The following is a 72,089-nucleotide window of genomic DNA, read 5'->3' as shown; positions in this document are numbered from 1 at the left end:
CTGAATTAACAATCGAGATGTGTTTGACGGACTGAAATTGGTGCATCAGGGTTAGTGACGGCACAAGGGTTGTGTTGTCCGAGAGTTATGTGATTGGGGTTTGACTTAACAAGAGTTGTGCTTTCTAAAACACTTTTTGGAACAGTGTTAACCAGTTAACGCGTATGGTTAACCGATTAACGAAATACGAAATAAAATTTTTGAGTTTTTCAACAGTGTTAACCGGTTAACGCATTTGGTTAACCGGTTAACGCAAGGCGGAAAACAGTTTTCCAAGACATTTTCAAATAGTGTTAACCGGTTAACGCATTTGGTGAACCGGTTAACGCAAGGCAGAAAACAATTTTTTTCAGATTTCAAAATAGTGTTAACCGGTTAACGCATATGGTTAACCGGTTAATGCAAGGAATTTTCACCCGTTCGGTTAACTCAGTGCTTTAAAAGTATCAAGTGTTGATACGAAAAGCGACATCGATTTTAAATGAATTGTTCATTAAAATGTGGTGATCGGTCGTCGAGATTTAATTTGATTTTAATTAATTAAAGGAATTAATAATAATAATAATAAAGTGTTTATTATTGTCTTATGGTGATCGGTTATGGCCTTAGTCCTCCTTTATTTTGTTTTGGATTTTAAAATACGACCTGCGTGTCGTGCCTCTCTCTTTATCTCCCAAATGTAAATTCTTTTCTCATCTCACTCCCTCGTATGTAAAACGAGTTTCTTTTGTAATGTAATGATATGAAGAAAGCAAAGAAGTCAGTGCCAAAGGAAGACAACCTTGAAGATCTTGCTTGGAGAAGCTTAGATCGTTGTAGGTTAGCTTAGGTTCTCTCATTGGCTTGGGAGAACAATTGCGCTAGGGGCCATAACTGTTTCATTATGTATGTATATTGATGCATGTGAATGTATGTTGATGCATATGAGAGACGGTTTATATGATAAATAAGCCGGTGAGATCAGAAAATAGCAATTCCCTCAAATTAAATATTAAGTTTATGTTTTCCAAGTTTTAACACTCATCAAGACTAGTAATGGATAATGTAGGTTTCGCCTACGCGAGGTGCATGATCTATATATTAGTAAGGTGCGATGGGATAATTGTAATATCCAACTGTTAAAACAATGGGTCAAACTTAACTAAACAAATTATAATAAGATTATATATATGTTTAGAAGCAAGAGTTGGGAATGATCCATATGATGGATTGGAATAAGGAGTTATTCACCCAACTGAAATTTCGAGAGTTGTATGAGATACAATTGGAAGGAGTTCTTACCTAAATAACCTAGTTTTGTGTAATCCGCCTACGCGGACTTAGAACGAAGTGAAATATGGATCTCGACCCACTAGAAAATCTTCCAATGGGATTTTCCGAATCAAATGATGAGGGTCATTTGTTTTGAGTAAAATAGTGGGAGCATATTTAATTAAAGGCCTAATTAAATATGTCAATGATACTTATATTTTCATTAATCCTTATGTAGATTACCATGACAACAAACACCTCTAACAACATATTGCGATCAAAACTTGACAAGGAAAAATTGTCTGGGACAAATTTCCTGGATTGGTACCGAAACCTAAGGATTATCCTCAAACATGATAAAGGGAAAGGCAAGGAAGTTGCCAGACCCAAATCCACTAGTGCTACTTTAAAGCCTAGTGAAGGCATAGAAAAGGAAGGCACCTGCTTCCATTACGGTAAGACCGGACACTGGAAGAGGAACTGCCCAAAGTACCTGGAAGATAGGAAGAATGGAGTAGAGACTCCAACTTCAGGTATTTTTGTTATTGAAATTAATTTATCTACTTCTGCATCATGGGTATTAGATACTGGATGCGGTTCTCACATTTGTACAAATGTGCAAGAACTAAAAAGGAGTAGAAAATTGGCAAAAGGTGAAGTCGACCTACGAGTTGGTAATGGAGCAAAGGTTGTTGCCTTAGCCGTAGGAACTTATGAATTGACTTTACCTAGTGGTTTAATAATTCAGTTAGAGAACTGTTATTATGTACCAGCAATTAGCAGGAATATTATTTCCGTTTCTTGTTTGGACAAGTTCGGTTTTTCATTCATAATAAAGAACAATTGTTGTTCAATTTATTTGAATGATATATTTTATGCTACTGCTCAAATGAACAATGGATTATATGTCCTTGATCTTGAAATGCCTATTTATAACATTAATACTAAAAGGATGAAACCTAATGAGTTAAATCCAACTTACCTTTGGCATTGTCGATTAGGCCACATAAATGAGAAACGCATTTCCAAACTCCATAAAGATGGACTGTTGGACTCTTTTGATTATGAATCATATGAGACATGCAGATCTTGTTTAATTGGAAAGATGACAAAGTCTCCATTCACAGGAAAAGGTGAAAGAGCTAATGATCTTTTGGCCCTCATACATACTGATGTATGTGGTCCACTGAACATACCAGACAGAGGAGGTTTTCAGTACTTCATCACATTTACTTATGATTTCAGTAGATATGGTTATGTGTATTTAATGAAACACAAATCAGAGTCCTTTGAAAAGTTCAAAGAATTCAAGAATGAAGTACAAAACCAACTAGGTAAGAATATTAAAGCTCTTCGATCAGATCGAGGTGGTGAATATTTAAGCCTAGAGTTTGATGACCATCTGAAAGAGTATGGGATCCTATCCCAACTCACTCCTCCTGGAACACCCTAATGGAATGGTGTGTCTGAGAGAAGAAATCGAACCCTGTTGGACATGGTCCGAGCCATGATGAGTCACGTCGATCTTCCAAACTCCTTTTGGGGACATGTGCTATTGACAGCAGCTTACACACTTAACCGTGTTCCATCCAAAAAGGTTGATAAGACACCATATGAGATATGGAGTGGTAAGAGACCACATATGTCTTACATGAAGATTTGGGGTTGCGAAGTTTATGTGAAACGACAAATTTCAACTAAGCTTGAGCCCAAATCTGGCAAATGCTTATTTGTGGGGTATCCTAAAGAAACAAGAGGATATTACTTCTACAATCCTTCTGAGGGCAAAGTGTTTGTCGCTCGAACTGGAGTTTTCCTAGAAAAGGATTTTATTTCCAAAGGAACCAGTGGGAGGAAAGTAGAGCTTGAAGAAATTCAAGAATCACAAAGCATCGATACACCTATCGAGGAATTAGAGCAGGAAACACAAGTGGTTGTGGAAGAGCAACCTGCTCAAGTAGAACAAGACCAGCGTAGGTCAAGCAGGATATGTCACCTACCTGAGAGATATGACATCTCATAATAGATCAAGGTGATGTATTACTCATGGATTAAGATGAGCCTGTGACCTACCAAGAGGCCATAACTGGTCCCGAGTCTGAGAAGTGGCTAGAAGCCATGAAATCCGAAATAGATTCCATGTACACAAACCAAGTTTGGACCTTGGTAGAGCCTCCTGTAGGAGTTAATCCTATAGGATGCAAATGGGTCTTCAAAAAGAAGACTGACATGGATGGTAAGATACATACCTATAAGGTAAGACTGGTTGCAAAAGGATATAAACAAATTCATGGTGTTGACTATGATGAAACCTTTTCACCAGTTGCAATGCTTAAATTTGTTCGGATTTTACTTGCTATCGCTGCATATCATGATTATGAAATATGGAAGATGGATGTCAAAACTGCTTTCCTTAATGGGAATCTTCTTGAGGATGTGTACATGACACAGCCTGAAGGATTTGATATACCAGAAGAAGCCCATAAGATATGTAAGCTACAAAGATCAATCTATGGATTGAAGCAAGCTTCTAGAAGCTGGAATCTTCGTTTTGATGAAACGGTAAAACAATATGGATTCATCAAGAACGAAGATGAGCCTTGTATCTACAAGAAGGTTAGTGGGAGCATGATCGTTTTCCTGGTATTATATGTAGATGACATATTACTCATTGGAAACGATGTCCCTACCCTGCAACAAGTAAAGACTTGGTTGGGGAAATGCTTTTCTATGAAGGACCTAGGTGAAGCAGCCTATATATTAGGAATCAGAATCTATAGAGATAGATCACGAAAACTGCTTGGCCTAAGTCAGAGTACATACATAGACAAAGTGCTGAGACGCTTTAATATGCATGATTCCAGGAAAGGATTCATACCTATGCAACATGGCATGTGTCTATCAAAAACACAATCCCCTTCAACTAAGGAAGAAAGGGAACGCATGAATAAGATTCCATATGCATCTGCAATAGGATCTATCATGTATGCCATGTTATGTACTCGACCAGATGTCTCGTATGCTTTAAGTGCAACGAGTAGGTATCAATCTGATCCTGATGATGCCCATTGGGCAGCTGTCAAGAATATCCTTAAGTACTTGAGAAGGACTAAGGACTCATTCTTGATATATGGAGGTCAGGAAGAATTGGCTGTAATTGGTTACACCGATGCTAGCTTCCAGACAGATAAGGATGACTTTAGATCGCAATCTGGTTATGTGTTTTGCTTGAACGGTGGCGTTGTGAGCTGGAAAAGTTCAAAGCAAGATACAGTTGTTGATTCTACAACCGAGGTCGAGTATATTACTGCCTCAAGTGCAGCAAAGGAAGCTGTTTGGATCAGGAAGTTCATTAGTGAACTTGGCATAGTCCCTAGCATTGTGGATCCCATTGGTCTCTATTGTGATAACAATGGTGCTATCGCACAAGCTAAGGAGCCTAGATCTCACCAACGATCCAAGCACATACTTAGGCGTTATCATCTCATTCGAGAGATAATAGATAGAGGAGATGTGAAAATATGTAAAGTACTTACACTTGACAATATAGCTGACCCACTGACAAAGCCTCTTGCGCAGCAGAAGCATGATGGCCATACTAGATCAATGGGCATAAGGGGTATGCCTGATTGGCTCTAGTGCTAGTGGGAGATTGTTGGTGTAAGCCCTAGAGGCCAATACTTTTGGTACTTGTATCGAATTATTTATTAATAATAAAAGGCATTTTCTTTATTATGGTTGATTAATAAAGTCCCTGGAATAGATAGTCCGTTTAATGTATTAAATGTGACTTAATCATGAGAGCACATTAAACATAAGGACACTATTCTTAAAGTATCCGTAGTCGAGCTTTAGTGTGAAGTGGGATAACATTAAAGCATTAAGACTATTATGTTTGTAGACTGATGATCACATCTCATGGATCATGGATAAAGAGTTATCAAGTCTTAAACATAAGTATGAATATTAGGAGTAATATTTATACCGGATTGACCCGCTATGAGAATACTATATAGAAAGTTATGCAAAGTGTCATAAGTTATTCTCATGGTGATAATAGTGTATACCACTCTTCGACCTGAAACCACTATGGACCCTAGATGTAGGGTCGAGTGCTTTATTGCTGATCCAACGTTGTCCGTAACTGGATAACCATAAAGACAGTTGATGGGTACTCCACGAAGCATGCTGAGGGACATGAGTGTCCTAGATGGAATTTGCCAATCCTGCGTAACAGAATAAATGTCTATGGGCCCAATATTGAACTGGACAAGGATGACACGGTCTATACCTTGTGTTCAATATAGACATAAGGGCAAAGGGGTAATTATATACATAATTATTATCACAGGAGGTTTTGTCAGATCACATGACATTTTCGTGACTTGGGTAGCAGTGATGTGTTGCTAGATACCGCTCACTGTTTATTATGTTAAATGCGTGATTTAATATAATTGCCAACGTCGCGAAAACCTACAGGGTCACACATAAAGGACGGATTGATGAGAAATAGAGTAACTAAGGAATACCGTAAGGTACGGTGCGCTTAAGTGGGAGACGAAATATGGTAAGGTACCAAATACTTAAGTGATTTTGGCATATTATGAGATATGGGCCAAAATGCACTTAAGTGGGCTTTTTAGCTTGAAGCCCACACAAGTGGTTCTATAAATAGAACCCCTTGGGTAGAAGCATTGTCACTCCACTCAGACTGAAATTCAAGTAGAGACTTGGAATTTTGTTTCCCTCTCTCTCTCAATCAAAGCCTTCATTCATAACAGCTAGCACTGCGATTGAAGGAATCCGTTCGTGTGGACTGAGTAGAGACGTTGTCATCGTTCAACGTTCGTGATCACTCCGTGGATCTGTATCAAAGGTTTTGATCATTATCAGAGATCTGCACCAAAGGTTTGAATCGCCACAAGAGGTAACGATTCTATCACTGATCATGCCCATTTGTAAGGATCACTAAATGGAGAAATTTTTAAATTCCGCTGCGCCTTGGATGGCAATTCTCCTTCAGTTTGAAGGTTCCGATTGAATATCAACTGGAAACTTGGGGATTATGATGGTCTAAGGGGCAGGGTTCTGGGAGGGATGGTGGACGGAGGAGAGTAAAGAGAAGAGAGAGGGCAAATAAGAGAAAGAAAGTGAAAAGTTAAGAGAGAGAGAGAGAGAGAGAGAGAGAGGGGGGGGAGAGAGAGAGTGAAAAGAGAAAAACAAGAGGGGGCCTGAAGGAAAATTGGATAAATACCCCACCCAGGCAGGCGCCATGTCACACCCACGTAGCCTCCCATAGCCAATCTTTGCTAACTCAACACAGACAGACTGCACGTGCATGTACCTTAGGCTCGACTGAATTTGCATTTTAGGCATCTGTTATGCCTACTTTGATCAGTAGTTAGAATCAAGGGACATGATCAAGCATAATGATGACTCTATGAGCATGATCATCTGGTCCAAATAGAGTCAACAATTGACTCTTTCTCTATGTACCGCCCTTGTACACACGAGCTTCAAAGCCAACTAGGCCTCTCTCTTTTACATTAACACCCCACCCTGGTAAGCCATTTACTAACCTAGTTCAGTTCACACCCAACCCCTTTGTTTACTTTAATTGAATTAGTTAATCATATTATTTAATTTATACTTTAGTTGATCATAAGTCTTTTGCCCTTATGCATTGAGGCATTTTTTTTCAAAATAAAACACTTATCCGCCCCGATGCGTGAGAACTTTTCAAGGTATAAAAACAACAAACGAACCAACATTTTTTACAAGAACTACGATACTTTGATTCTTCATTAAAAGTGAAGGTACGTAGGCATAGATTTGTAAACTCTAGCGAGTACAATAATCAAAAACTTTGAGGTCTTTTCCTCTTAATAAATTTTCTTTTTGTTAATAATAAATAACTTTCAATAAATAAATAAATAATTAAGCAATTAAAAATTAATAAAAAAAACACCCTTAAGCATACAATAACCCTAGACTTAGAGGAGGATCCCATTGAGTACAATAGAGGTAAGGAGTGCCTAGTACCTTCCCCTTACTTAACCGACTCCTGAACGTTAGTCTTTCACCCTTATCCATTAGGTTTTATCATTCTTTCCATGTTCCTTAAGAACGAATAAAGGATGATGGCGACTCTACAATTTTTCAGTCGCGACCGATTATCCATCTAGAAAACAATAGTAAGCTTGTATGGCTAGTCTCTCTAGCATTTAGTCCATAAACGGCAATGGAAAATGATCCTTCTGTGTAGCTAGATTTAACCTGCGATAGTTAATGCAAATTCTCCATCCCATAACAATATGAGTTGAGATTAATTCTTTTTTTTCATTATGAATACTAGTGGTGCCACCTTTTTTTGGAACTACATGCACTAGACTTACCTAGGAACTATCAGAAATAGGATAAATCATACATGCTTCAAGTAACTTAAGCACTTCTTTTCTTACCACTTCCTCAAGGCCAGATTTAAACATTGTTAAGGTTGAACAACCAGTTTAGATTCTTCCTGCAATTTAATTTTATGCATGCAATATGTTGGGCTAATTCCATTCAAATCTACTACCTTCCACCTAATGCTCTTTTGTTTTCTTTCAGGACAAGTATCAACTTTTCTTCTTCAATTTTTGACAGAGTACTATCATTAATTGCAGGGTGCTTATTATTTGGACTTAGAAAAACATATTTCAGATGTTCGAGGAGTTCTTTTAGTTCTGATTCAATTGGTTTCTCCTCACTACCTCATCCTAATTCTTCAAAAAATTTATAAGTACAGTCCAACTATGTTGCTTGCAATTGTTGAACTAACCCATTTACATCAATATCATCGTTATTTTTCCCTATTTCCTCAATAGATTGTGCTAAAACTTTCTCAATTGGTGATGAAATATTTTCTTCCTTCAAAACATTGTTTATCAATTCATTAATTAAATCAATTTGGTAACATTGTAACTCTTCATGAGCATGTTTCATGGCTTCAAACTCGTTAAATATTACTTGTTTGTTATTAAACCTGAGGATCAATTCTCCTCTTTCCATATCAATCAACGCTCTCCCCATGGCGAGGAATGGTCTCCCCAACAATAATGGTGTTTCAGCATCTTCCGACGTATCCAAAATGACAAAATCCGCAGGAAAAAGTAAATCATCAACCTTTACCAACACACCCTCCAATACTCCATAAGGATAAGTGGCAGATCGGTCAGCCAAAGTCAAAGTCATTTTCATAGGTTTCGGCTCCCCACTATTCAACTTTCTCATCATAGATAACAACATCAAATTATGCTAGCTCCTAAATCACAAGGTGCCTGGTAAATTTTTAATGAATCTATGGAGCAAGGATTCATGAACCTACATGGATCCATTAATTTAGGTGGAAGCTTGCATCGAATGATAACGCTATATTCTTCTGCTAACGTTACATTTTCATCATTTTTCTATTTGCATTTACCGTTCAGTAGTTCTTTCACAAATTTAGCATACATCGACATTTGCTCAAACGCCTCACAAAATGGAATATTGACTTGTAAAGCGGCGAATATCTTTACGAACTTCTTAAACTGCCCTACCTCCATTTCTCTCTTTGGCTTCTTCTAATTTAACGAATATGGTGATTTTATATAATCCGGTAAATGAGGATTTGGTTCATTGATGATTTGATTTTTTGTTCTCCAAAAGGGTGAATCTTTATCAATGAATTTATCAAGTGTTTCCCTCTTCTCAGGAGTCTCATCAGAAACCTCATCTTCTATAGGTGTGGAGTTTGGTTCCTAAACATGATATTTGCTTTGTTCAACTATGGGTTTCTGTTTTCTAGGAGCGGAGGGAAATGGTGCGGTTCCTTAATTCTATCGCGTCATAATTTCCCTTTTCCTGTGTCACTAATAAAATCTGCTTGGATAGGTTAGATATTTGCCCGTCCAATCTTTTCATTGACTCCTCAAGATTTTTTTTCAATGAGTCTAGCAATGTTTTCATATCCAAGAATTTATTTTATGTTGTCAATATAAATTGAGTTAAGGTCTCTTCCAACGATGATATTTTGAATTTTGTCTCTGTTTGTGTCGCTCTTAGATTGGAACTCACAATTATGGATTGTACTTCTCCTCTAATTAAGTCTTCAATACAATCACCTATAAAATGTTCTTACCCACAGTCAGTATATAATACAAATATTACCTCATTTGAAGATTCATGCACGGTGCCTGTTGTATCCAATTTTTGATTTAATACTTCCAGCTTGGTGAGAAGTTTCTCGTATCCTCCTAAAGTCGATTCACTATGAGATATATTCTTGGTTTCTAGAGTGCTTAACCCTCTAGTATTTGAAAAGTTATACTCATTCAGAGTCATCTTCTCTATCAGCTCTTTTACTTACGGTTTAGTTGGTGCTCTTATTGTCCCACCCACGGATGCGTCTAAAAAAATTTGAACTTGTGCTTGGATGCCCTTTACAAAATTCGGCATTTGCTCCATGTCACTCATATTGTGATTAGGGCATTTGCTTATCAATAACTTAAACCTCTCCCAAGCATCGTAAAGAGATTCGATCTCTTGTTGCTCGAATTGCGTGATTTCAACTTTTCTTTTTTATGAACTATGTTGTAGTGAAGAATCTTCCTATAAATTTATCTTTCAATTCTTTCGAAGTTTTGATTACCCCATTTGGCAGACATAATAACCAATCTTTTGCTCTACCGACTAACGAGAAGCTAAACAATTTGAGTTTTACCTGATCTTCTATGATACCCTCTAGTTGGCACATTGATGTTGTCTCATGAAACCTAGCTAGGTAACCCATGGGTGACTATTTGCGTTCTTGTCAAAAGGTTTATCCCTTAAATCTAAAAGCACAACATATTTGATGTTGAAATTTGCAGGATCAGCGGGAACAAATTCCATAGAAACTTGTGATGCATTAATAGGCCTGCAGTAGTCTCCCATAGTTTTGGCTATTAGCTGTGTGATAATAACTTGTCAACACCTGTCCCCTGCACTTTACCAACAACAAAAATACCACAATAGAATTACGATAAACAATACATTAAAAAGACTAAAATAAAAATAAAAACAATTTCACAAACGTTGCCTTGTTGAAAAATCAATAGTCCCCAGGAACGGCGCCAAAAACTTAGTGACTTCTCGGCAAGTGTACCAATAATGTCGAAGTAATAAAAAAAATAGAATCCACAGGGACTGCCTCTAAGCAAGACAAAATGTGTACAATTTATAAAAACTAGTAAAAAGTGTGTGTGTGTGTGGGGGGGGGGGGGGGGGGGGGGGGGGCGAGTTTCAGTACGAAAAGTAAATAAACGAGTAAATAATGTCACGAAAGAGGCTAGGTTGTGTTGTTGAATCCCTTATTCATCTATTGTTGATGTTTGATTCCCTATATGAATGATCTAATCACTATAACCTCGCAGAGAATTAATAAAGTCGTTATAGCCGACCCCTCACAAAATAACTTACTAACCACTACTCGGAGCTTTCTATCCCTAGTCCTCCAGCGTAAGCCGGGTTAGGCGATGTATAGAACGTTAATTATTTATGCCACTACTCAGGGTCTCCTATCCCTATTCAACCAGCGTAAGTACACAAATTTCCCTAGGTCCAACACATTTACTAATGATCAATATTCCATATGTGCCCAAAATCCGATTAAAAAAGTATCTCGCATAAAAAGAATTATGAACAAGAAGCAATTGAATAAGATTATAGATCAATAGGTTCATACAATGGTCAAATTAACATATAATCCAACAATATAGAAATAGGATCATCCTAACACAACCTAACCTAGAAGAATTTAGCTACTCATAGTGTAATTAAAAATACCATAATTGATAGAAAAATATAACATAAGAAATCCCTTGAAGAGATGGCCTCCAATGGCTTTAAATGCTCCAAAAATCTCCACTCGTGCCCTAAAAATCATGCTTCAATATTCTTGTGAAAGTGCAGAAAATCCCCTTTTAAAGGCGTCAGAATGGACCATAATGCGTCAGAAAAAACCCAGAAAAGCGACCATTGCGTGCGTGATACCTTATATCGCACACATGGTGCAGCTTTAAATGCCCTATCGCGTGCGCGATACTGCACGGTGGTGCATATGATTATTCCATTAGATGTACGCTTTTGTTCCCTTTTTCACTCCAATTTTCACTAAGTCCATAGTTTTCACACTTAACTATTTTTTCCTCATTCTTTGGTCATTCTTCTTCATTTTAGGTCAACTTTCACTTGTTTTACTCGGATTCTTAGACTAAATATATGCAATGAAGAACTGTCATCAGCACTCCATTGATTGCTATTATTGACACGAGTGCAACATATTCCTTTATTTCTCTTGATTGTGCTGAGAGGTTGATCCTATAATTTCCTTCTATGGTTGGGAGTATGATTGTTGATACTCCAACTCTAGGTCCAGTAACTACGTCGTGAGTTTGTTTTAATTGCCCGCACACTATCTATGGAAATAATTTTGGGATGAATCTAGTATGTCTACTATTGAATAAACTCAATGTTATCCTCAGAATAAACTAGTTGGAGTTTAACCATGTTCATAACAATTGTTTTGATAAGTTAGTGTCATTTCTAAAATTCGATGCAAGTGATGAGTTGTTTGTGTCTGCTAAGCAAGTGGATGAATTCATGAAGAATGATGCTAAGGTGTTTATGATGTTAGCTTCTTTGAAGGCAGGAAGCAAAATGGCGATTGGTGAATTACTAGTGATGTGTGATTTTCCAAAAGTGTTTCCAAATGATATCAGTGATTTGCCACTAGAGTGCGAGGTTGAATTCACTATAGGCTTAGTACTCGGTACTAGTCCTATGTTGATGGCCTCGTATAAAATGCATGCTTCAGAGTTGGGTGAGCTGAAGAAAAAGTTGGAAGAGTTTCTTGAGAACGCGTTTGTTCGACCGAGTGTTTCACCGTGGGGAGCGCCGGTGTTGTTAGTCAAGAAAAAGGATGGTAGCATGAGGTTGTGTGTTGACTATCAACAACTGAATAAAGTTACAATCAAGAAAAAGTATCATCTTCCGGCAATTGATTATTTGATGGATCGGTTGGTTGTGTCGTGCCGCAAAAAATATCTAAGCGCATCGCACACTCAAAGATGCAACAGAGTCGCCACCAAACTTTATTTATTCCCGAAGGAAAGGGAAAATATTTTTAAAACCCAAGGGAATAGAAATGGGTAAGGAAGTTGGTTATGCAAGGGGAAGGCATTAATATCCGTCACATCCGTTGTACTCAATGAGAACCATTTTTCTGTTCTTTGTGTGAATGGGCGTTATTATCTAAAGGTTCTTTGCAAAAGATAAAAGGGCAAGATAAGTTTATTAATTAGTGTGCTCACCAAGGATTCGAACTCTCGTGCCTACGTATTCTCATAGTGTAATGAGAAAATCAGAGCTCCATAGTTTGTGGTAGAAAATATGGATGCGTTGGTTGATTTTAGGGAACAATTGTAATCGTATCCTACAAGTGTGTAGACGTTAGCTGATTCTGATCCTTGTTCGGATGCTCTAAGATTTTAGTATGACTGTTAAGGAACAAATTATAACAGTTTTTTATGAAAAGAAAGAATATTATTTTGAAAAAGGTTTGTGTGATAAAAGAAAAAGAAAGAGTTGCTTGACTTTAACTAAAAAAGAAATTGCTTAAAATTGTAAAAAAATGTTGTTTAAAGTGTAGAAGAAGAGTAGGAAAAATGAGGAAAGTGTTTTGGTGAAAGATTGCTTGGGCCAGAATTGTGTTGTTTGAATCCATATGTAGGTGTGTTTGAACCAAATAATGTGGCTTTAACTAGTAGAAGGTGTGGCCAATGCAGAATGGTAGGATTTTGCTTAGATTTATGGATCAAGACCTAAAAAAAGGGGTTTTCCTGAGCACAAAGCTCATAGGGCAGGAATGAGGTTTCCTAAGCACATAACATATAGGGCATGAAAGATTTTCCTAAGCACAGAGTTTAGAGGGCATGCATGAGTTGCTGGAGCCCGGAGCTCCACGGGGAAAAATAAAAGAAAATGGTATGCTCGAGCCCGAAGCTCGCAGGGAAATGCATGAGGGTTGCTAGAGCACAGAGATCTACATGGTAATGCATGAGAAGGGTATTGGTTCAGAGATGGGTGTTTGACCATGAGGTGATTAACCCATAAAATGCATGCATGTCAATGAGAATGTTGTGTTTGGTCCAAAGAGACGATTATTGTAGATATTGATTGTTGCAGTATGGTCTATGGGGAAGAAGACTTGAAAGTCGTTTTATTTGAATTGCACTAAAGTCTATGAACGGAGGCGAACACTTTGAATATCTGGGACTTATGCTCCGTACCCAAAGATACTCAGAACAAGTATAGGAGTAATCCCTCTCGTTCTTCTCCGTTGCTTAAGGCTCGTGGTGCAAAAAATGCATCATGACTGACAAGTGTTGAAGATGAATCTTTTTGTTGTGCTTGACGTTCAGAGTCTTGCATGATGTCTTTAGTTGAAGTGAGACTTGAGATCTAGTATGGTGCAAGTATAGATGTCTAATCCCATCAAATGATCAAGGGACTTATGATCACTTGACCTGATAGAGGAAATAGGTAAATGTGAAGTGATTAATTGATAAAAATTGACCTTGATCAATCAATCGCTTAGGGACATGATCAAGATATGATTCACAAGCACATGGATTTCTGATTAAGAACTAGAATCATAAAGAAATTAAAAGATAACATGCCTATTACTTTCTAAAATTAAAACTAGCTAACTAAATGCTAATATAAATCTAATGTTAACATGTGTATTAATTTCTAAAAATCTAAACTGAAAATAAATTCTAAAACTAATGATTATTGCTAATTAGAATCTAATGTGAATCATCTTGATTATTTATTTATCTTTCAAGAGGTGGATTAAAATGAATTAAAGCCTAATTAGTCTCTAAGCACCATTATTAATCTTTCTAAGTATTTTTTATATTAAAATAAAATGTATCAAAAATAATTAAAATGAGCTAAAATCAAATTAAATGCATAGAAAAAGTGACAAAACAACATAAAAAACAAAACAAAACAAATGAAAAAGAGAAAAACTAGAGGCAGAGGGTGTAATGTGTAAATGGTGTGTACATAGCAAATGCAGCGTGGGATAAACAGAAAGCCCAAAGAATTGTTGCAAGGTTATCCAGGAGGGGGTGTGAGGATTGACATGGGGTGTAGCCAGAAGATATGATGGGCTAAGGGCTTTGATCCCAAAACGTGAAGCCAAGTGAAGGTGCAGGGATTAGAAAGCTCATTTCAAATTTCTCATTCAATTCACGTCCATGAACCTTGTTCCTTCCACTTCATTGGAGATCAAAACCTCGCCGCACCAAAAATCACTTCAAGCGGCGGTGTAGGTCCAAATTCTCCCAAACACACACCAATCTGCTCGTCTTGATTCCCTCTCTCACAATCTACAACATGTTTTCCTTAATTCCTACCCAATATTCCAAATTGAACAAACAATTCTATGAACCCTAAAAATGAAATCTGAAATTAAACGCGAAGGGAACTCCAAGAGGAATCCAAACCTTAGGGGTTTGGTCCCTACGCTATCAGTCTACATTGGGGCAATAAACTATGAACTAAAATGATGAATTTCAAGGGAGAAACTGATCTACAAAGCGGATACTTCATTGAATCTTAAGGCCGATGCAAATGGATTAATAAAATACCAGAGACACAACAGGTAATCCTTCGAATATCTACTTCTTAATTGTTGCAATGATCCTCTTCTTTTCTTCTCCAAAATTCCTAGTATGTAGGTTATGCTATGGTCGTTGCTCTACACGCGTGTGGTATTGCGTATAGAGAGAGCTTTAGAAAGAATGGATTGAGAGTAGTGGAAGAAACTAATGGAGTGAGAATTAGAGAGAATTGAGAGTGATTGAGAGAGAATCATCCCTTTTGATTGTTGAAGAGATGAACTGATTTATAGAGAAATCTTACAAGTATTTTGGTCAGAAATTCAGACATTGGTAGTTATGTGCTAGGGCAGGGTTAACTGTTAATTGACTGAAGAGGAAAGTTTTTAGGAATTTAATAGAGTTAAAGTTATATTAGTTTCATTTAAGTGTTAGTTGTTAGCATTTAATTAGTGTACTCCTTAAGTCACTTGTGAAAAAATTGGATAGATTTAGTTGTGTATGCATTAGGTTAGTTAAGTGAAATAGTTGGTTAATTGGGATTTGTTAGAATCTGTTAGGAAATTTGAAATGATAACAATTATGTTAATAAGTTGATTTGGAGGTTAGTTAAATTATTTAGAAGTTAGTTAAATTTTTTAAAAGTTAGTTAGGTTAGTTATGAAATGGATTAGTTATACTTTATTTGAATTTAAAACAACTGTTGTAGCAATTAGTGTAGTGTTATAGTTAGTTACTATGATGAGAATTAGTTAGTGGCTGTTTGCACTGTTAGGAGTAAAAGATTAGTTAGTAAGTGAGTGTTAAAATGTTAATGTATAGTGGTGATAATGATGTTGTTTGGCCAATTTCTTGTATTTTATTTGCCCAGAACACCTTAAGCTGCTGTTGTAGTGAATCGTGGAAATCTTGATGCTGTTGTTAATGGTGGAAGTGTTAGGAAAATGATGATTGTTTCTAATGGAGTTAGTTTAATGAGAAAAATGCGTGTTAGTTATGAAACTGACAGTTAGGGAATTGAAGTTAGTTATTAGATGGTTATATGTTAAGTTAGTGAATCATGAAATTGTTTGAATTAGCCATATAAGATTGTTGATGAAAACTATTAGTAGTAGTTAGTGATAATAGAGTTATGTTGAATGAAAAATGGTTCCCTGTTAGTTATAGCTTGATAGGAAAATAGTTAAGAGTTTGTTGTTAAGGAATCGGACTTGTTAGAATTTGTATGTGAATTAAAGTTTGTTTGCTGGTAATGTTATGAATTGTAAAGGACTGACTGGTCATGTGCAGGTGTAACCGATTAGCCGTCTTGGGTTAACCGGTTACTAACACGAAGGGTTGATTTTCTGGTATGCTGAGTGGATGTGAAACGTGGATGTAACCGGTTAACAACTTTTGGTTAACCGATTACCAACATGAAAGTTGGTCTTTTTTCCATATGTTTGATGCAGTGGCTTGTGTATGAAGCATAAGGTCTTCGCCTTTTCTCATTGTGTATGTGATTTTGCAGGGCTAGTATGGTCATGACTTGGCATTGGTCAAGGGGCTAGTATGGTCATGACAATGTTCATGACTCAAGGTTCCTTCATGGAGCAACTTGGATGCTTTGGGGCAACAAAAACATATAGGAAGACTTGTAACTGAAGAAAAATGGGACTAGTGTTTAGGAGTAGTGGTTGACTTTGGTCAACTATTTGGACCAAAAAGCCAACAGTTAGCCAAAAGTCAACTCTCGGCAAAAATGATGTAATTTGGTAATTGGTATTATAATATGATTTGGATGATTTTGTAATGACAAATGGCTTCTCTTTTGAAATGAAATATGTGTGTGCTTCATAGTTTCCCTCTAAAAATTGAATTTATCTGAACATTTGAATCTTGAACTCTTGCACTTGACTTTGAATTACTCTTGACTATTTGAATAAAATGACCATGTCTTGAATCAAAAATCACTCAAAGGTGATCACTAAGTAAGATTTTAAACCAAAATCTCAATGCCAAGCAGTAACCAATATGATCAGGCCTCAAACACCAAAGATTAGGTTCTCATGAGAACTTAACTCAATAATCAAGATCAATCACCAATTTGTTGTATCCACAATCCAAAATGTCAAGATGAAGCATCATGACCATAAGCTTGCAAATCATACCTCATTGCCTTGTATATTAAATAGCAAGAAACCTTTGAATCAAATGATGTTATTTGAAAAATGCAACTATAAATAAATATATTATGATGGATGATTAGGTAATGTGAATATGTAGATGACATGAGCCATGGGCTAGATGAAAAGTGAAAAAAGTAGGGAAATTTTTTGGGTACATATATCCTTATTTAATCATCTTTGACCTAACTGTACGAATGGCGACAACTTTTCGGGCATCCAAGGTAGAAGTGGATTAAATATAAGAATATCCAAAAATTTGTTCGTTGAGAATGAGGTGGATGTAATGTAAGGAAGATAACTGTATTAGGGATATGGATTGGCAATTGACTTTTATAGGTTCATCTGCTGGGGATTTACTGAAATATTTTGTCGGGGAAATGAATCAGTCGCAAGAGAAGGAAATATTAGGGATATGATATGCATGATATATGCAATGTATGATTGATTTTTCATGACGCATGAAGTTACATATGCTATGCAATAATGCAGGTTTTTCTTATTTTTTGGGAGAAATGATAGGTAAACTTCGATTTTCTGACTTCTAATAATTGAACCATAAAATTTGTACTTCGAAGAGAAAAGATAGGTATCAGTTTTTATGATGATTTCTGTATTTCCTCCACTAATGAGCTTTGGAAAGTATTATCAGTTGAGATATTCCCGTGGGGTTCCACAAAGGTAAGGGATTAATTGTGTACTTGCAAAAGGCAAGCATAAAGACTGTAGATAAAATTTGAAAAAGGTCTTGAAAATGATTTTCCAGACGGGAACTGCGTTTTGAAATGATTTTCCAGACAGGAACTGGGCTTTGAAATGATTTTCCAGACGAGAACTGGACTTTGAAATGATTTTCCAGACGAGAACTAGAATTTGCCAGGATTTTCCATATGGGAACTGAGCTTTGAAATGTTTTTCTATATGGGAATTGACTAACAAATAGGAACTGGATTTTGAAGTGATTTACCAGACGGGAACTGGATTTTGAAATGATTGGCCAAATAAGAAATGGATTTTGAAATGATTGGCTAGATAGGAACTGGGTATCATATAGGAATTGTATTTTAAAATAATTGTCCAGATGGGAACTGACTAATAGACGGGAATTGGATTTTGAAATGATTGGCCAGACGGGAACTGGCTACCAAATGGGAAATGGATTTTGAAATTATTTGCCAGACGGGAACTGGCTACCAAATGGGAAATGGATTTTGAAATGATTGGTTAAACGAGAACTTGCTACCAGACAGGAACTGGATTTTGAAATGATTGGTCAGACGGGAACTGGATTTTGAAATATTGGTCATACAAGAACTTGAATTTGAAATGATTGGCCTGACGAGAACTAGATTTTGAAATGTTGGCCAGATGACAACTGGGTTTTGAAATGTTGGCCATACGGGAACTGAGCTTTGAAAGGTTGTCAACCGAAGTTGGACTTTGAAGAATTAGTTGGGAATATTAGTTGCGAATTTGTCTGAATAATATTCTCGGAGATGCATTATTGTTGGGTTCTTCGTGCAAGGTGTCGAATATGGCTTATGTTTTGTATGCATGTTTAAATTTATATGGCGTAATGCTCCATATTGATGGATATGTTACGCGTTTTTAGAGATGCAATGCTATGTAATGATGATTACTACATGAAGAATCCCATTATAGTCATGATTTGTGGGATGCTAAACAAGTTGGGCTTTGAGAGATGCCAAGCAAGTTGGGATTTGAGAGATGTCAAGAAAGTTGGGCTTTTAAGGAGGTGCCAAGTATGATTGGGTTTCGGAGGTGCCAATAAAGATTGGGCTTTGGATTTTTTTGTTTGTTTTATAAGGCTTCATGATACGTACGATGAATGATATGCATGATTGAAGTGACATGATTAATGCATGGTGATGATTTGTGTAATGGTTTACCAAATGCTCATGTGGCGGGAGATGGAAGATTTAAGGCTAGGATAATCTGACACCTACCTTAGGCTCGACGATTATTGATGCTCATGTGGCGGGAGATGGAAGATTTAAGGCTAGGATAATCCAACACCTACCTTAGGCTCGACGACTATTGATATACCTTTGCACTTGACTTGCAGTATAGAGAAAACTTGTACCTTCAGAGCCTATCTTTGCCCTAGTGTGTTGGGTATTTGTATCGATTACCCCAGTCACAAGTTAACAAGTAGTCTTGTCATAAATGATCTTGATCTGACTTGCCCTAGTGTTTTGAAACTGTATGCCCCTAATTAAACATCTCTTGGAGTGGTTATCTTCTTGTGCTCTTGAGGTGGCCTGCCTCAGTATGAGTCTTGAAGTAATTTCTCCCCTGGATGGCTGATCTTTTAAGGAAATGCCCCTGGATAACCGACTGAATCTTGAAGTGGCCTTCCCTTTTGCTCAACAGAGTTTTTAGGCGTTTTTCCCTTAGTGTGGACATTCTTCCCATCATGGGAACTTTCTTGATGTCAAGTGCTTTATCATGAATAAAAGTGTTTGTCTTTGCAAATGATAATTCTATTGCTATGTTTATGTCAGTTTTGAAATCCATGTTTTTCACTAAAATGATGACATATAGTGAATGAACCACTAGTTAGAATTCCATATTGAGACCAACACAAATGATAAGCAAAACTTTAGGGGTCAGTTTAGATGTGATCTTACTGTAGTATGCTTTCGAAATAAACTCGACTTTATTTAGGTATTTTAAGGGTTGCAACCTCGTCTGGTTCACGGTTTTAGAATAAAAGGATTTATGGCTCAAAATTTTATTTTAACCCACCCATTCTCCTTGATGTTATCCAGTCCTACATTCAGCTAGTTCAACACAAGTGTTCTTTTTTCAAAAGGGTCTTGAGTAGTATAAGTGATGGTTAAGGAACCAATGAAATCTTTAGAGTGACAGTCACCCACCTTTTGTTTTTCGTTTGTAGTCACACGAATTTTCACTTGTTGAGGATATTTTCGTTTGATCCTTTCTTTTTCACTTTTGTTTTTCCCTTCCCTAACTTTTGCTTGGACTAATTTTTCGAGTTTGCAGTCCACTGTGATGCCCTAATTTTTGCCTGAGTCACTTGTTTTCAAGTTTTTGACTTAGCATTTTTTTTTGCATTTCTCATTTTACTGGAACAAATCGTGTGGCATTTGTTTGTTTGATTTATTGAAAGGGTTGTGAATGCCTTGTTCCTTTTGTTGGTGAGGAACAACCATTGTGGATTTGTGGTTTTCGACCTCTCGTTAGGGATAAGATGTGGTTGATCCTTAGATGGGATACTTCCTTTTTCTTTTATAAATTTAAATACATGGTCAAATTAACTGAAGATTACCCTGCCACTGCTTAAGATTGATGATTTTTGCATATAAAAAAGAAACTCTTACTACTAGGCCCCAAAGGGGTTGACTAGGGATTATCTTTCTTATATCTCCGGTGTTTAGGGATTTCAAATAAAGCCTTACATCGTCATCAAGGTTTTATTCAAAAGAAGACAACCAGTAGTTTCGTTTATTTTGACTTCATCGTTCTCCTTTTGATTTTTTCTTTAAAAAGAGTTTGATACTAATGAATAAAATATGAGCGAACACGAATGGGTTAATTCGAAATATGCATATTCATTTCATTATTATTATCATTCGAAAACAAACAAGTTTTATAAGTGAATAGCACTTAACAAACAAAAATGATTACAAATGAAAATGATTGAAGAATCTAATGACCATCAGTGTGATTAGCCTTATTCCACCCACAGGTTGGGGTCATCATGCTTATGCAAGTTGACGTGATAGTCCAAGAGTTGGTTCCCCTTCATACTCTTCCAACAGATGCAACCTTTTTAGATCTATCCTTGATTCAAGTTGTACCGATTATGGAATTGCATACGTGCCTGCTTGTAGAGGCATGTGATTGTTCAGTATGTTTGGGCCATTTAGCGTGAACATGATAACCTTTGAATTGATCAGGTCTTTTAATTTGTGCTTTAAGGATATTCAATTCTAGATTGTGTTCCCGGGTACCCCTGAGTAGAACTCACATCTAGCATTCATGTTACAACCTGGAGGGAGAGGTGTTGGAGGGGGCCCTAGTTCCCCTAATTGAACCAATGAGAAATTGAGGGAGTAGCTGACCGTAAGGCATATGAACTAGATATATCCTTCTTTCTGGTTTCCTCTATCTCTGTTGTCCTTGACCCTGATTTCTATTATGTTGTGCAATTCGTTTGCTTTGTGCAGTCTGAGCCTGAAGAGGTTGTTGATACTAAGCGGCGACAATAGGCGCTTGAAACTGAGGGTGAATATTCTTGAGGATGGTTTGTTAAGGCTTATCTATAAAGCATATCAATTTATTATCAAGGAGCTCTTGAACAAGCTTCTGTAGAATTCCTTATGTATCCAGCATGGTACTTGCATATGGAATTATGATTATGCTTAGGATGATAGGGAAACCTGGCAGGCTCGATCTCCTCAGGCACAATTTGAAGGAGAAGGGCGATCCAAAATGCAACGGAATTTAAAATTTCTCCTTTAGTGATCCTTACGAATGGGCATGATCAGTGATAGAATCGTTACCTCTTGTGGTGATTGTAACCTTTGATGCAAATCTACAGAGCGATCACGAATGTTGAATGATGACAACGCCTCGACTCAGTCCACACGAACAGATTCCTTCAATCTCAGTGCTAGCTGCTACGAATGAAGGCTTTGAGTGAGAGAGAGAGGGAGAGAGAGAAAGAGAGAGAGAGAGAGAGAGAAACGAAATTGCAACTGCACAAATGCTTCTACATAAGGGTTCTATTTATAGACCCACTTGTGTGGGCTGCAAGCTAAAAAGTCCACTTAAGTGTATGTGGCCCATATCTTATAATATGCCAAAATCACTTAAGCGCGTGGTACCTTACCATATTTCGTATTCTACTTAAGTACACTGTACCTTACGATGTTCTACAATTCACTTAAGGGCGCCGTACATTACGGTATTCCTTAGTTACTCTATCTCTCATCAATTCGTCCTTTTGTGTGTGACCCTGTAGGTTTTTGCGGCATTGACAATTATATTAAATCACGTATTTAACATAATAAACAGTGAGCGGTATCTAGCAACACATTACTGCTACCTAAGACACGAAAATGTCATGTGATCTGACAAATCCTTTTGTGATAATACTTATATGTACAATTACCCTTTTGCCCTTATGTCTATATTGAACACAAGGCATAGACTGTGTCATCCTTGTCCAGTTCAATATTCGGCCCATAGACATTTATCCTGTTACGCAGGATGGGCAAATTCCATCTAGGTCACTCATGTCCCTTAGCACGCTTCGTGGAGTATCCATCAACTATCTTTATGGTCATCCAGTTACGGACAATGTTTGATCAGCAATAAGGCACTCGACTCTACATCTAGGGTCCATAGTGGTTTCAGGTTGAAGGGTGGTATACACCATTACCACCATGAGAATAACTTATGACACTTTGCATAACATTCTATATAGTATTCTCATAGCGGGTCAATCCAGTATAAATATTACTCTTAATATTCATACCTATGTTTAAGACTCGATAACTCCTTATCCATGATCCATTAGATGTGATCATCAGTCTATATACATAATAGTCTTAATGCTTTAATGTTATCCCACTTCACAATAAAGCTCGACTATGGATACTTTAAGAATAGTGTCCTTATGTTTAATGTGATCTCATGATTAAGTCACACTTAATACATTAAACGGACTATCTATTCTAGGGACTTTATTAAACAAACATAATAAAGAAAAATCCTTTTATTATTAATAAATAATTCGATACAAGTACCAAAAGTATTGGCCTCTAGGGCTTACACCAACACAATTGCCCCATCATGAATTAGGATAGGAAGTAGATGTGTATAAGGCATTGGAATCGAATCAAAGCGAGGACGTATCCTCCCTTGATCATTTGTTTTCTTGGTTATTTTTCTTCTGCTTCTGTTTTTTATTTCCTTGAATGGGCTTCTGATTCGGTAGGAGATACTGCTCATGGGGATAAATCAGAATACTTCCTGCAGTTACATTCTAGATTTTATCCATATTTAACCCATTCTCAGTTTGTTTACCAATCACAACTTGATCTGAGAAGTTCATTGTTATACTGTCCAGGAATAGTTCCAAGATCATATCAACCTTGCCTTGGGTGTGATCCAAGCTCTCCTTGCATATTGCATCCCCATGCTCCACCTTTCCATGATTCTTTAGCGATCCACGTCGGGAATCTTCATCTTCTGGATGAGCAAGAAAAAATGTGAGCTTTTTCTGGTTTGTATGCATGAATGTATGCATATGGTGTTTATGAAATGCAAAGAGATATGCAGCATCCACTGATTCAAAGGTTTGATGGTGCAATAATTTAAGTTCAAAATTTCGGTATATACACGATGATGCCACAATGGTATATGATAATATAGGTTAACAGTTCAACACATCCAAGATAATATTTATACAATTCTTAATGCAGGTTCAAAGGTTCGACGCATTTATGATTCTCGAGGAATACAAAGCTTATGTTTTCCTACAAAAAATCCCATATCCCCTCACAGGTGGGTTATAATCTTCAAAGGTGGTCCCTAAAAGGTTTCCCAGAGTCATGGATCCAAATGAAAATACCTTGCCATAGCAAATTCTTGTCGGACAATGGTACTTCCAAATGAATCTAGTTTGGGTGTGAGTCTCGTGCCAACCCAGCGCGCGAAATGCAGGTCAACACGATTATCCATGATTTTATCATGTGTGAATACTCAAGCTCGGGTGTAGAGCTTCTCTCAAATCACAAAGCCTAACCCGTAATGGAGAAAATATATCAGAGGTCCAGAATATAAAACAATAAAGATGCAATAGATGAAATAAAGGTAAGTAAAGCAATAAAGATAAATGAGCAAACATTGCAAAGAAGTAAACTACAATATCCATTGATTCACAAGTTCATCATATTCTATATAATCTGTCTATACTTCTCGATGTAGGTTGAAAGGTTCGGCGAATACATGATGATAAAGGTATGTAGGGTATTGGTTTCCTGCAAAAGCTCAATATCCCCTCACAGGTAGGTACTAGTGTTTAAAGAAAGAGGTTCCTAAAAAAGGTCCCTAGAGTCATAAGCCTATTTTGAGATACCACTGCCTCAGACGAATGACTCATTGGAAAGTGGTGCTCCCAAAAGGATCTACTCTAGGTGTGGCGTCTCATGTTGACCCTGATCGAGGCATAACACCAAGTAGGTCAACATGACTCTTGCCACATACTATCATGTGTGTGTACTCAAGCTCGAGTATAAAGCTTTTCTCTCATGTAACGTCATCCCAACCTATAACAGAGAATATACAGATATCCAGTATATAATGAATATTTAAATTAATAAAGATGCGATAATTGAAATAATGATAAAGCAAGTAAAACAATAAAGATAAAAACCAAAACAAAAGAGGAAATAAATAAAACTAGGCTTAACATGCTTATGGATTCCCCAACATAGTCGTCAGCTATCACGCCGTGGAAAATACCTGAGTGCATTGCACACTCGAAGATACACTAGAGTCACCACCAAATTTTATTTATTCCCAAAGGAAAGGAAAAATATTGATAAAACCCAAGGGAAAAGAAATGTGTAAGGAAGTCGGTTATGTAAGGGGAAGGTATTAGCATCTCTCACATCCGTTGTACTCAACGGGGGAATCATTTTTATTGTTATTTATGTGAATGTGTGTTACTATTTAAAGGTTATTTGAAAATGATAAAAAGGAAAAAAAATAAGTTTCTTAATTAGTGTGCTCGCTGAGGATTCGAACCCTTGTGCCTACGTATTCTCATAGTTCAATGAGAAAATCAGAGCTCCGCAGTTCGTGGTAGAAAATACAAATGTGTTGGTTGATTTTAGGGAACAATTGTAATTGTATCCTACAAGTGTGTAGATGTCAGTTGATTCTGATCCTTGTTCGAATGCTCTAACCTTTTAGCCTGACTGTTAAGGAACGAATTATAACAGTTCTTTTATGAAAAGAAAGAAAATTGTTTTGAAAAAGGTTTGTATGATAAAAGAAAAAGAAAGAGTTATTTGACTTGAACTAAAAAATAAATTGCTTAAAATTGAAAAAAATGTTGTTTGAAGTGCATAAGAAGAGTAGGAAAATGAGGAAAGTGTTATGGTGAAAGTATTGTTTGGACCAGGATTATGTTGTTTGAACCCATAGGTAGGTGTGTCTGAACCAAAGAATGTGGCGCTAATCAGTAAATGGTGTGGCCAATGCAGAATTGTAGGATTTTGCTTAGATCCAGAGATCAAGACCTACAAAAGGGGATTTTCTTGAGCACGAAACTCATAAGGAAGAAATGAGGTGGCCTAAGCGCATAACTTACATGGCATGAATGATTTGCCTGAGCACGAAGCTCACAGGGCATGCATGAGTTGTCGGAGCATGGAGCTCCACTGGGCAAAATAAAATAAAAGGGACAGATCGAACCCGGAGCTCGCAGGGAAGTGCATGAGGGTTTCTAGAGCACAGAGCTCTACAGGGCAATGCATGAGAAGGGAATTAGTCCAGAGATGGGTGTTTGACCATAAGGTGCTTAACCTAAAGAATGCATGAATGTCAAAAAGAATGTTGTGTTTTGTCCAAAGAGTCAAGCATTATAGATGTTCATTGTTGTTGTGTGGTATGTGAGGAAGAATACTTGAAAGTAATTTGATTTGAATTGCACTAAAGTCTATGAACAGAGGTGAATACTTTGAATAACTAGGTCTTACGCCCTGTACCCAAAGATACTCTGAACGAGGATAGGAACAATCCATCTCATTCTTCTCCATTGCTTAAGGCTTGTGGTGCACAATTCACATCATGACTGATATGTGTTGAAGATGAATATTTTTGTTGTGCTTGATGTCTAGAGTCTTCAGAGTCTTGCATGATGTCTTGAGTTGAAGTGAGACTTGAATCTAGTATGGTGTAAGTATAGATGTCTAATCCAGTCAAGTGATAAAAGAACTTATGATCACTTGACTGAATATGGAAGTTGTAACACCCTTCTACCCAGACGACATATTTAATTAATTTATCAGAGTACAACATGTAGAAGAGTTTACATTTCTTACAACATAACAATTATCGCATCACCACAGAAAACATATTATTAATTAATTTAAAACTTCGCAGCGGACAACAACATAATTATTAATTTCCATCATATAATAATTCATAAAAATGTATCAACATCATCTCAACAAAACATCTCAACATTTTAATCCTCATAAACAACGTAAATAAAATGTAATTATCTATCGAATCCCATAACCCCGGTGTCACATGACCAGAGCATTCGACTCGACTCCGTAGAATAACTCTACACTTATTCTTCAAACCTCAACAGTAGCTACTCCGCTTTATCTGCACATTGCTCATCATAGATGAACATAAACACATGCAGAAGGGGTGAGAATTACATTATTAAATAATAATATAACGACAGAAATATAAACATAATTATATATTTCACATATGCCAACACAGCTTATAATCATCATCATAATCAACAACTCATGAACATCAACAAAACAACACATCCATTGCAATGCACACACCCATGCATGACTCAACACGACTCGGTATACCCATTTGGTGACCAACCACAGGATCACCACTCCCAGATTCATCACCATAGAATCCGAGTTCCCGTAAGGAACCAAGCCTCTCAACAAGCCCGGAGTCAACAACATCATTGGAACTCAGTCCGTTCATCACTAGGCATCGGCCTTTCATGAATGCATGCACACCAAACATGCCTCATAATCAGCATAGCAACAACAACATCATATAGTCATGGTATTATCATCATTAATAGCACGACATACAACTCAACAAAATTACTCATCATAATTAACTACAATAGGCCACTCACAATTGGGTTCACAACGTAAAATCTAACAATTTTTACACCCTGCAACAGTGTTAACCGGTTAACGCTATAGGTTAATCGGTTAACGCAGGAAAAATACCTCTTCTGGCAAAACGCAACAGCGTTAACCGGTTAACGCCCTGGGTTAACCGGTTAACGCAGGCAAAACAGCACATTTCACAAAATATAACAGTGTTAACCGGTTAACGCCCTGGGTTAACCGGTTAACGCAGACAAAACAGCAGTACCTGCGCTAACACAAGGCAGAATGCAGAGTTCTCCGCATTTTCCGCCGTTGGAGGACTTCCGGACCTCCGATTCAACTTCCGTAAAAAGCTATATGTTCGGAAATTCATAACTAACCTAAGCATATATTCAATTACAGTCTAAACACAGTTTCATCCGACGTGATTTTCCATCAAAACCCCAACTTTCCCAATTCCCCTAACATCCTCAAAATCCATCAACAATCCAACATATACATGAAATTGCTCGCATATTATCTTTTAATAAGATTCAGACCCCTTACCTGAGATAATCCGGCAATCTTTGAGCTTCAATCCTTTCCGTTCTTCAACCTCTGCTCTTGCTCTTCCCTTTTGCCTCTTTTCCACTTTCACGATGCTTCTGCTCTTTCACGTAACACTTTTCTGTTCCCAACAATGAGACTCTTTCTCTTACTTCCCACTTATATATTTTCCAAAATAATAATAATAATAATCCAATAATATTTCCAATTAATTAATTAAATTAATAAATATTATATTAATTCAATTAAAATAATTAGCCTTATTTTATCGGGGTGTTACAACTCTCCCCCACTTTAGAAGTTTTCGTCCTCGAAAACATACCTCAAGCAAATAGAGCCGGGTACGACTCCTTCATCTGATCTTCACGCTCCCAAGTCAAGCTCTCACCAGCTGGACCTCCCCAAACAACTTTCACTAGAGCAATCTTCTTACCTCTCAGGGTCTTCTCTTCTCGGTCATCTATCCGAATTGGCAACACCTCAACGGTCAAATTATCCCTCACCTGGATATCATCCACCTGAACAACATGCGAAGGATCCGCAATATATTTCCTCAACTGAGATACATGAAACACATCATGCAGATTAGAAAGCGACGGCGGTAAAGCTATCCGATACGCCACTTCCCCAACTCTCTTCAAAATCTGATACGGACCCACAAACCTCGGAGTAAGCTTTTTAGACTTTAAAGCTCTACCCACACCTGTCGTCGGAGTAACTCTCAAGAACACATGATCTCCCTCTTGGAACTCAAGTGCCTTTCTCCTATTATCATGATAACTCTTCTGACGACTCTGAGAAATCCTCATTTTCTCCTGAATCATCTTAACCTTTTCAGTCGTCTGCTGCACAATCTCAGGTCCGAGTACAACACTCTCACCTGACTCATACCAACACAATGGAGTTCTACACCTCCTACCATACAATGCTTCATATGGAGCCATACCGATACTAGCATGAAAACTATTATTATAAGTAAACTCCACCAACGGCAAATAACTATCCCAAGAACCACTCTGCTCCAACACACAAGCTCTCAACAAATCCTCTAAGGATTGGATAGTTCTTTCAGTCTGACCATCAGTCTGAGGATGATAAGCTGAACTCAACCTCAACTTAGTCCCCAACGCTTTCTGCAAACTCTCCCAAAATCTAGAAGTAAATCTGGGATCTCTATCAGACACAATACTGGATGGAATACCATGCAGCCTCACTATCTCCTCAATATACAACTCTGCCAACTTCTCCAAAGAGTGATTAATTTTCATCGGCAAGAAATGCGCCGACTTAGTCAATCGATCCACAATCACCCAAATGGAATCATTACCTTTCACCGTCCTCGGCAATCCCGTCACAAAGTCCATGGAAATGCTATCCCACTTCCATTCAGGAATCTTCAAAGGTTGCATCATACCTGCCGGTTTCTGATGTTCAATCTTTGACTTCTGACAAGTCAAACAGGCATACACAAACTTAGCAACATCTCTTTTCATACCAGCCCACCAAAACAACTTCTTCAAATCTTGATACATTTTAATTGCACCTGGATGGATACTCAACCCACTCCTATGGCCCTCTTCAAGAATACTCTTTCTCAATTCAGACACCTCAGGAACACACACTCTACCTTTAAATCGTAGGATGCCATTCTCATCAATCTCAAAATTACCACCATTACCCTGGTTAACCATAGTAATATGATCAACTAGAGCGACATCAACTTGCTGACCATTCCGAATATCTTCCAGAATTCCACTAGTCAACTTCGGCATACCCAACTTTACACTATCAGCGGAAACTTCACAACCCAAACTCATATCACGGAACTGTTCAATTAACTCAAGCTCCCGAACCATCATCATAGACATGTGTAGAGACTTCCTACTCAGCGCATCTGCAACTACATTAGCCTTACCGGGATGATAACTCAATTCAAAGTCAAAATCCTTCAGTAATTCTAACCACCTTCTCTGTCTCATATTTAACTCTTTCTGATCAAACAGATACTTCAGACTCTTGTGATCACTGAACACTTCGAATCTGGAACCATACAGATAATGCCTCCACATTTTCAACACAAATACAACAGCTGCAAGTTCTAGATCATGCGTAGGATAAGTCCTCTCATGAACTCTCAACTGTCTAGAAGCATAAGCTACAACTTTACCATTCTGCATCAAAACACCACCAAGACCCATCAAAGATGCATCACAATAAACAACAAAGGACTCACCAGGATTAGGCAAGATCAACACTGGAGCACTGGTCAACCGCCTCTTCAACTCAACAAAACTGGCTTCACAAGCTGCATCCCACACATACACTTGACCCTTCTTAGTCAACTGCGTCAACGGCAATGCCAACTTAGAGAAGCCCTCAATAAATCTGCGATAATAACCAGCTAACCCCAGAAAACTGCGTATCTCAGTAGCAGACTTCGGAGTCTCCCACTGTAATACAGCATCAACTTTAGCAGGATCAACAGAAATCCCACCACTCGAAATCACATGGCCAAGGAAACTCACTTCCTTCAACCAGAACTCACATTTAGATAACTTTGCATATAATTTCTTTTCCCTTAACACCTGCAAAACAATTCTCAGATGTCCTGCATGCTCTTCTCCCGTCTTAGAATATATCAATATGTTATCTATGAACACCACAACAAAATTATCAAGGTACGGATGAAATATACGATTCATATATTCCATAAACACACCTGGAGCATTAGACACACCGAACGGCATCACAGTGTATTCATAATGACCATACCTCGTACGGAAAGCAGTCTTCGCAATATCATCTGACTTCACTCGGATCTGATGATAACCCGATCGCAAATCGATCTTACTGAAAACATGAGCTCCAATCAACTGGTCCATCAAATCATCAATCCTCGGCAATGGATACCGATTCTTGATAGTCACCTTATTCAACTGGCGATAATCGACACACAACCTCATCGTACCTTCTTTCTTCTTCACTAACAATACTGGTGCACCCCAAGGAGAAACACTTGGACGCACAAACTTCTTCTCAAGCAATTCTTCAAGCTGCTTCTTCAATTCAACTAATTCAGTTGCCGACATTCTATAAGGAGACATCGACACTGGACTCGTACCTGGTACTAAGTCAATGGCAAATTCGACTTCACGTTCTGGAGGTAAGTCACTTACATCCTCTGGAAACACATCTTGAAATTCACAAACAACAGGCAATTCTACACTCACCACTTTCTTATCCGCTTGCAGAGACGCAAATAAAGCGAATACCTGAGCTTCATCCTTCACAAAATCCCCCACCTGCCTAGCAGATAGAAATCTTGCCTCATCATTCCCACCAACTTCAGAAAATCGCACCGTCTTCCTATAGCAGTTGATAAACACGCCATAGAATTCTAGCCAATTCATTCCCAGAATAATATCAATTTGGTGCAAGGGTAAGCACACCAAATCAACCACGAACTCTCTCTCAAAGATCGTTAAATGACAACCTCGACAGACAACAGAAGTCTTCACAGAACCATTAGCAGGAGTATCTATCACCATACTTCCGCCTAGGGACGACATAATCATACCAATCCTAGTTGCACACTCATATGAAATAAACGAATGAGTAGCACCAGTGTCAACAATAGCAAGCAATTCAACATTATTAATCAAGCAAGTACCTTTAATCAGATTATCTTCTTTAGGAGCTTCAACCCCACTCAGAGCAAACACCCTACCAGTAGTATGAGCTGCAGTAGCCGCCTTCTTCGGTTTCGAGCACTGCGAACTGATATGGCCTTTCTCGCCACAATTAAAACATGTCGGACCAGCATCCTTACATTCCGTAACTCTGTGACCAGTCTGACCGCATCGGAAACATCTCAGCACTTTCTTGGTACAGCTATCAGCACGGTGGCCTGGCTCGCCACACTTGAAACATTTACCAGCTATGGAAGATCCTCCCCCACTTGGCTTCTTCTCATCTACCACTTTCTGCTTACCTTTACCATTCGGAGATGCATAAGGACTACCACGGTCCTTATTCTTCTTCTCACTAAGACTCTTGTAATGAGCAGTCCTAGCCTTGCTATCTTCCTCAAATATCCTGCACTTATTAACCAATGTAGGAAACCTACGAATCTCCTGGTAACCAATGCCTTGTTTGATCTCGGGACGCAACCCGTTCTCAAACTTGACACACTTGGATCCCTCAGCATCAGCATTATTATAATGAGGACAATACTGCACCAGCTCTTCAAACTTCGAAGCGTAGTCAGCAACAGACATGTTACCCTGCTTCAGTTCTAGAAATTCCATCTCCTTCTTACAGCGCACATCAGCAGGAAAATATTTCTCCAGAAAGGCCGTCTTGAACCTTTCCCAAGTCATCTCAGCACCTGGTACTTCAATTCTCTGTCGAGTATTATCCCACCAGTTTTCAGCCTCTTCGGATAACATATGCGTACCAAACTGCACCTTCTGTGCTTCAGTACACGTCATCACCCGGAAAATCTTCTCAATTTCCTTCAGCCAAATCTGAGCACCATCTGGATCATAGCGCCCTTTGAATGTAGGAGGGTTATTCTTCAGAAACCTTCCCAAATTCTTAAACTCGTCGACCGGCGGATTCTGCTGCGCCTGCATAGCCTGCGCCATAGCAGCCAAAGCCTCAGCAATCGCACGGTCATTTTCTCCGGCCATACTCTGCACAACACAACCACAACCGTTAAACATCGACAGTGTCGTTTACACTAATCTCCAACAGGGAAACCTTATAATATGACTCGACTGGACTGACCATGCTCTGATACCACTAATGTAACACCCTTCTACCCAGACGACATATTTAATTAATTTATCAGAGTACAACATGTAGAAGAGTTTACATTTCTTACAACATAACAATTATCGCATCACCACAGAAAACATATTATTAATTAATTTAAAACTTCGCAGCGGACAACAACATAATTATTAATTTCCATCATATAATAATTCATAAAAATGTATCAACATCATCTCAACAAAACATCTCAACATTTTAATCCTCATAAACAACGTAAATAAAATGTAATTATCTATCGAATCCCATAACCCCGGTGTCACATGACCAGAGCATTCGACTCGACTCCGTAGAATAACTCTACACTTATTCTTCAAACCTCAACAGTAGCTACTCCGCTTTATCTGCACATTGCTCATCATAGATGAACATAAACACATGCAGAAGGGGTGAGAATTACATTATTAAATAATAATATAACGACAGAAATATAAACATAATTATATATTTCACATATGCCAACACAGCTTATAATCATCATCATAATCAACAACTCATGAACATCAACAAAACAACACATCCATTGCAATGCACACACCCATGCATGACTCAACACGACTCGGTATACCCATTTGGTGACCAACCACAGGATCACCACTCCCAGATTCATCACCATAGAATCCGAGTTCCCGTAAGGAACCAAGCCTCTCAACAAGCCCGGAGTCAACAACATCATTGGAACTCAGTCCGTTCATCACTAGGCATCGGCCTTTCATGAATGCATGCACACCAAACATGCCTCATAATCAGCATAGCAACAACAACATCATATAGTCATGGTATTATCATCATTAATAGCACGACATACAACTCAACAAAATTACTCATCATAATTAACTACAATAGGCCACTCACAATTGGGTTCACAACGTAAAATCTAACAATTTTTACACCCTGCAACAGTGTTAACCGGTTAACGCTATAGGTTAATCGGTTAACGCAGGAAAAATACCTCTTCTGGCAAAACGCAACAGCGTTAACCGGTTAACGCCCTGGGTTAACCGGTTAACGCAGGCAAAACAGCACATTTCACAAAATATAACAGTGTTAACCGGTTAACGCCCTGGGTTAACCGGTTAACGCAGACAAAACAGCAGTACCTGCGCTAACACAAGGCAGAATGCAGAGTTCTCCGCATTTTCCGCCGTTGGAGGACTTCCGGACCTCCGATTCAACTTCCGTAAAAAGCTATATGTTCGGAAATTCATAACTAACCTAAGCATATATTCAATTACAGTCTAAACACAGTTTCATCCGACGTGATTTTCCATCAAAACCCCAACTTTCCCAATTCCCCTAACATCCTCAAAATCCATCAACAATCCAACATATACATGAAATTGCTCGCATATTATCTTTTAATAAGATTCAGACCCCTTACCTGAGATAATCCGGCAATCTTTGAGCTTCAATCCTTTCCGTTCTTCAACCTCTGCTCTTGCTCTTCCCTTTTGCCTCTTTTCCACTTTCACGATGCTTCTGCTCTTTCACGTAACACTTTTCTGTTCCCAACAATGAGACTCTTTCTCTTACTTCCCACTTATATATTTTCCAAAATAATAATAATAATAATCCAATAATATTTCCAATTAATTAATTAAATTAATAAATATTATATTAATTCAATTAAAATAATTAGCCTTATTTTATCGGGGTGTTACAGAAGTGGGTAAATGTGAAGTGATTAATTAATCAAAATTGACATTGATCAATCAATCACCTAGGGACATGATCAAGATATGATTCACAAGCACATGGATTTATGATTAAGGACTAGAATCATAAAGAAATTAAAAGATAACATGCATACTAATTTCTAAAATTAATACTAGATAATTAAATGCTAATCTAAATCTAATATTAACATATGTATTAATTTCTAAAAATATAAATTAAAAATAAATTCTAAAACTAATGATTATTGCTAATTAGAATCTAATGTGAATCATCATGATTATCTATTTATCTTTCAAGAGGTGGATTAAATTCAATTAATCTCTAAGAACTATTATTAAAATATATAAGTGTTTTTGATATTAAAATGAAATATATCAAAAAGAATTAAATGAGCTAAAATCTGCACAGAAAAGTGACAAAACAACATAAAAATATAAAACAAAACAAATGAAAAAGAGAAAAACTAGAGGCAGTGGGTGCAGTGTGTAAATGGTGTATGTATAGAAAATGCAACGTGGGCTTAACAGAAAGCCCAAAGAATTGTTGCAAGGTTATCCAGAAGGGGGTGTGAAGCTTGACGTGGGGTGTAGCAAGAAGATATAATGGACTACGGGATTTGAGACCAAAACATGAAGCCAAGTGAGGGTGAAGGGATCAGAAAGCTCATTTCATATTTCTCATTCAATTCACGTCCATAAACCTTGTTCCATCCACGTCATCAGAGACCAAAACCTCGCCACACCGGAAATCGCCTCCGGTGGTGGAGGAGGTCCAAATGCTCCCAAACATACATCAATTTGCTCGTCTTGATTCCCTCTCTCACAATCTACAACCTGTTTTCCTTAATTCCTAGCCCATATTCCAAATCAAATATAAAATTCTATGAACCCTAAAAGTAAAATCCGAAATTAAATGTGAAGGGAACTCTAAGAGGAATCCAAACCTTAGGGGTTTGGTCTCTTTGCTATCAGGCTACACTGTGGAAACAAATTATGAACGAAGATGATGAATTTCAAGGGAGCAACGGACCTACAAAATGGAGAGTTCATTCAATCTTGAGGCCGATTCAAATGGATCAAGAAAATACTATAGACACAACAGGTAATTCTCTGAATATCTACTTCTTAGTTATTGCAATGATCCTCTTCTTCTTCTTCTCTAATTTTCCTAGTCTATAGGTTATGCTATGGTCATTGCTCTGTATGTGTGTGATATTGCAGAGAGAGAGAGAAAGAGCTTCAGAGAGAATGGATTGAGAGTAGTGGAAGAAACTTATGGAGTGAGAATCAGAGAGAATTGAGAGTGATTGAGATAGAATCATCCTTTTTGATTGTTGAAGAGATGAACTGATTTATAGAGAAATCTTGCAATTATTTTGGGCAGAAATTCGGGCATTGATAGTTATGTGTTAGGGCAAGGTTAATTGTTAATGACTGAAGAGGATTTTTTTTAGGAATTTAACAGATTTAAAATTCTGTTAGTTTCAGTTAAGTGTTAGTTGTTAGTATTGAAGTTACTTGTGAAAAAATTGGATAGATTTAATTGTGTATGCAGTAGGTTAGTTAAGTGGAATAGTTGGTTAATTGGAATTTGCTAGAATTTGTAAAGACATTTGAATTGATAACAATTATGTTAATAAGTTGATTTACAGGTTATTTAGATTATTTAGAAGTTAGTTAGGTTAGTTATGAAATGGATTAGTTAGACTTTATTTGAATTTAAAAACAATTATTGTAGCAATTAGTGTAGTATTTAGTTACTGTGATGAAAATTAGTTAGTGGCTATTTGCATTGCTAGGAGTAAAAGATTAGTTAGTAAGTGAGTGTTAAAATGTTAATGTATAATGGTGATAAATGGGACTAGTGCTTAGGAGTAGTTATTGTCTTTGGTCAACTGTTTGACCAAAAAGTCAACACTCGGAAAAAATGATGTAATTAGGTAATTAGTCTTATAATTTGATTTGGATGCTTTTGTAATGACAAATGACTTCTCTTTTGAAATGAAATGTGTGTGTGCGCTTCATAGTTTCCCTCCAAAATTGAATTTATCTGAACATTTGAATCTTGAACTCTTGCACTTGACTCTGAATTAATCTTGAATATTTTAATAAAATGACCGTGTATTGAATCAAACATCACTCAAAGGTGATCACTAAGTAAGATTATAAACCCAAATCTCAATGTCAAGGTGTAACTAATATGACCACACCTCCAACACCAAGGATTAGGGTTCTCATGAGAACTTAACTCAAGAACCAAGATCAATCACCAATTTATTGTATCCACAGTCCAAAATGTCAAGATGAAGCATCATGACCATAAACTTGCAAATCATACCTCAATGCCTTGTATCCTAAATAGCAAGAAACCTTTGAATCAAATGATTGGTTATTTGAAAAATGCAACTATAGATGAATGTATTATGATGGATGATTATGTTATATGAATATGCAGATGAAATGAGCCATGAGCCAAATAAAAAGTTAAAGAAGTAGGGACAATTTTGGAGTATGACAGTTTGGTGCTAGTGTGTTCAGTTAGACTGATTTGCATTTAAGTTATCATCAGATTCGTGTGAAGTTCAAAGACATTCTAAATACTGCATTCAAAATGAGATATGGTTACCATGAGTATTCTGTGATGCCGTTTAAGGTGTCTAATGCGCTTGGTGTGTTTATGGAATATATGAGTAGGATTTTCCATCCTTATCTAGATCAGTTTGTGGTAGTGTTCATCGATGATATTTTTGTATATTCTAAGTTTTGATGAAGAGCATGCGGAGCATCTGAAGGTTGTGATACAGACTTGAAAGAAAATAAGTTGTATGCAACGATATCCAAGTGTGAGTTCTAGTTGAGTGAAGTGAGTTTTCTTGGGCATGCAATTTCTAGTGGTGGTATTATTGTCGATCATCGAAGGTTGATGTTGTGTTACGGTGGAAGACCCAGAAGTCTGTCACTAAGATTAGAAGTTTCCTGGGTTTGGCTGGTTATTACAGAAGGTTTATTAAAGGATTTTTGAAGTTGACACGGTTTTTGACTCAGTTGACTCGAAAGTGTCAAGCTTATGTGTGGGATGTTTAGTGTGAAGAGAGTTTTCAGGAACTCAAGAGGATGTTGATGTTTGCTTCAGTTTTAATTTTGCCGAATCTGAGTGAATCTTTTGTTGTGTATTGTGATGCTTTGAAGATGGGTCTAAGTGGTGTGTTGATGCCAAATGGTCAGGTTATGGCTTATGTGTCTAGACAATTGAAAGTTCATGAGAGGAATTACTCAATGCATAATCTAGAGTTGGAAGTCGTGGAATTTGTGTTTAAGTTCTGGAGGCATTATCTCTTTGGTTTCAGATTTGAAGTATTCAGTGACCACAAGAGTTTGAATTACTTGTTCGATCGGAAAGATATAAATATGAGGCAAATGAGGTGGCTCGAATTTTTGAAGGATTATGGTTTTGGCTTGAGTTACCATTCGGGTAAAGTCGATGTTATATTGATGCATTGAGTAGAAAGTTGTTGCATATGTCAATGCTTATGGTTCGGGAATTAGAACTGGTTAAGCAATTCAGAGACATGAGTTTGGTGTGTGAAGAGACTCCTAACAATGTAAAGTTGGGTACATTAAAGCTGGCCAATGGCATCCTTGAAGAAATCAGAGAAGGTCGCATAATCGACTTGGGATTGCTCGTCTGGTTGGTGTTAATCAATCAAGGTAAGAATCAACGAGAATGGTGTGATGAGATTCAGATACAGGGTTTGTGTACCATATGTACCAGAACTTAAGAAGAGAATTCTTGAGGAAGGTTTTGAGAGTGGTATGAGTATTCATCCCAGTGCCACTAAGATGTATCAAGACTTGAAGAAAATGTTTTGGTGACCAGGAATGAAGAAGGAAGTAGTTAAGTTTGTTTATGCTTGTTTGACTTGTTATAAGTCGGAGATTGAACATCAGAAGTCGTTGGGTATGACGAAAACATTGAGCATTGCTGAGTGAAAAGGGGATAACATTTCCATGGACTTTGTGATGAGCTTGCCAAAGACAATGAAAGAATGTGCTTCCATCTGGGTTATAGTTAATAGACTGACTAAATCGGCTTATTTTAAGATAAACTATTCATTGCAGAAGTTGGTTGAAATGTATATTGAGAAGGTTGTTAGCTTGCATATTATTCCTTCGAGTATTGTTTTTGATAAAGATTCGAGATTGCAGGAAGCGTTGGCCACTAAGTTGCAGTTGAGTTTTGCTTATCATCCGCAAACGGACGGTCAGACAGAGAGGATTATCAAATCCTTAGAAGATCTGTTGAGGGCTTGTGTGCTAGATCAAGGAGGTACAAAGGATAACTACTTGTTATTGATTAAGTTCACCTACAACAACAGTTTTCATTCTAGTAGTGGAATGACATCGTTCGTGAGGTTGTATGGTATGAGGTGTATAACTCCTTTGTGTTGGTATGAATTTGGAGAAAGTGTTGTGCTTGGATCTAAGAATATGCAATAAACCTTAGAGAAGATCAAGATGATCCAATAGAAGATGAAAGCTTCACAGAGTCTCTAGAAGAGCTACCATAATAAAAGGAGTAAAACACTTAAGTTCCTAGAAGGAGATCATATATTTTTGCGAGTTACTCGGGTAACTGGTGTTGGTCGAGCTTTGAAATCTCGAAAGCTCACACCATATTTCATTTGTCCTTATCATATTATGAAGCGAGTAGGAGACGTGACCTACAAATTTTTGTTACCATCGTTTCTTTTTAATATTCATGATGTCTTTCACGTGTCTCCGATGTGTATACATGCGTTTTTGACGCCATGAGATTAGTATGTAGAATAGTTCTTTCGACAGATGATGCCATGAAATTAACAGTTTAGTTGATAAGTGTTTTTCGACACTTCGACAGATTGATGGTTCGACACTTCGACAAGAGAAGATGTTTGCAGATGAAAAGACGTCTTTGACAAGTATAGATGATGTTATGATATTTCGACAAATTCGACAAGTCTGAAGAGACGCATCATTTCGACGTAAAGCATAAATTTAAATTCAAAAGAGTTATGACGCTTGGCAGAAGACGCGTGGAAGCACCTGGCGAAAGGAAGTCATGCAGAAGAGCCAAATGTCATAGTTTTAGGATTTATTCGTTAATAACAGTTATTTTGTTTGTATATAAATAGGATAGTTGTTATCAGAAAAAGTGTGTGTGAAAAACTTGTACAAAATTCCTGCAAAATACTCAAAGTACCTGTGTGAGAGAAAAGAGTCATATCTGGAACATGTACGTGTGAACAACACCATTTCTTTAAAGTTTTATCTTACAAATTTCAAAGTTCTTTACCAATGTTCCTTTACTTTTATCAGTCATTTACCCTTTGCATTTACTCTTCGACAATTTATGCTTCGCTATTTATTTTTCGCCATCTATCTTAGTCTTGTTAACTTTGCTTTTACTTACGCACTTCTAGTCAATATTTTTCGTCATGAAAGACTTAGTAAACCAAATAAAGGATACAAAGGTCGTTCTAGAGATTTACAAAGTTATTTAAATTTGCACATGTCCTAGGATTTGTATGGTTGATCCTGCAAGTAACCCAATTCGACGAGTTTTTGGAAAACCAGAGGTTGTTCGCCAAAATCAACCGCGAACAAATTGGCACGCCCAGTGGGACTAGTGCAAAAATCTAAAACTTAAATAATCTCTACTCAAGGTTTCTTCTTCGTTGTATGTGACTAAGAAGCGGTAAATTAGCCGTATCTGGCGAAGAAAGACCTAAACGAACGAGAGTAAGGAAAATGGCAAGTCAGCCAAATAATCCAAATAATTCTAATCCAAATGAAGTCGTCCCAGTATCCAACCCTGTCCCTTCGACAAGAGGCAATGTAGGATCAGTCCCTGTGTCAAAGGCTGTGTCTTCGTCAACCGGGTCAATACCAACGGTTTCAATATCGCAAAATGCGCCTAGTTCGTCCATTAGGGCGCAACAAATGCCTGTTGGGACACCCCCTCCTATAGGGAATACTTCTAGGCCTTTTGTGACAAATTTCACCATGCCCCTGCCTGGTAGGGAGCAACCATTTGGAATGCCAACTTCGGTAATGACAAATTTACACAATTCGCCGGTATTGTATTCTGATTCTATGGCCAATATGTCTTCACCAGTACAGGGGTCAGGATATGGGGGGAACATGAGTAGACTGAACCAACAACCACTTTACATGCCGACAATAACAAATAATTCTGCACAAGTAATTGGACAACAAATGGACGAGAGTAATCATGATATGGTCCAAATGTTGACACAACAAATGGGGGCGGTGTTTAATCCTCTAATACAAAACACCACCCAAACAAACCAATTATTGGCAGCGCAAATGACGCACATCGTTGACTTTTTTGGGGTCCCTCAAAATCGACACAGAGAGCAAGTGGTTCAAGACCCAGTAGTGGCGGTCCAAGAACAATAAATCAAATTCCTTTAGATAATCCCCACGCAAACGTCAGAAACCAAGGGGACGTAGTCGAACAACCTCGTGTCGAAATCCCTACCCCATAAGAGCCTAGAAGGATAGTAATCCAGAGAGGTCAAGACGCTGATACTGTGTTGCAACAGCGAATTCGGTATAATAACTTGCCTGTCGAAAACAATTTAGCGGCCATGGTCGAGACGATAATGGCACAAAACGGGGTAAACGTAGGATTACAAAGGCCTAGTTACGCTTCCCCACTGTCGGAATATATTCTGCAAGAAGAATTACCCCCAAGATGGAAAGTTCCTAAATTCACCAAATTCTCAGGGGATACTAGTGAATCCACCATAAAACATGTAGCATGTTATCTGATTGAAGCAGGAGAGATAGCCCGTAATGAAAATTTGAAAATAAAATACTTTCCTAGTTCATTGACGAAAAACGCGTTTACTTGGTTTATATCCTTGCCTGCAAACTCAGTGTATACGTGGACCCAATTAGAGAGGTTATTCCATGAACAATTTTACATGGGACAAACCAAAATAAGTCTGAAGGAATTAGCCAGTGTTAAGAGAAAGTACTCAGAACCAATAGATGATTATTTAAATAGGTTCAGGTTGCTAAAGGCCAGGTGTTTCACTAAGGTGCCAGAACATGAGTTAGTCGAAATGGCCGCGGGGGGCCTAGATTATTCTATAAGAAAGAAACTAGACACTCAGTATTTAAGGGATATGGCGCAATTAGCAGATAGGGTGAGACAAGTCGAAAGGTTGAGGGATGAAAAATTTAGAGCAAATAAAAATAAAAAAGAAAGGGTGGCCTATGTGGGGGTACGTCAGGATGATGAATACGACGAAAACGAATCAAGTAACTTCGACAAACAAGAGATTGACTTAGCAGAACTAAAGCAAGGCCCATCATATTCGTGTAAAGTATTAACTCCGTCGAACGGAAACCCAGTCGAAACCAACGATAAGTTTCCTAAAAGAACTTATACCTTCGACATCACCAAATGTGACGAGATTTTTGACTTATTGGTTAAAGATGGTCAATTAATAAAACCGCCAGGCGCTAAAGAACCGTCTGTGGAACAACAGAAAAAGAGAGGTTTTTGTAAATAACATAACTTTATGGGCCATAAAACGTCTCGTTGTTTCCTTTTCAGGGATCTCGTTCAAAATGCTATCCGTGATGGAAGGCTGAAGTTTGGTGATAAGCCAAAACAACAGATGAGGATCGATTCGAACCCCATGCAGCCAGTCGAAGCCCATTATGCTGAACCATCCATTGTGAATGTGGTAGAGGTCGAAGTTGCTCCTGACGACAATTTTGAAATGGTGGAAGCTGCTGAAGGTTTCGACACTAATATCAACATGGTTGAGATTGCTGATGATCTTACAAACCAGAACAAAGTTGAAGTTACTGAAGGCTTTGACGACCAGAAAAAGATGGAAGCTACTGAAGGTTTCGACAAAAAAGACAATGACAATATTGCTGAAGGTGTTTTGGTTCGACAAGGAGCAAATTGGGATTGCTTGGGACAGCCAAGTGTGAAGTACGATTATCTTGCGAAATACACTGCGCCTGCAAGTTCTCGTATCGACATCAACGCAATCCAGCCAACAGGGTGGGGGAATTTACCTTTAAGCAACAACGAAAAAACAATTGAGACAACTGAGAATCTCCCTATCATCAAAAAGAAGGTCACTGAAGACCTCACTAGTAAAAACAAGGCTACTGAAGGCCTTGATCCTGATCAAATGAAGTTAGGTGATGTCGCAGACTGCGTCAACACTATGGGACCTTTCAGTAAAGAAGTCACAAGAATCAAACCAGAAGTCGTGGATGGTCTTATGAAGCTTGTGATCAGTGAAATCCTGCGTAGGGTAATGGAGGACCCCAAAAGAAATTGGAACAAGTGTTGTTGCAAACATGGTCCCAGGAACATATCTTGGTGTTACTGCCCAGAAAAGGAGTTTGACCAGATACCAAGAGGTGTCGAAGTCGAAGAAGAAAGACTCATTAAAAAAATGAACGAATTAAGCATTGCTGACGGACGAAATGTTGGGGTAAATATGGTGGAAGTATCTCAGAGAAACCAGGTTGAAGTGGATGAGGATCGTCGTCGAAAGGAGTACCAAAGGCTGGCATATCCTAAAGAAGAGGAAAATCTAGTGGAATTCATCAAGAGGTGCCAAAAGATGGGAACTGAAGTGATGTTATGCCCACGTTGCAGTGCAATCTTCGACAGCAAGGCAGCAACAAATCTGGAAGCGTTGGATAAAGCCAAGAGAAAAGAAAACTGGGGGACAACAGGATATGACCCAAGAAAAAGTGATCATCACCAATGGAGGCATGGAGAAAGACATCATAGCACTTACAAACCATCCAACAAAGCAATGGATGACAAATGGGTTCAACCCATCAGAGACGCTCAAGGACAGAAAAAATGGAGAAATTTTGAAGTTCAGAGAGGCATTTCGATGGAAGGTAAGAAGGAAGTGGAAAAGCACAAGCCAAGACCATATCCTTCAGAAAACTACAAAGGAAAAAACCCTATGTCAAGATCCCAATGGAGAAGATTCCAAAGGCAGAAGAGGGCAGAAAAAGAAGCTGCAGAAAAAAGCGTGAATGGAAAAGATGCTGACAGCAAAGATAAAGCAGAATCTAGTAACAATGTTCAGATAGTAAGCAGAAAGGAGACTTCCCACCAGATCAATCCTGACAGCATTGTCGAACCAGTGGTGTCGAAAGAGAAGATGCAAGAAGACGACGAAATAACTGACAACTTCGAATCTGACTCAGAAGCGTCCTTTAATGTGATCTGCAATGTGGTTTCTGTCCTCCCTAGAGATTATGATAGAATCATGGAGGTCGAAGACAAGGAAGATGAGATGGAAGAGGAAATAATGGTACACAGGCCCGTTTGCTACTACGTCATGAACAATGGGTGCGTCGAAGAACAGAATGCTTTCTTCGAAAGGCCAGATGATTCCATGAAGGCACATTTAAAGCCTTTGTTCATAAAAGGAAAGGTGGAGAATGTTGGTGTAAACAAGATTCTGGTAGATGGCGGAGCAGCAGTAAATTTGATGCCTCATTTCATGCTAAAGAAGATTGGGAAGGATGATTCAGACGCAAAACCTCACAACATGGTGCTGTCGAACTATGAAGGAAAAGTAGGAACCACTATGGGCGTTATCCAGGTGAATTTGACTGTTGGAACCATAACAAGGCCAACAATGTTCATGGTCATTGCTTCAAGGGCGAATTACAACCTACTACTTGGAAGGGAGTGGATTCATGGTGTAGGAGTCGTACCTTCTTCAATGCATCAGCGAATAGCCATTTGGAGGCCAGACAGAATTGTCGAAAACATTAAGGCTGATCAAAGCTATTTCATGACAGAAGTAAACAATGTCAACAGTCAAAGTTTCGACAAGAACCTGGCTCACATACCTCCGTGCAGCCCAACCGAATTCGACCTAAAAGCAACAAACAACGCCTACTGCTCCATGTACCTTCATCCTACACATGGTTTTCAGTGGGACAAAGAAGTAATTGGCAAATCTTACATGTGGGGAACTACTCATATAGCGCCAACAGGATGGGGAAGCGAATTTGACGATGACGAGTGAAGAAGCAGCGCTCGAAAGAATTACGGCTTATATAGCCGAAAACAAACTCAAAGAGGCCCTTGAGGCTGAAGTAAAATATATGGCTGTCGAAGCCAACAAAGAAGATTCCAACGAACAATGTCCCCAAAGAGACGTTGCAGAAGATTATGATAATAACCAAATGGGCGAATGGCAACACCAAAAGCTTGACGCCATTTATGACGACGAACCTCTGGGGTTCGAAAAAGATCTGGTGTCAGCTAACGTGAAGATGGTGGCGCAGGATCCATTAGAAGAAATAAATCTAGGAATAGGGGCAGAAAGCAGACTAACCTACATAAGCGCAAATATGGACCCCCAGTTCAAAGTCGAAATAGTCCAATTGCTGAAAGAGTTCAAAGACTGCTTCGCATGGGATTACGACGAGATGCCTGGATTAGATAGAAGTTTGGTCGAATTGCAGCTGCCAATAATGGAAGGAAAGAAGCCAGTAAAGCAGACCCCAAGACGCTTCGCACCAGAGATTCTGTCGAAAATAAAAGAAGAGGTCGAAAGACTTCTGAAATGCAAGTTCATCCGCACAACCAGGTATGTCGAATGGATTGCAAATATAGTTCATGTAATTAAGAAAAATGGCAAACTTAGGGTATGCATTGATTTCTGAGACTTAAATTCAGCTACCCCAAATGATGAATATCCTATGCCAGTGGCAGAAATGCTTATAGATTCTGCAGCAGGCCACGAGTATTTAAGTATGCTAGATGGATACTCTGGCTATAATCAAATTTTTATTGCTGAAGAAGATGTTCCTAAAACAGCTTTCCGTTGTCCTGGAGCAATAGGAACGTACGAATGGGTAGTAATGCTCTTTGGGTTAAAAAATGCTGGAGCAACTTACCAACGGGCTATGAATTCCATTTTTCATGACTTTATTGAAACTTTCATGCAAGTATACATTGACGATATTGTGATCAAGTCTGTTTCAGGAAAAAGTCATATAGACCATCTTCGACAATCCTTTGAAAGGATGAGGAAGTTTGGTTTAAAAATGAATCCTCTTAAATGTGCTTTTGGTGTGCAGGCGGGTGATTTCTTAGGTTTTGTGGTCCACAAGAAGGGGATCGAAATAAACGAAAACAAAGCCAAAGCCATAATGGAGGCGAAAGCGCCATCAACGAAAAAGGGGCTGCAGTCTCTGCTAGGAAAAATCAACTTTCTCATAAGGTTTATCTCCAACCTTAGTGGAAAAACGCAAGCTTTCTCTCCTCTACTTCAACTAAAGAAGGAAGACTTTGCATGGGGGCAAGAACAACAAGCTGCTTTTGACAAAATCAAGGAATACCTGACTAGTCCTCCAATTCTAATGTCTCCTTGTAGAAAAAGAAGTATGAGATTGTACATTTCGGCATCAGACAAAACACTAGGAAGTATGCTGTGTCAAGAAGATGAGAATGGCGTCGAAAGAGCCATCTATTATCTCAGTAGAATCCTAAATAATGCTGAAACTAGATATAGTATTATAGAAAAACTATGTTTATGTGTATATTTTTCTTGTATGAAATTAAAGCATTATATAAAGCTTGTTGATGTATACATTTCTTCCCATTTCGACGTAATAAAATATATGTTATCTAAATCTATTTTACATAGTCGAATTGGAAAATGGGCTTTAGCTTTAACAGAATATTCCTTGAAATATTTGCCTTTAAAGGCTGTGAAAGGACAAGTGGTTGCTGATTTTATAGCTGACCACTCTATAGATGAGAATGTAGAGTATGTCGAATTAGAACCATGGAAATTGTATTTCGACGGTTCCAGTCATAAGAATGAAACTGGTGTTGGGATGTTGATTATTTCTCCTGACAGAATTCCAACAAAATTCAAGTACAAAGTTGAAAGTCTGTGTTCAAATAATGAAGCAGAATATGAAGCTTTGATTGCTGGACTTGAAATATTGTTGAAATTGGGGGCAACAAGAGTCGAAATAATGGGTGACTCTGAACTGGTGATAAAGCAGTTGACCAAAGAATATAAGTGCGTGAAAGAAAATTTAATCATGTACTTTGTAATAGCCAATAGACTTCTCAAGGAATTCGACAATGTGGCCTTTAGGCACATTCCCAGGGTGGAGAATCAAGAGGCGAATGACCTTGCTCAATTTGCGTCTGGATACAAAGTGTCGAAGAAAAAGTTGAAAAAGGCCATGATGTTAGGAAATGATGGAGGTAAGGTCTAAACGTGGGCTAGACGTGACATCTTGGAGAAAGTGTAATGATGAATCCGTATGGGAACTTGAGATTACAAAAAACTTGGAAATAATGAAATTAAATGACATGGCATCAAAACACTGGTTGACAACAAATGACTGTTTCTCCAAAATAGTCGAAACATCTTTGTTGGGGGGCAATTTGTATACATGCGTTTTTGACGCCATGAGATTAGTATGCAAAATAGTTCTTTCGACAAATGATGCCATGAAATTAACAGTTTAGTTGATAAGTGTTTTTTGACACTTCGACAGATTAATGGTTCGACATTTCGACAAGAGAAGATGTTTGCAAATGAAAAGACGTCTTTGACAAGTATAGATGATGTTATGGTATTTCCACAAATTCGACAAGTCTGAAGAGACGCATCATTTCGACGTAAAGCATAAATTCAAATTCAAAAGAGTTATGACGTTTGGCAGAAGACGCGTGGAAGCACCTGGCGAAAGGAAGTCATACAGAAGAGCCAAATGTCATAGTTTTAGGATTTATTCGTTAATAACAGTTATTTTGTTTGTATATAAATAGGATAGTTGTTATCAGAAAAAGTGTGTGTGAAAAACTTGTACAAAATTCCTACAAAATACTCAAAGTACCCGTGTGAGAGAAAAGAGTCATATCTGGAACATGTACGTGTGAACAACACCATTTCTTTAAAGTTTTATCTTACAAATTTCAAAGTTCTTTACCAATGTTCCTTTACTTTTATCAGTCATTTACCCTTTGCATTTACTCTTCGATAATTTATGCTTCGCTATTTATTTTTCGCCATCTATCTTAGTCTTGTTAACTTTGCTTTTACTTACGCACTTCTAGTCAATATTTTTCGACATGAAAGACTTAGTAAACCAAATAAAGGATACAAAGGTCTTTCTAGAGATTTACAAAGTTATTTAAATTTGCACATGTCCTAGGATTTGTATGGTTGATCCTGCAAGTAACCCAATTCGACGAGTTTTTGGAAAACCAGAGGTTGTTCGCCAAAATCAACTGCGAACACGTTGAGGAAGTATATTCATGATCCGTCTCCTGTGATTCAAGTGGACGATGTGTAAGTTAGAGAGAACTTGACTATTGAGACATCTCCCTTGAGAGTATAGGATTGTAAAGTAAAGCACTTGAGAGGGAAGGATCTTGCAATGGTAAAGGTGGTGTGAAGAGGACCTGTTAGAGGCATCATGACGTGGGAGCTGGAGATTCTGATGAGAGAGTCGTATCCGACTCTGTTTCTTTCAGGTAATTTTTTATGGAAAAAATTCTCTAAGTGGGGGAGAGTTGTAACACCCTGAAATTTGATTAATCTATTTAATCAAATCATTTGTGTTTTTATTTAATTATTTAGTATGTGGTGCAGTTTTAATTAAATATATTATGAGTTGTATGTGTATGTGATATATGGTGGGGTAGAGTGAGGGTGTTTGTGGGTTAATAGAATGGTTAAAATAATTAGAAAATCATTAGAATTAATAGCTGTATTTAATTAATTAAAATTAAATAGAAATAGAAGTTTCGGATGGAAAATAGAAAATAGAAAGAAATAAGGGAAGTGGTGAGAGTTACAAGATAAGTCGGGCCAGTGTGTAATTAGTAAAAGATTAAATTAGGTTTTTAATAAAAAGGGATTAGAAGACATAAGAGTAGCCAGTACGCATTATTTGGAGAAAAGAGGCAAAGTGGGAGTGAAGCGAGAACAGGGGTTTGAGTGTATCACCATAGCCAAAGTTTAGAGTTGCTACTGAAAATCCAATGTAAGAGGGGAAACTGCTTCAAATATTGGTGTAATTGATGAAGGGTAGTGAGGACTCCTTAATCCTCTCTAGGTTTTCTCCTATTTATTCATTGTTGATTATATATGTGAATTATTGATTATGAATACATGCAAATTATGTTTTGATTGATGTTGTTGTGTGAAATTCGTGTATTGATTTCATGTTAATTTCATGTGAAACTATATGATTAAATTCTGAAAATTTGTGTTCTTATGAGTTGGATTGAAATTGTTGAAGGTGATGATGATTTTGAATCAAATTGGTGTAATATATGCTAATTTGTTCCTAATTGAGTATTTTAGTATTGTATTAACATGTATGATTGAATTTTGTGCATTTGGGATCGATTGGGGTCGAAATTAGAGCTTTGATGAGGCACAAATGATTAAAATTGTGGTTTTGATGTTTCTGGTATGAGAGATCTCGCTCAGTGAGGAAGAACTTTATTTAGGGAGCTATTGTGTTCACTTAGCGAGCGTGGCAGAGTGAGTGTTCTATTTTTCTGCGAGTCTCGCTTAGCGAGAGATTCATCTCTCAACGAGGGCTCCCTTAGTGAGTTGCTATGTTCGCTTAACAAGCGTGACAACGCATAGTTGTGTCGTTTTGAGTTGGTTTATGTGACATTATGTTGTTTTGGTGATAATTGGTGCTATCATGTACTATTTGGAATTGTGTGAAGTGTTATGATTAATTGCATGAATATATGGCGATTAATTATTTATTGTTAATATGATGGTAAATAGTTCAGAAGGGGGACTATTTATATACATGTATGCATTATTATTATGACTGTTGGATAATAGTTCAAAAGGAGGAATTACTATTGTGTGTCAAGGCATGTTTGTTATGGTGAGAAATGTAACAACAAGATCTGTTTCTACATCTGGCCTTTAGGTTTGATGATAACAATGCATTATTTCTTTGAATATTTATGCTAAAGCTTCTGACTATGACTCTGATTGAAGAGCCTCTGAAGGATTTTCTGTTTTCAAGATTATGTGCTCAAGTTCAGAAGATTCTAAAGAGCAAGATCTGAAGACTCTGAAGACCAGGTTCTGAGGAACTATGTAAAGACTCTGAAGACCGAGGTTCTGAAGATACTCTCAACCAGTCTCTTGATCCTTCTAAGCATGCTTCAACATCATTTAATCAGAAGCCTCTGAATATTAAAAGATAAGAACAAAATGTTTTGTGTCAAGAAAATAGTACACAGTACAAGATCACCCTTCCCTCCACTATGTTGATTTTGTGGGCTAAGGACATTACTATTATACAATTTTGTCTCCTACATGCAAACAGTTATACAAAGAGACAATTGTAATTTGCTATTCCAAATCTACCATCCAATGAATCTTTTAATTGCCTATCTAAAGGAAACTTGGAAAATTGGAAGAAGTTACTAATGCTAACGCTCACGTTATTTCTCATACACACGCTTTTGCTGAAGTATAGATTTTTTGTGTTTAGTTTTTGTAAACACACATAGAGTTTTTGCCTGTTATTGTGTGAGAAATTCATTGTATTTAACTTGTATTAATCTGTTTTCTTAGAAGCAATATTGTAAACACAGTCTTGTAAATCTCAAATTATTTCAGTGGTTTCCTTGAGTGACTAGGTTTTAGTCATATAGACTCAAGAAGAATAAGATAGTTTATCTTTATGGTGTCTGTGATCTGTTTCAATTAGAGTGGATTGAGTCCTTGTTGAGATGGAAAAATCACATTGGTAGGGTGGACTGAAAGTAGCTTCGTTAATAGTGAACCAGTATAAAAATAACCTTGTTATTTTTTTTGTTCGTGTTATTGTTTGATTATATTGGTTTTGAAAAATCTTTCATTTTTAGAAATCCAATTCAAACCCTAGTTTCTTGTGTTTCTTGCCACCTTCAAGAAGTGTAACACCCTGATTTAATTATTCACTTATTTAATTATTTATTTAATTTAATTGAGTATTTGATTTAAATGATTATTTTTGTGAATATATAATATGTTTGGTCGATGACGTTATTTGTGGTGTCTTCTGTTAATTACTTGGGTTAGTGAGAATTAATTAAGTTATTTAATTAAAAATTAGAGAGAATATGTAAAACTATGCCAATTTTGGGAATTGGAAGAGTTTAGTGGTAAGTGTAGTAAAATTGAAATTGAGTTGGGCGAAAAGTGTAATTTAAAGAACTAAATAAAATATTATATATATTTTAAAAGTTAGACCAAAATTAGGTTTTTAGAGCTATTTTCACCCGTACGTGAAAATAAGAGAAAACGAGAGAAAAGCTTGGAAGGGAGAGTGTTAGGGCATAAGAGGAGAGATCAATTGAAGGTGGAATTGATGAATTTTCTGGACTTACAAGGTAGGAGGGATTTTTCATCTATGGATGCTTAATTCATGAAAGGGTAGAGAGGTTTCCCTTAACCTCCAATAGAAATTTCTCTCTTTGTGTTGATTGTGTGTTTTGATGAATAACATGATTTCAATTCTGTTTTTATGATGTGATTCCTTGCAAATTTGTGTACTGTAATTTGGGTAATCGTGTTGTATGCTATGTGTTCATAAACATTAGTTTTGTTATAAAATTGGGGTTTCTAAAGCTTGAATAAATTATGGATTTTTGTGGTTAAATCATTGAAATAACATGTTAGATTCATAGGAATTAATACGCTTTTGTGTGGGAATCATGTGAGTAATGTTTATGCACTGTTTGGAGGGGTTTGGAATTAATTAGAGTGACTTTGAGTGTATTTCGTAGGTTCTACCATAGTAAAACGAAATTCCGCTTCTAATAGAAAGGTGACGGGCGTCACCCATATGACACCCTGGGCATCATGCCCTGTGAAGCGCTAACGGGCATCAGACATCTGATGGGGACACCGTCATGGTCTCCAAGTGGAAATGCCTTGCCAGGTTATCACATGCGTGACATGCTGAAGGATGACGTGCGTCATCCTGGTGACAGGCTACCTTTCATCGAGTCAAAATCCGTGTTATGACCTGCTAAGTTTGGTTTTGAGGGTTGTTTTGTCGGGAAGTTAAGCTTTGGCTATTGTTTGGTGTTTTGTGATGAGTACGAGTTAATTAACAAAACTCATGTGATTGATTGTGTAATATTATGCATATATGTGACTTATGTGTAATTAAGCAACTGTGTGATAAAAGTGAAAGCATGATATGATACTTATTTTGTTGAATGAGACGTGTGATATGAGATACGAACTATTTTATCGATGCAATGAAAAAATATTTTTAATTACAGTCAGAGTGGGGATGTTTTGCATTTGATATTGTCAAGCGATTATGTATAGTCAGAGTGATACTGTACTGCACTTTGTATGACATTCATCTTGTGTATCATTATTGTGAAAAAGGCATGTTTGCTAGTTTATAGTGGGGGAATAATGGCTTGTCCCAAGCCTTGAGTGGGGGCTTGGAGCTCAGAGTGGGGGCTCAAGGTTCGTAGAGACTGGGACCCGGTTCATATGAAGAACCAAACCTTGAGTCAATACCGCAGGTATATAGAGTTAAGTTGTGGGTCAGGTTCAAAGTGGGGAACATGACGAGCATGAGTCAAGTCAGTATTGCATTATTTTGCATGTTTGTGATTGTATGATTATGATGTGTGTCAGATTGTGAATACTTGATGGTTGTGTGTTTTTGATTATGTGGATGATTGTGTAGATGTGTGAATCTATCATGAATATTTATGCACTGTTTATTATGTGAATGCATTCTCACCATTTTTTATGTTATTCCGTCTAGTCTCCTCTGGAGCGTAGATAATCAGATACCTGAGTAGGAGCTTGAAGGTGAGGACGGTGTTGTGCATCTTTAGTTGTCTTTCGTTCGAATCTATAGTGGGAGTCGCTCTGATACGTAACACAAGGGGAACATGATGTCTGATATTTATTTATGTAGCGTATCTTTTTGTCTGATTTCATTCTGAGATGAATCATTTTTAAAACTAATAATGCTACTAAGGGTTTTATGCCAAATGTTTTTCTTGTAATTCCCCTACTTATTAAACGAGTTGTGTTTCTTCATTATGTGATTCAAATTGTATTAATGGTTTTGAGTCGCATCCTATTTGGTGGATATTCATGTTTTATTTATGCTTTATTATTTAATTTTCGAGTCGAGAAGTAGGGAATTACACAGTGGTATCAGAGCAGGCCGATCCATCTAGCCATGTTTTTGACCTGTTAATTGTTCCCTAGTGTGAGACACATGTGTGTACACTTTCGATGCATTGTTTCTTCTAATGTTTGTTTGATGGTGTGCAAAATGGCTAGAAGAAACGATTGCGCAATTGATTATGCTTCAGAGTCAGTGCTCAGGCACTACATGGACAACAGAATCAGACCGGTGATAGGTTTCGTGGATTGGGAAATTTTTAGAGGAATAACCCGCCGACGTTCAAGGGTAGGTATGACACGGAGGGTGCTCGTGCATGGGTGAAAGAGATTGAAAAGATTTTTTAGGTGATGACCCATACTGAAAAGCATAAGGTATTATTTGGTACTCACATTGTGTATGAGGAAGCTGAAGATTGGTGGGATAATGCACGTTAGAGGCTAGAGGTGGTGGGTACTAAGACTACTTGGGTTGTGTCAAAGCGCAGTTTCTAGAGAAGTACTTTCTAAAGGATGTATGTACCAAGAAGGAGATTGAATTCCCTTGAGATGAAGCAAGGAAATTCGACGATGGTAGAGTATGCTGCAAAGTTTGAGGAGCTAGTGATGTTTTGTCTGCATTATAATAGTGTTGCTGCAGAGGGTTCGAAGTGCATCAAGTTTGAGAGAGGGTTGTTTCTCGAGATTAAACGATGTATCAGGTATCATGAGATTCGTTGCTTTTCTGTACTACAAGAGTATTTGTGAGAGGAAAGGGAAGAGTCAAAATTGTGGAAAGTCATATAGTACTCCAGCTGATAAAGGGATACAACGGGTCCTAGATGAGAAGAAGCTAAGTGAGGGAGAGACTCCTACTTATGTGAGATGCTTATGTATGGTGAGTATGTACATTGTGCTCCTGAGTGTAAGAGCACAACTATGAACTGCTTCAAATGTGGGAAGCCATGTCATTGCGTTGCGGATTGTAGGAGTAATAACCTAACATGGTTTAACTGTGGAGAGCGAGGTTATATTAGTACCCAATGTGAGAAACCTAAGAAGGCTCAGTCCGGAGGGAAGGTTTTTGCGTTGTCTGGATCTGAGGCTATTGCCTCAGATAACTTGATTCGAGGTACGTGTGTCAAACCCTTATTCCGCCCCTCATTCAATAAACCAATACATCTATCATGACATCTGGATCATCTATATATTGGAAGGATATAATTGAGAGATTTTTTCCAGGTCAAGATGTTGACCAATGGATGTTGTACCCCAAAATTTGCCCTCCCCTTTTGCTTTTTATCTAACCTATAACTTAAGACCCATCTATGCTCATCAGTACCTCATTCGTATTCATCATTCATTCATGATTAAGCATTTGCTAACAAGTATCATAGATTCAAGGACTGTAGTTTTCCTCGTAATATGAGTTGAAACCCTAATTGCTTGATTATTTGGGACCTTGACTCTTGAAACCTATCATGACATTCATCTGTGCATCCTAACACCAATTCTTGGCTATGCTCCTTTGGGATCTTGTTGCTTAACCTTTTGTGCATTGACTTGGCTTCTGAACCCTATATGTGGGTCCATAGCTTTATATGTATTTGAGGAGTTTTGTGCTTGGTTTAGAACCCTAATCAGGGATAATTGGTGTTCAACCTTGCTTGGTTGACTTTTGGACTTGGGATTCATCAAATCCTTAGCCATTGATCTTGGAAGGTCATGAATCATGTGGCTTATTTAAGGGGGTGGAAACCCTACTTTCTGACTATATCATCATCATCATTAGTGGGGAATATACTAAAGATTGGGGTTTCATCTGATTCATCTGGACTATTATGGATGGTCCATGGGCTTATTCATGGTCTTGATTTGGTGATTGAGATTCATACAAAGCTTTGCATGGTCCTAATATGTTTCTTGGTTGGTATTCATCTGGTTTGATTCATAACATGGAATATTTCAAAGGCATTGTGGTACATATTCAACTGTCCATAAGAAAGTACACCTTTTTACAACTGTTGACTTTTGGTCGACTGTTGGCTTTTTGGTCAACCAGTTGACCAAAGTCAACCATCTAACCAACATTAATTTATTAGTCCTGACCCATGTCCACGCTCACATATAAACTTTGGTTGTTGTCCAATCGTGCTCATACACCACTTCAAACCGAATTCCATTACTTCCAAATATTCAAATTCCATACATTTTCATTGAACAATAATCCCATGCATTCTAATTCATAAAGTCCATTTCAAACTACAACCCCACATGATGTCCAACAAGCTTCATAACATTCCAAGCCATTCTCATATCAAATACCATTTTCATTTCAAAGTTCACCATGTCCATTTTCAAATCCAAAACCATATGCCATGTTCGAACATTTAAACCATTAGCATGGGCTAATTCCAAACCAATAATATCTAATAGTTCATTACTTCATACCTAGAAACTCATGTCAAACCAAATGCTTTACATTACAATACTCGGCCATAAAAACAATTGACATTTTCAAGTCTATTCCCATTTTTTAATCATGGCCAAATACAAGACAATTCCTTAATCATTTGAGTTAACCATTACATTCAATTTCAAACCACAAATCATATTACAATTCTAAAATCCATTAATCATACATCATGTATTCAAAACCATGTTCTACAAAATAAATATGTACATACAATTACCAGCTCAAATTACATTCATTACCATACATCCATATCCCAAATTAAAACAAATCAACAACCAAGTACAAGGATTATAACTCCCAGCTCCAATAGCCAATCCCACGAGTTCCATGAGTTCAAGCCGGTTTCCATTGGTCTGAATAAAGACAACTTACTTGCTTCCTGCACAAAAATTACAAAGAATCAAACATTTCAAACCAAATCCAACTTACAAAATTTCAATTCCAAGTTACATATAACCATTCACCATGACCAAATAACCTAAACCCTTTCATGCCAAGGCCAAAAAATTGTTGCAAACCTGCCGAGCCTAGGCCAAAGCACAAGTCCAAATCACCATGTTAAACCCGACGAAAGCAAGCCAATGTAAGGTCAAATTCATGAGAGAACATATAGGCTGCAACACCAGCACTGTACATAAGCACCTGCAATTTCATTTCAATTTCATCAATGAATAACATGCATAATTGTCACATACAAAACCAATATAATCCCACATTCCATGCCTAAAATATGACATCCAATCCATATCACAACAGGTCAGCAACATCAACCTTCAAAACCTGCATCAACCAATTTCAAGCAAAAACAAACAAACAAGTTGTTTAGCAAACTACATAGCAAACAACCATAACATGGCAGCATCATACATGTCATATCTAACATCCAAAGCAACCATCAAGTTTCATAGCTTTAACTACCATTTCACCACTAGCAATGTAAATATGGTAACATTATTAACATCAAGTTAGCATAGCAGAATTTGAGCCATTTAATATCATAGCTAACTTCTAAAACAAACCTAACCATTCATCTAACGGAAATTAGCAACTGAACTCATTTAAATTAACCACTAACATTCACAAAATAACTAACTATAACCAAAGTTTTAATGTTCATTAACCATCCAATTCATGACAATTAACAGAATTTAACAATTTAATAGCTAACAATCAATATAGCAGTACTAACACATATTCATAACAAAAATCATTTTAACCAACATGGCTAACTCAAAATAGTAACCGAATTAACAGAAGCAGAAAACTAAAATAATTCAGTTTCAATGACATTTCACACATTTCATTTTGTCACTAACTCTTAACAGAATTCTGCATATTATGTTAATTAGAATCAAATTTTGATTTCAATTTCACCTGCATTTCTAACAGAATGAGGAGGCTATAAATATGACTCACCATTTCTGCAACTGGGGGGACTTCTCTTTCTTCTCCATTTCTACTACTTCTCTTTATTCACCATTTCTGCAACTGGAGCGACTTCTCCTTCTTCTCCATTCTGTAACTAGATGCTGTGACTCCATTTGTGCAGCTGGATTTGGCAACTTGATTCTGCAACCCAATGCCGCCATTGGATTTCACCGGATTCTGCAGCCGAAACTCCTTCACGCAACAACCACACGCATGCTTATCAGAAAAAATTGTAAACAGAAGGAGGAAAATCAAGAGTGAATCGAAGCAGTGGATTTTCCATCTCTTCAACCAACAGAAAACGGTTCAGAACAAGCACTTAAATTCCAACGTGACGATTATCAGAGGATCGAAACAGGAGAAGTAAGACTTATTCATTCACACCATAGATTCAAGCACACATACAAAAGGAAAAACTCACTCAGTGATAGAGGGAGGAGGAAGAAGAAGCAAGACAGAGAGAGAGGTGGACGATCGAAAGCAAACCAGTGGAGCTTCGAAGTGAACATCCTCGATGAACTCAGAGCACAATTTGAAATTGGTGCTTGTCATCAACCACACATTCATCACGAATACGAAGCTCACATCTGCAATACGCCACCACCGAGGACCGACGAACACCGACTACACTTCGAACCGGTAAGTTTACTCCTCTCTTTATCTTAATTTCACAAAGTTATGTTCGTTTCTTCCGCCGTGTTTTTGGATTCGTTGGAAACCACTCGTAAGCAAGGCATCGGAGCTGATTCAGGGCGGTCTGAGAAGGAACTCTGCCGAAACAGCTAGGTCACAAGTGGAAAGCTCTCAGGTGCAATCCAAGATGAGTGGGCACCATCTGAAGATTTTTGAATCCTTCTTTTTTGGATTTTTTCAGCTAAACTTTGGGCCCTAGGCCCAAGTATCCGTCCTGGTAGTTGACACCTCCTACCCGTACCGCACCCCCCATGGCGTGGGCCTTCAATTCCTGAGTTTCATGGGCCCTTTCCTTTTTTTTGTTCTTCTTTCTTTATTTTTGTCTTGGGCCTTATTGTTTGGGACTGGTCTGCATTGTTAATTAGGTTTAGTTAGTAATTTAGGATATGATTAGTTAGTAATTAGGATTAGCTAGTAATTAGGGAATAGTAAATAATTAGGTTTTTATTAGTTTAATTAGCTTTTGTCAGTATAATTAGGATTTGACTAGATTAATTAAGATTTTAAGTCTTGGTTAAATTAGGATTTTATTTCTTGATTAGTGAATAGTTAATTAGATTTTTAGAAATATGTTTTGATTAATTAACTATAATAATAGAAATTTTAGTTAGATATTGTCGCATTACGCGAAAAAACCGGCGGGAAAATAAGAACAACAGAGCCGCCACCGTGCGTTATTTATCCCAAAAGAGGGAAAGGAAACGCTCAGAGTAAACCTGGAAAAGACGTGGTCTCGCGACCAAAGAGAATGGGATCGGGAGTCGGTTATGCGAAAGGAAGGTATTAGCACCCCTACGCATCCGTCGTACTCGACGGGATCCACGCACTAAAGGAAGGAAAATGGTTGCTAAAACACTGCTCACACACACACACTGGCTGAAAGAGACACAGAAAACAGACAAGACTGAAACTGACTCGGCAGGATGTCGCATCCTGGGCCTACTTAGTCTATCAGGCATAGACATCAGAGTCGAAGTAGTTCGGACTGGGGAAACGACACATGCTCGCTAGGATATCGCATCCTATGCATACGTATCTCCTTGGACGAAGGAGAATCAGAGCATTCGTAGCTCGGCTAACACGCACACAAACAAACACTGGCAAAGGTAAACGTGGAGCCTGAATGCCAATCACTGGACATACATCAGCGTCCGAACCAACAAACACACACAGGAAACCAACTGCCAATCGTTGTACTTACGTCGGACTCCAACCAGAAAAAGGAGAAACAACTCACACAAACAAAACAAAAAGGGCGCCCGGAGAGATCAGCTCATCTCCTGCCTACGTACCTCATCTGGTATGAGGATCAGGGCGACGTAGTTCCCCTACGGAGGGAAAAAGGACTAGCCTAACCAGATAACAGAGGGAGACACAACTAGGGAGACTACGACTCGAGCCTAGATGTTATCATGCAAATCATCCCTAAGTTATGGTTTCTAGCTAACTTGCACAGGAAGCAAGCCTATCCTAAACATGACTTGCACAGGAAGCAAGCCACACCTAACCTAACTTGCACAGGAAGCAAGCTAAACTAAACCTAACTTGCACGGGAAGCAAGTCAAACAAACACACAAGCACAAATAGCACACACTATACACAAGCAATGGGCTCACACAAAGGTTAGGCATTGAAGCCAACTGGAATAGGGTTAATGGTGCTCTTAACCTTGACATTGAGAGCCAAGGTGAAGCAGATGAAAGGTGAGTGAAGATAAGACTTCACAGCTCTTATCCCGGGCCTGGGAGAGCTTAAGACAAGAATGTGTGGGTTCAGAAAGTGGGAACCCTTCTACACATTTAAAACTGACTCAACTGTACAATTGTACAAGATCTTGGGTTTGTATCTGTAATGCATCAACACAGTGGTGTGAGCAAAGCAGATGACACACAGAATAGCAGGGGATAGGTTGCATATCCCTTGGGTTCTGCCAATTGCCTCTTCACTTAGGAGGTCTTTGACTCTATACAAGGACAAATGTAAACAGTCACAAACATTGCCTCTTAAGGAGGACTTCAGACAGTTGCCTGGCCAAGTAACAGGCCAGGTCTTCCAGACTACATAAAGATGAGAAATTACACCTCAATGCAAATTGCTATTCAAGCAAAGCAAAGCAAAGTTCACAAGGAACTAAAAGCAACTAAAGGTACCTGAAACCAGTCAGACAACATCAGTATACAAGTCAAAGTTAAATCAAAATGAAACAGAGGTCAATAGTCAACACAATCAGTTTAAATGTGCAATGCACAAGGCTCAAGCATATGAGCCAAGCAGCCTATAAAACAAACAAGTTAGTCATGATAATCAATTAAAACTCATTCAACTTGTATAAGTTTCTTTGGGCAATTGCTTCTTAACCTGAAAAAATGAACTCAAACATGAGCAACAGGACCACTAGGACAAGCCTAGGGTCAAAAGGGGATGAGAAAGTCAAAACAGCAAGTGGAATCCAATCAAAATCATATTCAAACAATCAAGAAACAAACTCAATTGGTTCCATGTTCATATCATTCTTCATCATCATTTCATAAGCAAATTAGGTCAAAGCATGGCATATGGAAGCTCATAGAAGTCAACAGCAAGACTCAACTCAAAACCAATCATAAACAATTCAAAAAAATCTCAAACAATTCATGATCAAACATAATCCATAGAATGGTATGCATATCAAATTTCAGCTCAATTGGATCAAGGGAAGTTGGTCAATGAAAATCAGAAAGGCAAGGCAAGTTCAAACATGCTCAATGAAGTCAACCAAACATACACCAACTTCAATAAATCATAAATCAGTGATAGAAAATGAGAAATGAATGGGACTAAAACCATGATGAACCTTAAGATGTCTACTAATCACATGTCAAATTTCATGTCCATCAAATAATGTATGAGAATTTCACAAAGCATATGGCATCAAGTGTCACAAAAGTCAACATTTTGGTCAAGCAGGGGAGAAAATTCCAAACAATTAGGAAATGCCATCAATAAATCCATAAAAAATCACATGTAAACTAGACATCCATAAGTATGTTCATGCAAAAAATCAGACCAAATTGAGTTCATTAGGCAAGGTAGAAAAAATCAAGAAGTTGGACATCAATGGTGTGACACAAATTGTCACACCCTAATTCAAAAAATCATAACTCACAAACCAGCAAAGATAAATTCACAAACTCTATACCAAAATCACCATGAATGTGTCTAGTTTAAGCACAAAACATTTGGGAGCCATTGGATAAAGCATCATCATTTCACAATTGATTTGGCAAAGTGTACAAAAAATGGACACATGAACAAAACCCTAGCACAATTAAAAATCCATCCATGCCAAAAATCTGGAAAATATATGATAAAAAACTAGAGACCAATATGAACAATATGCAAAAACTCCCATGAATTTTAGATGAATAATGGTTGACTTATGAATTTTGTAAGTTTGTGTAACAAATGAAATAAAAATTGTAAAATAAAATGATTTAATGGATTTAATGTAACACGGCATGGCATTTTTGTAATTAAGGGATCAGCTTAATGGAACGCAGCATTCCAAACATGAGCGTGTCACTCGGTGATTGGTCATGGGCAATGTAATAGTACATTCATGCAAGGCAAAAGAATTACACGACCAAACGCGATTCAATAGGAATTCTGGGCATGGCATTTAGGTTTTCCGCTACTGTTCATCATCATCACCAAATCGTGGAAAAAAATTTTGCCCAGAAATGAACAATAAGCATATCATTAGAACCATCAGGCAATGCACATCAACATTATAACATCCATTTTCCTTAACTCAAGCTAACAAGGATGAATCATGCAAAAACATAAATGAACATCAATCTTTAGATCATTGTAACTCTCAAAATATCCAACCGTTTTCATCGATTCAAAGCTTAAAATGACCAGCAAAGTAAGACCTAGCTAAAGCATGGCATGATTTAGTGAATGGTTAAGGTCGAATTCTTACTTGATTTGAAGAACAGTTATGATGTAGTTGTTGTTTGGTTGCAAATGGCTGAAACAGGTGCTCCTTCCAGCTCTAGATGATGAATGGATGAAGGCTTTTGGCTCAGCAATGTTGGAAATAGCTCAAAACACGATCTGCCATGGATGAGCTCTTGTTGAAACAGTTGCTTGAAAGGCTTTACAGCTGGGTTCTTGTGCTTGCAAAAGGTTGACAAAGGTTGGCAAATGATGGAAGCAAGCTCAGAATCACGAGCTCTTTTGAGATTTTTCAAGAAAAGTTCAAATGTGCAAAAATGAGGATTTGAGAGAAAAATGCAATTTGGTCTGTTTGTGAATAGTGGCTAGGGTTTTCAGAGAGAAAAAGTTATATATGTACTCTGTTTAGTGTGCTAAGCTTGAGTAGTTTAGGTGGTAATTGGAATTTTGGTTAAATGAAGTTTTTGGTTAATTTGATGAAATTCACTTAAGTGGCAAGGTTTGTGTGTACAGCTGCGAATTTGGGCCTTGTACACACTCCAAACATGTTTTTTGATCATTTTCAATTGGTAGGAGGTGTTGGAATTGGTTATTTTGCAAAGTCAATTTTTTACCTCACTTGAAATAATTCAAGTCACTTCAAAAAGTGCCATTTTGATTGGTGAGTTTTTGGTAAATTGTGATGACATATTTGGAAAGAAGGCATCAAATGTGACTTGTAGCAAAAAACCCCACCCAATTTGGCCAAATGGTTTGGAAGATATGCCACTTTGAAGTTCAAAAATTTCTGAAAATGATTTGATCATAACTTGCCAACCATACATGGGAATTGAGTGTTCTTAGACTTTTTGGAAAGGCAAGAACAAGATCTTCAACTTTCATGTTGGGCAAAAATTCATTTGAAGCTTGTATCATGATGTAATTTTGAGGATCAAGACTTTCCATTTTTGGCAAATTTCAATTACAGGTCAACTTTCTATTTTTGGAAATTTCTTGTTTGACTTCAAATTCTTCAATAATGATGCTTGACATGTTATATGAGGCTTATATGGACATGAATGAGGCCTCTCAAACCAATTCCCACCATCAAATCACTGATTAAATGCACAGTTGACCAACAGTTGACTTTTTAGGGTTTCTGGTGAACTGCACACTGACTGATGACTTCTGAGCAATCAAACCTTGACCAAATCACTTCAAAAGGATCCCTAAGTCATGTGAACATGTTGGACCAACCCTAGGGCCTTGTCTCATTGGAAATTGTACTTGCTTGCTTGACTGACTGATCTCCTGACCAGTTTGACCTATTTCTTCTGAATGGCTTGCACTTGGGCAAAAGGGACAATGCAATGTTATGCAGTGGACCATGTTAATGCTATGACCTAATATGAGAATGTATGTACAAAAGGTAGGTGCAAATTTGAGGTGCTACAGCTGCCCCTATTCAATCAGCTGGGAACCCGAACGGATGATAGCAACGGCTGTCAGACTTTCAGGGTAAACAGGGATTGAATACCTAAGAACCGTAGAAATTTGCACTCTGCCGGATATGATACAATAAGAACCACGTCGTTTACTGATGACGACTGCAAGTGACAACTTCAGAAAGCGAAACCATTTACCGATGGCTAGAAACTGGAAACTTGATATTTACCGATATCAACTTCAGCGAGACCATTTACCGATGGCTGCTGGGAAACAACTTCAGAAAGCAAAACCATTTACCGATGGTTGGAAACTGGAAACTTGATATTTACCGATATCAACTTCAGCGAGACCATTTGCCGATGGCTGCTGTAACTGGGAATTCGATATTTACCGATATCGAAGCAAACGGGGCCATTTACCGATGGCGTCTCCACTTGGGGAGGAACAAAATATATTTGTAATGGAATCAGACAAGACGTTTACTGACGACTCTTGGGGATCTTGATTTTATTAACAAGAAAGTGGCGCACGACCATACATTTACCGATGACTGGGATGAGACCCGATGTTTACTGACATCGAAAGATGATGTTTACCGACATCCAAAAAATGACCAGACATTTACCGATGACTGGGGAAAAATTTACTGGGAAGAGAAAAACAAATATTCACAACCGGAAACCAAATAGGACATTTACTGATGACTCTACTGGGGATTTCTAGCTGGGGATTATCAGACATTTACCGATGACTGAGGAAAAGACTCGATGTTTACCGACATCGAAAGATGATGTTTACCGACATCAAAATGACCAGACATTTACCGATGACTGGGGAGAATACCCGATGTTTACCGACACCGAAACAATGGCGTTTACTGACACCAAAATATGATGACCAGACATTTACTGATGACTGGGGTGAGACTTGATGTTTACCGACACCGAAACAATGGTGTTTACCGACACCAAAAAAGAAACACACGCGGGTGCTGACACGACACTTACTGGTATCACAAGAATGACATCCTAAGCATGTCAAGGCAAGGCTGATCACTTGCTGGGGATCTCACTGAGGAGAAACAAACTTTCCGTTCGCGGACGGGTGAGGAAATAAACCTCTGTGGGGATATCAGTTCTGAATACTGTCAAAGCAACTGTAGCAGACGTGTTGTGCCAATGTTGAATAAAATGATCCGCCTCTGCCGGGGATACGGTCTGGTGAGGTTAACACATGAATGCATATGTTTGAATTTTTCTATGGCGTAATGCTCCATATGGAATGGAAATGCTACGCAGTTTGAGGATGCAATGACTACTACATGCAAAAATGCAAAATGCTGAAAACTCCACCGGGGAATACACAGGACGACTGTGCTGAGAAACCGCCGATACAAGTCCGCTAGGGGAAAAACAAGGCAACCGTCGGGGAACCATCAACACAAATCCGCCAGGGGGAGACAAGGCAACTCGCTGGGGAGTAATAAAGCAACTTGCTACTGACAAAACCGGCAACTTTGCTGGGGACGGCCCAACCAAACCACAAGTAGGATGAACTCTGCTCTGAGAAATAACTGCTCCACTGGGGAAGATAAACCAGGCAACTCTTTGGGGATAATACTCGACGGGAGTAACAAGACGACTTTACCGGAGAGTGATAGAGCGGCTTCACTGGGGAAGACTCAAACAAGCCTCAGGTAGGATAAACTCTGCCTTGGGGAATATCTGTTACTCCGTCGGGGACGGCCCAACCAATCCACAGGTAGAATAGATTCGAGCTGGGGATGCACACACCGATATGATACTGAAACCTGTCCAATCCACTGGTAGGACGAACTCTGCTGGAGAAACATGTCATTGAAACCCGCTCCACTCGGGGACAATCTAACCAATCCAAAGTTAGGTGAAAAGCTTTGTTCTGGGAAATAAACTGCTGGAGAAAGCTCACAGATGACGACCTGCAAAACGGAATAACAGATGCCCCCAGGGGGTACACGGACAAGATACGCTCAAGTGTCCTCAACATTCAAAATGATTTTCAAATGTTTTGATCTTTTGCACGTTATTGTTTAGCCTTCATGTTTTTATATGCGATGTTTATCAAAAATTCGGACGTTTTTGCAAACAAAACAGTAAAAGTAAAAACAAGGGAGCAATTTATCTGAATAACGACTTTTATTGATTGAAAGTGTGCCTGAAAAGGCAAATACATCGGGAAGTAATTCCTAGGAAGAGGTAATTGCGCACAAAAAGAAAATAAACTATCCTAATGGCAATGTGAACACAGCATCCACTGTTTCCCAATTCTGTTATAACTCATAGATCATCAGTTTTTCTCCCAACTCCTTGCTTTCTGAGAAGACTGACTGGACCGATCACATCTTTCGAGATGGCAGCTGACGAAGCGCGATGAAGTACAGATAACTCAGACTGTAGTCTTCGCTCTAATCCCTCTTTTGGCTGGATCGCCCTTTCGGGTTTTCAATCCACCGGGATACCCATTTTTGCCTAAGCCGCCCTTGCGGGTTTTCGACTTACCGGGTGTACAAATTCTTTTCTTTTTATCCCTAATTTTTGCCCGAACCTTTTCTTTCTGTTTTTTGGTTCGCCGGGATGCCCTTTTTTGCCTGGACTCTTTTATTCTTTTCGTCCAGCGGGTCAATTTATGCGAAGTATTTTTTGACTACATCTGAGTTAACAGGGGAAGGAAAATCTTCACCATCCATAGTCGTAAGCATCAAGGCTCCACCGGAGAAGACCTTCTTCACAACATACGGACCTTCATAATTAGGAGTCCACTTGCCCCTGTTATCTGTACCGGGAGGAAGGATTCTCTTCAAAACTAGATCACCAGTCTGAAATGTCCGAGGACGCACTTTCTGATCAAAGACTCGCTTCATCCTTCTCTGATACAACTGCCCATGGCACACAGCTGCTAGCCGTCTCTCTTCGATAAGGCTCAACTCATTAAACCTTGTACGAATCCACTCGGCTTCGTCCAGCTTGACATCCAATAATACCCTCAGAGAAGGGATCTCCACTTCAACAGGTAGGACTGCTTCCATACCATACACAAGGGAGTACGGGGTTGCCCCGGTCGACGTACGTACAGAGGTACGGTACCCATGTAAAGCGAAAGGCAGCATCTCATGCCAATCCTTGTACGTAACGACCATTTTCTGCACAATCTTCTTGATATTCTTGTTTGCCGCCTCTATAGCACCATTCATCTTCGGTCTGTAAGGAGAAGAGTTGTGATGTTCAATCTTGAAATCTCTGCAAAGCTCTTTCATCATTTTGTTGTTGAGATTTGAACCATTGTCAGTGATGATTCTCTCAGGGACTCCATAACGACAGATGATTTCTTTCTTGATGAACCGGGCAACCACTTGTTTGGTAACATTAGCATAGGAAGCTGCTTCCACCCATTTGGTGAAGTAATCGATCGCGACCAGGATGAAGCGATGTCCATTCGAAGCAGTAGGCTCAATCTTCCCAATCATGTCAATGCCCCACATGGCAAACGGCCAAGGCGAATTCATGACATTCAACGGGCTTGGTGGTACATGCACCTTATCAGCATAGATTTGACACTTATGGCACTTCCGAGCATACTTGAAGCAATCGGATTCCATAGTCATCCAGTAATAACCGGCTCTCAACAGTTTCCTTGACATTGCATGTCCACCAGCGTGTGTACCAAACGAACCCTCGTGCACTTCTTGCATCAACATGTCTGCTTCGTGTCTATCCACGCATCTGAGCAAGACCATGTCAAAGTTCCTCTTGTACAGCACATCATCCTGATTCAAATAAAAGCTTCCAGCTAGCCTTCTCAGGGTCTTCTTGTCATTCTTTGACGCACCTTCAGGATACTCTTGAGTCTTGAGGAAGTTCTTGATATCATAATACCACGGCTTCTCATCAATCGCAATAGACTCGGCTGCAAACACATACGCAGGCCTCTCGAGTCGATTTACCGCAACATGTGGCACATGATTCCACCAATGAACCTTTATCATGGACGATAAAGTAGCCAAAGCGTCAGCCATTTGATTCTCATCCCGGGGGACATGATACAACTTCACCTTCTTGAAGAACGTCAGTATTCTTCTGGTGTAATCTCTATACGGAATCAAATGTGGCTGGTTTGTATTCCAATCTCCATTGACCTGATTGATCACTAGGGCTGAATCTCCAAAAATGTCAAGAGTTTTGATCCTCAGATGAATGGCTTCTTCTATCCCCATGATACAAGCCTCATACTCAGCTTCGTTGTTGGTGACATCGAAAGTCAATCTGGCAGCGAAAGGTATATGAGCACCTTTGGGATTGATCAACACTGCCCCAACACCATTACCGTTCATATTTACAGCCCCATCGAACATCAGTGTCCACTTGTCATCCGGATCCGGTCCTTCCTCGACAAGCGGCTCTTCGCAATCTTTCGCCTTTAGATACATGATGTCTTCATCAGGGAATTCAAACATCATCGGCTGATAGTCATCAATTGGTTGCTCGGCAAGATAGTCTGACAGGATACTACCTTTGATGGCCTTCTGTGACGTGTATTGAATGTCATATTCTGTTAAAATCATCTGCCATCGAGCAACGCGCCCGGTGAGAGCCGGCTTCTCAAAGATGTACTTGACTGGATCCATCTTAGAAATCAATAGAGTAGTATGGTTCAACATATACTGCCTTAGTCGGCAAGCAGCCCAGGCCAAAGCACAGCAAGTTTTCTCGAGCAGTGAATATCTTGTTTCACAGTCGGTAAACTTTTTGCTAAGGTAGTATATGGCATGCTCTTTTCGACCAGACTCGTCATGCTGCCCCAATACACACCCCATCGAGTTCTCGGTAACTGATAGGTACATTATCAAAGGTCTCCCTGGAACTAGAGGGATTAGGATTGGAGGATTCTGTAAATACTCCTTAATCTTGTCAAAAGCTTTCTGACAGTCATCATTCCACTTGATCGCCTGATTCTTTCTAAGCAGTTTGAAAATTGGTTCACACGTGGCCGTTAGGTGAGATATGAACCTTGCAATGTAGTTCAACCTCCCTAAAAACCCACGGACTTGCTTCTCCGTTTTTGGTTCAAGCATCTCTTGAATAGCTTTGACTTTAGCTGGATCAACCTCAATCCCTTTTTCGCTGACAATGAAGCCTAACAGCTTCCCTGATCTCACCCCAAACGTACACTTGTTCGGATTCAGCCTCAGTTTGAACTTGACCAATCTGTCAAACAACTTCTGCAAATTAACTAGGTGCTCCTCTTCTGTTTGCGACTTCGCAATCATATCATCCACATACACTTCAATTTCTTTGTGCATCATGTCATGAAAGAGAGTCGTCATTGCCCTCTAATAGGTAGCACCGGCATTCTTCAGCCCAAATGGCATCACTTTGTAGCAGAATGTGCCCCAAGGTGTAATGAATGTCGTCTTTTCCATGTCTTCTGGCGCCACCTTGATCTGATTATAGCCCGAGAAACCGTCCATGAAAGAGAATACCGAGGATTGAGCCGTATTATCCACCAATACATCAATGTGAGGTAATGGGAAATCATCTTTCGGACTTGCTCTGTTCAAATCCCGATAGTCGACACACATTCTGACTTTGCCATCCTTCTTCGGCACAGGAACAATGTTGGCCACCCACGGTGGATAACTGGTAACAGCCAGAAAACCTGCATCCCACTGCTTCTGAACCTCTTCCTTGATCTTGACAGCCATATCAGGGCTAGTTCTGCGAAGCTTCTGCTTGACCGACGGACACTCTTCTTTAAGGGGTAGTCGATGCACTACAATGTCTGTATCCAACCCAGGCATGTCTTGATATGACCAGGCGAATATCTCCACATATTCTTTCAGCATCTCAATCAGCCTCCTCTTGACAGAGTCCTCTAAAGCAGCCCCAATCTTGATCTCTCTTCTGGCGTCCTCAGTACCCAGATTAACAATCTCCAACTCCTCCTGATGAGGTTGGATGACCCTCTCTTCCTGCTTCAGCAATCTGACCAATTCTGCGGGGAGTTCACAGTCTTCCTCACTCTCCTCTTCAGCTTGGTAGATGGGATTGTTGAAATCATGACAAGGCATAACAGAACTGTTCATAGTGGATGCCAAAAGATCACTTCTGCATGTTTAATGTTTTATTTTTAGAAAAAGATTTCAATAAAGTCACAAAAACAAAAACATTGCCATTTTATTGTTTTTATTTAGAAAAAGTGAAAACAAAAAATAGAAAGACAGAGATCACAAAATTTGATTGCAAAACGTCCTTTATTTATGATAATCATTAAAACATGATGAGGCCCTACAATGAACCACTACGCCTTGGGCAGAACGTAGGGTTTTCATGCAAAATGAAAAAAACAAAGGAAAATTACTCTGTCAGAAGAGTAACTTGAACCACTTCCTCAGCCGTCCAATTATTGATAGACTCCCCTGGTGCACATGGGCGAATCCAGATGTCCAAATCGCAATCACCATCACAGTCCTCACCAGTTGCAAAGACGTCTCCATGATTCATCAGCCCAGCGCTGGTAAAGGTGCTCGGACCCACACTTTTCTCTTCTTGGAGAGGCTCATAACCAATACCGAACTTGTCTTCCTTAACTGGCAAGTCTACCATCTTGCCCTAGCCCTTAGCTTTGCCGGAATCAACAACCTCCTTGGCTTGCTTATACGAAGCAATCGAAGCACCCGGCTTCCTCTGATCAGCATAGGCTACCTTCTCAAGCGCCACGGTCTCAAATGCCTGGCACAAAGTTTCGTGGATCTCGCCATCTACCTCGACATACTTGAATGAGGATAAATGACTCACCAGAATCTCCTCTTCGCCGCACACGGTCACAATCTGACCGTTCCAGACATACTTAAGTTTTTGATGGAGAGTCGACGAGACTGCCCCTGCTGCGTGAATCCACGGACGCCCCAACAAACAGCTATAGGCGGGTTGAATGTCCATTACATAGAAAATGATGTCGAAAACTTCCGGACCTATCTTTACCGGCAAGGTAACTTCACCAAACACAGAACGTTTGGATCCGTCAAAAGCACGCACAATAAGGTCACTGGGAGTGAGCACAACTCCCTCAACATCAATCTTCTTCAGAATCTGTTTGGGCAAGACATTCAAGGACGACCCGGTGTCTACCAACACGTGAGACATCACTGCTCCCTTACATTCCATAGTGATATGTAAGGCTTTGTTATGATTGCGACCCTCAGGCATTAAATCTAGGTCAGTGAAACCTACACCATGCCTGGTACTCACGTTGGCTAGCACACCCTCCAGTTGGTTGACGGAAATCTCTTGCGGTACGTATGCCATGTTCAACATATTCAACAAAGCATCACGATGTGCCTCAGAGCACAACAGCAAAGAGAGAATTGAAATTTTGGACGGAGTCTGGTTAAGCTGATCTACGATCTTGTAGTCACTCTTCTTTATGATCTTCATAAATTCCTCTACGTCCTTTTCAAATGAACCCTCAGCTTCCTTCTGAGCCGGTTCTTCGTCAACAACCGCCTGTTTGCCCTTCGCCCTAGCAGACGCCTCAGCATTGGCATCTCTCAACGGCTGAGGAGCAAACAGTCGTCCACTCCGGGTAAAACCTCCTGGTCCACCGACGTTGTCCACCACAGAACTCACAACCACGGGAGTTTTCACTGGTGCACTGATGGTCACAGGCGCTTGACTGGCCAGCCTCATCTGATTATCAGCCCTTCGATTGCTGCGATAGGCATTATCATACCTCCAAGGGACAACCCTACTATTCTCAACTGGTCTTCTGCCAGACGCAACGATAGTAGTTGGAGCACTGATGGTTACTGGAGCGGGAATGGTAACTGGAGTACCACTTGCTGCAGATGAACTAACGACTCCTTGTCCTCGTCCTTCAGCCGGTTTAAAGTAGATGGTGACAGTTGACACCGACCCATTATCTTTGGCAGCCCGACTGAACTGAACGCAACCTTCATCAATCAACTTTTGAATACCAGCTCTCAACTGGTTACACCCATTAACAGCTTCAACACAGCCCAAACAACCCTCATTACAGCCCGGGTAGACACCCCCCTTCAGCATACGGCCCTTTACCACTAGCAAAGAAGTCTGAACATCATCAATGTTATCAACTAGGTCTTCAGCTTCTCCCCCTTCGATATTGTTCACCCTATGCCCACCATGCTGAGGCATAGGATTGTTCACTACATTCGGTACCGGAGCAAAGTTGATCGCCTTGGCATCGATCAAGTCCTGAACTTTGTGCTGCAAAGCCCGACATTTCTCAGTGTGGTGCCCTGGTGCCCCAGAATGAAAGTCACAGCGGACGTTGGCGTCATATCCAGGAGGCAACATTGTTGGCGGAGCCATTGTACGCAACTCGACAAACCCTAACCGGAGTAGTTCGGGCAATAATTCGGCGTACGACATTGGCAATGGATCAAAACGTCGATCAGCCATTCTTTGTCTGGGCTGATACGGACGTTGTTGCTGTTGTTGTTGTTGTTGCGGTTGTTGAACCCTTTGTTGTTGTTGACGAGGTTGTGGTGCAGGAATGGTCACTGCAGCTACTGGACGATACTGATCCCTATTTACACTTCCTCTGTACACATTCCCTCGGTGTTGTACAACATTGGTCTCTCCTTCTCTACGGCGAGGTGCCCCAGAGAAGGGTTTCTTTGATGACGAAGAAGAACCCACATCATGAATTCTGCCAGCCTTGATTGAACTTTCTGTTCTCTCGCCACAGATGACGACATCAGAAAAACTTCCGAATGGGCAGCTTCCCATCTGGTCCATGAACACACCTTGCAGAGTGCCTATAAACATGTCTGTCAACTCCCTTTCCAGCATAGGGGGTTGAACTCTCGCAGCAAGCTCGCGCCATCTCTGGGCGTACTCTTTAAAGCTCTCATTGTTTTTCTGACACAGACTCTGCAGCTGAGTCCGGGTCGGCGCCATATCCATATTATGTTTGTACTGTCTGAGGAATGCTTCACCCAAATCCCTCCAGCATCTGATCGAATCTCTTTTCAACTCCATGTACCAGTCCAGAGACGCCCCAGATAGGCTGTCTTGGAAAAAATACATCCACATCTTCTCGTCGTCAGTATACGCCGAGATCTTTCGATAGTATGCCTGCACATGAGTGCGAGGACAAGAGGTGCCGTTGTATTTGTCGAAAGTGGGTGCTTTGAACTTGTGTGGGATTCTCAGACCTTCCACTAATCCCATATTAGTAACGTCAAAACCGAGAGAGTTTTGACACTCCATAGCACGGATCTTCTCAGCAAGGGCCTCAACTTTGCGGTCTCTCGCATCATTTCTTCCCAAAATGTCGTCGTCTTCGCTGAGCATAGTGAACAAATCCTCTTGTCTGTCGACAATCGGAACTCGATTACGGGCCGGAGCATGGATTACTCGGGCATTAGCAGTATCTGGAGCAATCGGTTGACCGTCGACTCGAATACCCCTCAACTCTTCACCTACAGCATAGTTGTTGATGGGCACAGCAGCAGCAGGGTTATCATTAATCGGGCCTCCCTCTAGCAGAGCTTGGTTGGGCGGTGGAATTACAGCTTCTTGCCTCTGAACTAGAGCTCGGAGTTCTTCTTGTCCTTGCGCAACCCCTTGCATCATGTGCATGAACTGGGCCATGTTAGCCCTCATCTCTGCTAACTCAGCTTGTACTTGATCCATGTTCCTTTGATGGTTGAGTCTTGTTGAGTAGCGGTGCGGTCTCTGATCAGCTATCCTGCCTGAACACAGGAACCAAAGTGAGAAGTCGGCACAAGAACACCTGTTATGCAAATGAGATGAGTATGATGTTAATGATGTGTATGATGCA

General features: G+C 38.8%; 1 protein-coding gene and 2 long non-coding RNA genes across 17 annotated transcripts; 2 read left to right on the top strand and 1 right to left on the bottom strand.

The window, feature by feature from the left end:
- Positions 1–14,432: 14,432 nt before the first annotated feature.
- Positions 14,433–16,777, top strand: LOC127118997 (uncharacterized). Its single transcript, XR_007802537.1, has 2 exons — positions 14,433–14,983; positions 16,450–16,777. It is a non-coding gene; the product is annotated as an uncharacterized LOC127118997 (long non-coding RNA).
- A 17,889-nt stretch (positions 16,778–34,666) lies between these two features.
- LOC127118996 (uncharacterized) lies at positions 34,667–52,195 on the top strand. Of its 13 annotated transcripts, none has more exons than XR_007802535.1 (3): positions 35,002–35,148; positions 47,307–47,628; positions 51,915–52,195. XR_007802535.1 is itself a non-coding variant. In XM_051049207.1 (2 exons), exons 1-2 carry the CDS (start codon positions 35,084–35,086, stop codon positions 44,144–44,146), a joined length of 2,538 nt encoding a protein of 845 aa, XP_050905164.1. In that variant the 5' UTR covers positions 34,667–35,083. The 13 variants fall into 13 exon arrangements, 1 of the variants encoding a protein (XP_050905164.1); XR_007802533.1 differs by lacking the exon at positions 51,915–52,195 and adding an exon at positions 49,127–49,828; XR_007802527.1 differs by lacking the exon at positions 51,915–52,195 and adding an exon at positions 49,155–49,527.
- Positions 52,196–54,876: 2,681 nt separating this feature from the next.
- On the bottom strand, positions 54,877–57,008 carry LOC127118995 (uncharacterized). Of its 3 annotated transcripts, XR_007802524.1 has the most exons (4): positions 56,590–57,008; positions 56,157–56,360; positions 55,259–55,520; positions 54,877–55,119 (listed from the first exon to the last, which is right to left on the bottom strand). It is a non-coding gene; the product is annotated as an uncharacterized LOC127118995 (long non-coding RNA). The 3 variants fall into 3 exon arrangements; XR_007802522.1 differs by having other exon boundaries at positions 56,157–57,008; XR_007802523.1 differs by having other exon boundaries at positions 55,259–55,382; positions 56,157–57,008.
- Positions 57,009–72,089: the final 15,081 nt, after the last annotated feature.

The sequence above is a fragment of the Lathyrus oleraceus genome, chromosome 2, assembly GCF_024323335.1.
Source record: "Lathyrus oleraceus cultivar Zhongwan6 chromosome 2, CAAS_Psat_ZW6_1.0, whole genome shotgun sequence".
Taxonomy (NCBI): Eukaryota; Viridiplantae; Streptophyta; class Magnoliopsida; order Fabales; family Fabaceae; genus Lathyrus; species Lathyrus oleraceus.
Note: the sequence above shows the minus strand (reverse complement) of the source record. Positions and strands in the feature narration are given on the sequence as shown.

What these genes read in the sequence shown, in the direction of transcription:
- LOC127118996 (XM_051049207.1), top strand. Translation starts at nt 35,084, where the DNA reads ATGGAGAGTTCATTCAATCTTGAGGCCGATTCAAATGGATCAAGAAAA. An exon ending in AAATACTATAGACACAACAG is followed by an intron (nt 35,149 to 41,673) that starts GTAATTCTCTGA and finishes TTTCCTTTTCAG; the next exon opens with GGATCTCGTTCAAAATGCTA.